Below are 59,956 nucleotides of genomic sequence, written 5' to 3'. Positions count from 1 at the left end.
CACTGGACGTAACCAAAGCAGATCAGCAAGGAATTCTACCCCCCCCATGCTCATCAGACACCGCATGTTTGATGCTTCCGCCCCGTCAGCGAGTCGGAGACGTCCCCGAGCCCGTCCTTTGGGAGAATAATGAAGCCATTCATGAGCTTGACGGCAGTTCCACAACGCCTTCCCATGGCTCATTGGGGTCTGGCAAAAAATAAGCAAGGTGTTCAAACGAAAAACAAAACAAAAAAGCTAAACAAAAACAACTTTATTCAGAAATTCAAGAGGAAAAACCTCAGTAAACTTTAACAATAAATTTGCATTTAAAAAATGACTCTCAAAGCGGATCAACATCTTGACGAACAGAGCGAAACGGGACAGCAGGAATCGAAACAAAAACAGAAGAATTAGTGTGTTGGTGGCATGTCTTCAAAGACGATTGCCATGTCTATCAGAACATCTCCGATCCTTTTACAGTGGATGAGACTACATGTGTGCCCTCGGCCTGCGGGTACAAACGTTTTGGAGGCAGTCCAACATCTCCTGGCCCACAAGAGGCTCCTCCGCTCTGCTGGCCACTCTGTCCCTGCTCGCCACCCACGGATTGGCAGATCCATCCCTGGGACACAGGGAGTCTCCAGCCAGAAGACACCAGTGCCACAGTGCACAAGCCCAGCACCTTTGGCCCCATTTTACTGGTGATCCCACAAGTTCAGGTCTTGGCACAAACTTCCTGTCCCCGACCGGTCGCTGCCTGTCTACCAGCCAATGGGAGGCCAAGTGGCTGGGGGCCTGACAGTCTCAGGGAAGCAGACGGGCACGGCCGTCCGCTTCCTGCAGTGTCATCAAGCAGGAGATTTTGGAATGCAATAGCAAGCAGAGAGGGGAAAAATGCACAATTCAGCCAGAACACAAACGTCCTTTGAGTCACTGCTAGAAATCTCCGTTTCTAAACACTTGCCTGGTGAAACTCTGCCACATTCCAGACTCGGCTACAGCCTGGATCTCTCTGAAATGGCAAATATCCTTTTAAAAATTCCTGCTTTTAAAAGGTCAGGGGGAAAAAAAATAAAATAAAAAATGGACTTCATGGAAACTATAAACTAACCAAGTCCAGCTTTCAGTGAACAGACCCTTAACACACCTCTGAACTTCGCCCAGAAAGGCAGCTAACACACCATCGAGAGGAGCGACTCCCACGGGGACGGCCTGCCAACATTCCACGTCCCGTCACTAATGAAAACAAGCTCAGCCACGCCATGACGCCGTTCCGGATCCCTGCACTGGATAAACAGGCCTCCCATCTCCTCAGCTGAAGTGGCAGGATGCAGAGGGCCTCATTCAGGTCTCAGGAGGCTGTTTTTGCAACGTCCGTCGCTCCTGAAGATTCTACACTGTTGTCCTGCCTTCTACTTACTAACCGTGTTAATGGTTAACTTAAGTGCTCACAGGCTGACCAAAACACCAGCGAAACCCGACATCCTAAAGTAATACTACTATACTCAATATCTCTCTGTAAATAGTGCCGCAAAAAAGGTATTTAAACCTTACCACAAACACAGAGGACGTCGGCCCTCCTACAGGCTACAGGTGATCAGGTCCATGCAGCACAAAACATTAATGTGACACCAGTACTCACCACATGCTTATATACACCACGAATTACAATATCGTATCATAGTTACAGAGGGCAAGTAGAGGTCCACCGAACAGAAGCTAGCAAACAGCAGAGGGCGTCGAAGAGACATAATGCTGGACCGGGTGGCTGTGAACGAGGTGTGCGTGAGCATGAGTGGGTGGGCGGGGCAATGGAAAGGGGGCGTGGCAATGAAAAGTGGGCGTGGCCAGGCACCCAGGGCACTACTCGTCACAGCCGAGGAGCTCCAGGCGCAGGGTGATGCGCTCGTGCCACGTCCAGGGGAGGACGCGTACGAAGCGGGCCCAGATTGTCGGCTCGAAGAAGTTCTTCTTATGAGTGTTGTTGTCGCTGTTGCCCGGGAAGATCTAGTGGAGAGAAACGGCAGTCACTATACGCAGAGGGACGTGGGCTAAAGCAGTAATGCAAGGCCACCTTGAGAAGGCGAGCAGGGTAGAGGTATAGACATAGCAGTAGGACTGGGATTACAAAAAAAAAAAAAAAAAAAAAAAAAAAATCGATTCTGATTTAAATTCATCATCATTTGCATAACCCGATATGGATTCAAAAAATCCCACGATCGATTTTTTAATATACGCATTTTACAGTCTACAAGACGGGCAAAATGGAGGTGAAATGCTATGGAAATAAACACAAAGCTCCAAAATCATTTAACAAGACGACATCCAGATGCAATGTTTTTGCCGATCGACCATCGTGTTTAATAAGTTAATAAAATTAATGCAGCAGCTTTGGGGTCAATTCCAAATGCGCATTATTAATAATGCCCAGAAGGAGTTATCATTGTACAGTGTACAGCATTAGTTACCTGAGAATCTTATATACAAGCAAAATTGTTATTGTAACTGAAATATCCCTAAATCCAATCTATTTTGAAATCAAACTGAATTGGAAATCAAAATGACTGATATAGTGACTTATCACCAGTCAGGTAGATTCAGTCGGTCACACTGACCTTGTCAGTTTTGGTCTCTGGGTCCTCGATCACAGACCACGTCTGGCCGTCAGTACTGTAAGCCACTTTAAAGGCAGATACAAACCGCACCACTCCGAAATCTTTAGCCCCTTGGGTAATAATGCCCGAGATCCGTTTAGGCTTCTCCAGGTCCACCTGTTCCAGTGAGGAGGAAAGGACAAATCAAGAAGCTGTATTCCAGAGACAAAGCTGGGGGTATGTAAATATAGCGCCCCCCAGTGGCAGAGCATTACTCTCTACCTGGAACCACTCGGAGCGGCTGTTGGTGGCAGCGGTCCAGGCGTTTGTCTTGCCCTGCCTGTCCAGCCTGGCGTAGTAGGGGTACCAAGTGAAGGCCTCGATGCCCCAGGTACGGTAGACGCTGGAGGCCGTCAGCTGACTGTCCGGGATCAGCAGCGACTTCACGCCCAGCGGCTCGGAGCAGCCTGCCACGGTCGCAGAGGAACCGTAAGGGAAGGAGAGCGAGAGGCGTGCAGGAGGCCGCGGGGTGAGCAGATGCAGGACCAGCGAAGAAGCGGAGCGTGCAGATTAGCGCGCGGCGCGATGGGCAGAGCTGCGGGCAGCTAATGGGCTTCTGGTCATGGTGCTACAAGGTCACCGTTACCCACCCGGGACGCGGTTCCATGGCCCCGATTGCTATTCCACTGACAATAGCAAATAAAACTGAAACTACAGTTCAACAGGACATGTGTATATGGTTATTAAAGCTCCCTCACCCCCCATTCAGAACCAAGCTGGTGGCAAGTAGCACCAGCAATGGTGGATATGAACAACTTCTCACATAGGGCGACACAGGTTATCCCTATACCCCCCCCCCCCCCCAAAGGTAGACGGAGGACAGGGTTCCTATAGGCGTGGCCCTCCTGCCAATCAGCTCTGCTCAGCCCGAAAGCAACATTAGCCAGGCTCTCTATTGGACAGCTTCACTTAATAGCTCCTCTTTTCCATTCTAAATGCCACCATTATATGCGGAAATACAGGAGCAAGATTACAAGCCAGCCGACTGGATAAACTGCAATTCTCAGCACCGCATCGCACAAGACCAGTAGCCATGCTGAAAAGCCTCACCGACGGTCACATGATCGGTCACATGACTCTGATGTTACCATTCAGCTCACAGCCGACGAGCTCCATGCGGAGGGTGCAGGCCCGGCGGCACACCACGGGCAGGATGCGCAGGTACTGGGCCAGGATGGGTGGGTCAAACAGGTTCGTCTTGATCCCATCGTTATCCACATTCCCTGTAAACACCTAATGTAGAGGGAGTGTCATCGCTAATGAATCTGCCTGGCAAACAGGCTCCAGGGATATCTCTGCAGTAGTTTTTTTAATCATAAAAGCTGCCATCCTCACGTTATCTTTCAGCTGTCCCTCGAGTTGGTATACGCTGTAGGTTCTGCCATCCAGACTGGAGGCCACCTTGAAAGCTTTGATGAACTCTGCTGTGCCCATTCGACTGGCACCCTGGGTGACGATGCCCGTCAGCCGCATCTTCCTCCGCAGGTTGACCTGCGGCCGCAACACGAGCAGAGGTGGACAGTCAGGTCCCGTGCCGGACTGGCAGACGGCCGGCCTACGATTCCAAAGTGTACGCCCACCAAGTCCCAGCGGCCAATAGCAGCTGTCCGTTTTCATCACGGCAGAAATTAAAAACTTCAAGATGCATGGCAGGTGGGATTAATCGGTCAGGCGCTGCCTGGGTTAAACCCACGGGAAGTGGATTAAAAGCAGATGACAGAAAATGACAGCGGGATAATCCCACCCAGGGGTTCTTCTGCAGCTCCCCCAACTCCCACCCCTCCAAGATGGGGGTATCCAGGAGGCAGCAACCTCACCTCTATCCAGGGGCTCTTATCATAAGAGGCCGCGGTCCACGCGTTGACAAGGCCCTTGTTGTTGAGGCGAGCGAGCTCGGGGCCCCAGCGCTGCAGTCCCAGAATGCCGTAGTGCACCGAGGAGGCGGAGATCTGGGACTCGGCGATTCCCCCTTTTTCCATCCCCAGCAAGGAGATGCACCCTGTGTGGAGGATATCCAGCCGACAGGGGCCCCTGGTGATCCGGGAACGGGAGTCACATGACCGACAAAGATGGAGGCGAGGCAGGACAATACTTACGGAACTGACAGTATTTGCCGACATGGGGGGAGGGGCAGTGGCAGCCGGGGACCCCGTTGACGGTCCGACACACTCCTCCGTTCTTACAGGGCCGGCCCGCACAGTCGCTCAAACCTGAGCAGAGGTAGGGCCAGCATAGGCATCAACGTCCCCAAAAACCCAGCCACAGAAGTCGAAGAATGTAAATACAGAAACTGGGCCACCTGCGCCTGACAGAAAACCAGCCTAAAGCCCAGAGGCTTTTTAACGGTTCCAGCATTTCTGGCCACACTGGTTTGTTTCACCTTGTTTTGTTTTGATTTAAAAATGAAGTCACAGCATTAAGCCGAAGGTGTTATTTACACCCTTTAAAAAAATAAAATAAAAATAAATTATATATATATATATATATATATATGGAGAGATTCTATATTCTTAAATCATGTTTGATACAAAAGGTGGGTGAATGGTGAAATGTTTCTAGGAAACATTACTTTGTTCCATAAATTAATCACAGCATGTTCATCACTACATTAATCACTGCCTAGTCATTCTTACCCACATCATAGACGACAAATAATTGATGAATATGAATTATGCAGATCAAATAAAGGAGAATATTTTTAGTTGGCTAATAAAGAACCAATCTGGTTTAATGCAGCTGAAAAATTGCACTCCTCCATCAATGCCTTGGTCCGCCCTCGTCGGGCCCGAGTGACTCATGGGGTGACGGACCAGATGGAACAAAGATTTGGTCAAGTTCAATCAGCTGGAACGTTAACCAGTCCAGGCTGGTCCATTTGGACCGCATCCTGAGCCCGGGGCTACGAGCGCTACAGGGATCTACGCAAAAAGTTTAACCATGTTATTTCAAAGTCTTAAATGGATCATCGTTTCAAACAAAATACACCTTTGCACTCTCCTGCTAATTACCCAGTGCCTAATGCATCACTGGGGGGGCCTGCTTTCCTCCGTCAAGACGGGGCTCATGATCCGCGTTCCAGCTGAGCATGCCATCACGTCTAAGCTGGAGCAGAAGCACACGGAACAAGCGAAGGAATGTCCCGGGAGATTTATTTTTGTTTTTTTGGGGATGTCCAAATCAGCAGGAATCCGAAACGCGGACGACGATTCAGCTAAATGAACGCGGTGTCCCACACAGCGGCTGCACGTAAAAGCACTCTTACCTTATCTGAACACACCCCCCCCCTTTCATGACCCCCACCCACCCTCCTGTGGGGGTTTTACCACCCCCCACTAAGTGGATTGGGGTCTCCTGGCGGTGCCAGCCTGCACCTTGCCAATACACCATATATGGTGATATTTAATCAGCTTAAAGGAGAACAAATCATTTGCTGGGACGGACCACTTAGAGCTATATTAAGGTGCCATCTTGAAACGCACAGGGTCTGCAGAGAGCTGTGACAAGAGTCAACCCCCCCCCCCCCAAAGCACACGCGCGCGCGCGCACACACACACACACACACACTCTACTAGCTCTGCCGTTCACAGCGCTGTCGGGGCCCGAGAGTCAGCGCTACCAGGAGAATTCCTGAGTCAGTGTAAACGTCCATCTCAGAGCAGAGGATCGATCAGAAAGCGGGAGGTAAGCAGATGACCTCATCAGCGAGAGGCAGAGGCCCGCAAACACCAACCAGGGCAGGCAGAGGGACGACCGCTCAGCTTCTCTCTTAGCACAAAGCCACACACTGGCTCCCAGTTAAAGACCAGTGCCAGTCTTATCAAAATGGGAAAAGGTCACCTCTGCTAACCAGAAACAGGTCTGCTACCCCCCCCCCATCCCCACCAAGAGTCGGATTAATGACTGAATGTTGTCTCTGCGGGAGACGTCCCCTGGACACATCCATTCTGACAGGTCGAATCTGCCCACATGTCACGGAGGCAGAAACACCTGATATTAAACATCATTCAACGACCCAAGAGGATTCCGAGAATGACAGATGCCCTGGATTTATGGTTGACATCACAGCCCCCTATGAATAAAATGAAATAAATAAATACATACATAAAAGTCGGGTTTGAGTGTTGAATACTCTAAAAAATAAACTTACTTTTCTGGCAATGAATTCCCAGGAAACCTTCTTGACACTTGCAGACATATTCGCTGAAGACATCCCCTCGTCGGACGCCGTTGGTGACCTCGCAGATGCCACCATGCTTGCAGGGGTTGGGATTGCAGGGCCCTGGGGGGGGGGGGGGGGGGGGAACAGATGTCAGGACGGCAGAAGTTTCCATGGGGACACAGCCAACGTCGCACATATAGGTAATGAGAGCAAGATGCCATTCGACACATGCACACTCACGACCCTCGGGGGGGGGGGCATTACCGATCTCCGTGGTGTTGCAAGTCTCCCCGCCAAAGCCGTCAGGACAGACGCAGAAGAAGGGGGGGCTGCCCCGTCGAGTGACGCAGGTCCCGCCATTGTGGCACTTGTTCACCTCACAGTATTCACCTGCAGGGGGCGCACCAAGAGGAGCATATGTGGCGTGAGGGATGCATCACCACGCATGCCACACATACTGAAGACGGGCCACCGCCAAGGAGACTCAGGGCGCCACACCGGGCAGCACAAGCCGGCATTGTGGTTGGGGGGGGGGGGGGTCGGTCACGTGCCGCCCGGGAGCCTGCCACACGCCGATGCCGCTTGATGCCGCCTGGCGGGCCTCACGCAGAAAGGTCCGGGCCACCGCTAAAAGGGCAGCATTATGCCACCAGCCGCTGCCAGGCGACAAACACTCTGGTGCGATTCCCTAATGCGACGCGGGAAGCAGCAGCAAAGGAGGCGGCATGAACTGCACATTGTAACGAGTCATATCCGTGTGACTGCAATAACGTTAACGTCATTTCAGACAGCAAGGATAAACAAACTAACTAACGCATTATGCTCTAAGACAGGGGTGGGCAATCTTATCCAGAAAGGGCCGCTGTGTATGTGGGTTTTCGTTGCAACTCCATAATTAGATCAGTAATCAGAGGACTGATTGGCTGAAGAGTCCTCACACCTGGGTTTGAACAGCTGACCTAAAGGTTATCACAAAACCCTGCAAGCACACTGGCCCTTCTCGGATAAGATTGCCCGCCGCTGCTCTAACTGTTCAGCTTCTCATGGCAAAAGTAAGGTTTCACTGTACTAATTTGATATTTCGCAGATGTCACCATTTTACTCAAGCCTGAGCCTCAATAAATTAACTCCCCCGCCTTGTCGGGGCTCACTTAACGCACGGAAGCTGGGGAAGGCACTTGGGGAAAAACCAGCGCCTTTTTGGAGATAGCGATAGGCAGCTTAAGTATCATTTGTCCAAATCACAATGCATCATTTCATTCATTTGCCATCACTCCTGTAGCTGGTGGTGGGGGGGCGGTGTAACCAAATTAACAGATTTTGTTGGAGCTTCCAGAACCATCTGTTCCTTTTTTTCCCCCCACAAGCTGAACAGCTGGGAAAAGCTTTCGCAGCTGCTCCACGTGCAAGACCCACACTGGAAAAACACGATTTAAATCCTGCCAGCCTAAACGCCGTCGGCCTATAGGGTTCTGCACAGCTCGGAGGCATGACCCAATCCAGTGCTGATGTAATGCTAGCAGTTGGGAGAGGCCGGCCTGTGATTGGCTGTGCCGTGGGACGGGCCATGAACGGAGAGTTAGTCATAACAAACTCCCCCCCTCTATTTACTAATGGACTATGCACATTCTTGACCCTGAAAATCTGTTAGTGTGAAGTCCTTCAGGCTGAGATACACAACTATCAGCACACATCAAATCGTACATCCAACCAGAGCAAATATCCCCTGTTTTGCAAAAAGAACAGCAAGCCAGGACTGAGCATGCTAATCTCCTCCCCAGGTGTGCGGGGAAGTGGGCAGCAGCCTGTGAGCGAAACAGCCCATAAACCGAAGCTCGATTCCCTCATGTGACGTTTAAGCTGGAGTATGTGTGACGGTCTCACAACACCACCTGTCTCACTGCAATCAGGCTCCCCTGAGCCCCCCCCCACGAACAGGAGCCAACACAGCATGCATGTCCTGAGCTGCTGCTCAAGCCTTCCCCATAGTGTGTAAAACGATACTTTAAAAACACGACTGTTCCAGGCAAAACTGTTTACATGACCATCTTCAGCACACAGACGGGGGAAAAAAAACCCATAAAACCCAAGAACCTAAAACATCCACCCGTTTTCCGTTCCGGTTACGCGACACAGGTCGTGATGCAGACAAAACAGAAAACAGGAAGAGGGACCTTATGAGGTAAGCTGATGTTCCGGGGGGGGTAATGATTAGCATGATTCACGGTTAGCTCGGTCATGCTAATCGATGCTGGCAGACTGGGCAGAACTCGGCACTTGAGTCGAAGACCGCTATCCCAGGAAATTAAGAGCTTTGTTAATGAGAAACGGATTTCCTATCTGGGGAAGGAAAAGGGCAGGGGAAATTTTTTTTTTTTTAAAAAGGCTTGCATTCCATGGTGACCGGAGTTTAGAACACGTCACAGCGGAGGAGCAGCAAGCTTCTGGACGGTTCTCCCCAGGCAGGCGTTGAAGGCACATCCTCCTGCCACCCCACCCAGGAGCCCACAGTAGCAGGACACAATGTTCAAGGCGGGTGGATAGAGCAGCCTGGGGCAAGAGCTCAGCATTTGACAGGACAAATAAAAGCCCTTTGTGCTGCCATTTTGTCTAGACGTGGACTATAAACAATTAGCAAACAAATGTAGGAACCTCACAACATTTCAGTTATAATGACATGGGTGACAAAATTACTTAAGACTCAAATGGTACAGTGCTCTAATAGATTTGATTACACTTAATTACCGAGTAATGACATCAACTAAATCCAGCTTTTAGGCAGTGCTTAATTATAGATAAAATCAAGTTTAAAATGGCATTGAAGGTCAGTTATCTGTTGTAGACAGTCAGCTGGGAGGAACTACTCCTGTGAGGCCCAGAGGACATAGGAGGAGGAGGGGAAAAAAGGAGAGAGCTATGTTTATTATTCTCTATATCGAGATGCAAAAGAGCTCCAAAAGCCAAAACTGACTTGCGGGAGAGGACAAAAATAAGCTTAACCCTAACCTCCTTCATTCTGACACAAAAACAGTAACAAACAAAAACCAGAAAACAAACACGGAACGAGGCCAACACATAGATGTAGGTTACAGCAAACTTCCTCAGGCACAGGGAACCATGGATACTGGGTTCATATGGCAGGAGACACACCCACGGAGACCACTGCATGACTCTCACCCGGAAACTCGGGTCGGGAGCCATCGACGTCTGCCCACGCATCCCACAGCTTCACGGAGAGGCACAACCGCCAGTGAAACCTCCTGCACGCTTAGGGCGACGTGGCCCCAGTGAGGAGCAGACCGGCATTCCAGAAAAGGCGGCGTAAACCTCAGTAATCTCTGCAAACTCAAGTGTGGAGAAACAGCTATAAATAAATCTTAGCTGAAGCGTTCAGTTCCATTTCCTCCCAAGAAATTGCATTTTTGACACCAGATAAGATCTTGCAAGAAGCGCACAAAACAATCCGAGATCCGCAGATTCTGGAGCCTCCCGAGAGGTAGAGTCCCACGTTTTTTGTGCCCACGCACTGGTGACAGAAATGCCACCATGTTCGTCGGGGTGTCCTTTACACGGTCGGGCAGCACATGGCGCACGTTTTCAGATCCAAACCACACAGCCGTGTGGAATACCCAGAAACAGGGACGGCTCTCGCTCGCCGTTTTCGCGCCCAGAGTTCGGCAGTCTCCCAGAAAGCACGCCTCCAGCGAGGCCAATCGGCAAAGCTCTGTCCCTCTGACTCTTGGTCTAGCTGTGCCTCTGACTGCAGTTTGAAAGTTCACACATATATAACAAAAAAAAAAAAAAAAAGTTTAAAAATAACCTGACCAAACTCGAGAGGCAACCTGGCAAAACACTCAGAGAGGCAGCCAAGGGCAGAGGAAGCGGCAGGTCCGGAGTACAGCCCCGGAGAGAGAAAACACACACCACCCTCAGGAGAGCAACAAGCAAAGCGGATCTCGTGTGATTCAAGAGCAACACCCAAAATAAGTGGGTGTAGTTTGTTCATCAGATCTAAAACCTGTCTTTATGTTAACAGATTAAGCAAGAGAGGACACCGTTTAAATCCATCTAGTCTGACTGGAGTGTCCATTCATTATATACAGCTGCCAGGGCATGTTAATGAGTAACGCTCAGTGCAGTTAGTGTACTGCATTTCGCAATATTTTCATATTTTATACTAAAATCCTAAAGGCGGGCCCATCGTACGGTGAAGCGCGTTTCCGGGACTGGAGTGCAGCATAATCTCCGTAATCTGTAAATTCAAGAGCGGAGCGGCACTAAAAATAACGCATGGCCACTGCATATGACAGACATATGCCGTCTCATTCATTGAAGTCGCTGGCTGTCGGTAGCAAAACAGATGGCAGCGCTGGCTATGCGCATCAAGCCTGTCTGTCGGTTTTATCGGGCCCCTTGGTGGCCGTTTGTCCGCCTCGTCCCTGGAGGCCGGGCCCATGGCCATGGAGCCATTCACTGTACTCCACTAAACAAATCCGCACAGTTCCCGGAGTGAGGATATGATTCATGGGGAATGAAAGCAAAACCCAGTATCTGATCGAGTCGCAGGGGAAGCAGGAGGGGAGCGAAATCCCTCAATCACTCCATAGATCTGAAGCAGGAACCACTGTTCCTCTTGCTCTTGTGGGAAATTACAGCGGTTTAGTTAGTAATCGGATGCCTGCTACTCTCCTCTCCCCGCTTTACCGTTCCGAGGGGCTGCGGATGACGAAACGCTGCAAACGAAAAAGACGGACAAGTGCGGAGATCCTCCGTTTGGGTGCCCAGGGGGAGTGGAGCAAAACGCCATGCAATCTGATTACCTGCAATACAGAGATCGGCGGCCGGCACAAGCTACGGCACATAGACCACTGGAGAAGGGGGTGTTATAACCCTCAGCACCGGCACGTGTTTCGGGCCCCCCGGGACAGTACATTTTACACTAGAAAACGCCAATCGTGGGGGGGGCGGGGGTAGGGAGAGGGATTAAAGTGACCCCCCGCAACGCTGGAGTTCACAAGTGCGATCGCTTTAAAACTCCGCTGTCAGCAGGAATTAGGTTCAGGTTGTTCACTTGGTGCCGGTCTACTGCACCGAACTTCAGTGGACACGACGTAAACAACTGTACTGTGATTATAATCAGCGGCAATGCATAAGTAAAACAGATTCAATCGACTTTAAACCGCGACACTGAGTCCTGCGAGCAACCTGAACCGATAAAACAAGTTAAAATATTCCCTGCGAGTGTAATGTACTACAATGATCCACAAAGCATGAGGACAAAGTAAAAACTGGACTTACCGAACACCGCGCAAACAGCTACCATCAGTATACAGAGAGGTACACCGGAGAAGGAGTGTGTCAGGCGGCGCTTCCACATGCCGGATTGTTTGCGGTTCAGCTGCTCTCACTACGTACGGCGATCGACTCTGAGAGACTTGCCGAATGTTTGGTCTCCGACTGAGACAGAAAGCAGAGAGGCGGGTATCATATTAGCATGATCCGCAACACGTGTGCCTGCGGCCCCAGCCAATTACAGCGCCTTTTCCGCCTTATAAATGCCGGCCGCCTGCACACGCTTCGGAAAGTGTCGCTCGTTGGATGGCTTTGCCGTGGAGTTCATTTGTAATGCCGTTTAGCATGGCTTTGGTATATATTAAGAGGAGATAACTCATGTATTGCATATACTTATACGCGATAAAACTATTACAGTTGAATTTGGTTATGAATGGTTGTATAAAGTAATAAAATATTTTTTTTGTAATTTGTAAATCCGCTTTTCGCAACATTCCACAGCCAAAGCAATTACAAAAAAATATCTGCAAGTTATTTTCCTGTAGATGGAAGCATTGTCGTTTTACCAAGACACCAAGTACATTAATTTATTGGAAAACTCGTTCTCATGTGGTTAATGTAATTTCCACTATTAGAACAAATAGAAAAAAGAGGATAATTATACATTTAAAGTGTCAGATTTCAGAAAAACTATAGATAAAAAGAAACTTATGTTTCCCTGAATCCGGGCAGATGTCACTTGTGTATCCATTAGTCTCTGAATTGTCAATCATACTGAATCATACAGCACCAAAACTTTCTTTTGTAGGCCTACATGCGGTAAATACATAACAGTTCATGTTAGTATAATATCTAATTTCTTCTATAGATTTTTCTATAGAAAAATCTGATACTTTGTTTAGTGTGCGGTCGTATGCGATGTGGGGAGCGAACGAGTCGTATTTGTATTCACAAATACAAAAACTATGTAAATACATATTGTTATTTTAATAATCCATGCTCACTCGTGTAACAGTAGACTATTATTAGACCGGTAAACTGATGCCATACTCCAGTATAGCTTATGGCTATCTTGTCGTGGGGTGGTGAGAAATGTTTTGGTGACAAATTTTACATAATCTGCGAAGTGCTAGTGCATGATATATCCGGTCGGGCCGTCAAAGTATCTTAATTGTGTAAATACGGCGAATTCTGTGGCAGGATGGTGCCTTGTGATAAAAAAAAGTAGACTGTGAGTATCCGGACATTATATGGAAACCACAATCGCTTCGATCGCAAGATAAAGTGACGTCATACACTAAGAATTTCCCCCCATAAACATCGTAATCAACGATAGTTGATTGACCTCAACGTGATACCAGTGATGAGGATATTTCTTCTGTCCAAAACTGGTCTCTTGAATTTTGACCTAGATGTATATTCCTTTCCATTTTCGCTAGCAAGATGAGTGTGAATATCAAATGACCTAATATTTCCTTGTTGAATGATTTTGCCTTTTTGTAGATTCGTTCCTCTTGTTTAGCAAATTTCATGAATTGATAGAATGATTACATTCCTGCATTGGAAAAATAGTATTGAAGATGGATGGACTGAATAAATAAAATCTCTTTCACATCTGTTATCCTATAAACAAACAATATGTACATGCACAAAAACAAGTAGTCTGTCGCCCCCATGTGGACAAAATATGTGATGCAGTTTTACAAATGTGAAAAATCTAGGTTTCTTTGAACTGTAAACCGAACAAAAACTATGGAAAAAATAATTGTGAGCTCATTGTTTAATTTAAAGATCTTCAAAAGTTCTTCAATAGAGTGACAGAATTCTCATTCAAAAACACTGAAGATGCAAAATTTGAAACCAGGAATATTAGCAAAGCCTAAAAAAACTTTTTAATGCTTTACATGCATCTTCTGCATTTGAAACGGGCTGTAGCTGCAAAGTTCACCAAGTCAAATTAACGATGATGAAAGGACTGCAATTCAAAGCCACATCCTACACACAGTGAGAATAGTGGCACCTAGAGCCATAGCTAGAAATTCAAGCCCCCCCAGACAAAATGTCACTTTGTCCACCCCCCAACCACCAAACTTACATTATCCACCCATCCATCCATTTTTTTTTTACTCACTTGTCACTTGTCGGGGTCATGGGGGCCCGGAGCCTGTCGCAAAAACGACATGCACAAGGTAGGGAATAACACAGGGTGGAGAATTCATTTTATAACCTTGTGTATTTAAGGGCCCATGTAGAGTGCAGGGGGCCCTGAATCTACCAAGTATCCGTGCCCCTACTGCACCCCTGGACCTGTGACTGCAGAAAATTTTGATTCGGTTGCCCATCAGGGGCCACTTATATTTATGGGGGTGTCCAGGAGCAGAGTTGTTCTTCCTGAGGCCCCATAGCCAAAAGAGAAACGAGGGAGAATTAAAAATGGGGGAGGGAGGTGGATCGGTCCCAGCAAGTCAATTTGCCAGGTTTATTGATGTGGGCTGGCACCAGCTATGCCCCCCCCCCTTAGATCAACTCCTGAGTGAGAAGCATGTCAATCAAAATTATTTTTCAAACACAATCACATACACACACAGGTTTGTAATTATATCTTTATATCTGTAACTCCTACCCAGCCCTAACCTTAAGCATTTTAGCATTTTTACTTTTTTGATTGCATCCATAGATCTTTGTGGGAACCTGAAAAATGCTCCTGCGATGGGCCAGCCAATGGTCAATGTCAAAAAACAGATTTTTATTATATTCTACACACACACACACACACACACATTTTGTTGGGATAAAGCATAAATTAGTAATTTAATAAATACAGTGGACCCTTGGTTTAAAAACTCAATTCGTTCACGAGAGCTGGTCGTAACTCAAGTTGGTCGTAAGTCGACTATTTTCCCCAAAGAAATAATGGAAATATGAATAATGCGTTCCGAACCTCTCAAAGCACCCCTTACATAACATTTTCATAATAAAAAGGGTTGTAATTTTTATTGTATTTATCCTTTATTTTACCAGGAAGGTTCCATTGAGATACAATATCTCTTCTTCCAGAAAGTCTTGGCCAAGATGGCAGCAAATAAGATAAAAAGTTTCATATATACACACACACACAGATTATTAATATAAACACAAACCAAAACACCTACAAATACTCAAATTTACCAGAAACACCAATAATTTTCCTAGTGTACTTACTTGCCTTTTGTTTATCCACACTTAATAATACCCTTTCTAGCTCGTCTAACTCTGTTGATCGTGACTTACTAATTTGAGTAACACCTTTAGGAACAGTAGCTTCCTTATACAAATCATTTAAGTGTAAGATTGTCGAGATGGTGGATTTCGACATGCTGTATGTATTACTGAGATCGGTCACAGGAACGCCACTCATATTTCTGCACAAACAGGCATATCTGGGCTCAGACTGACGCTTACAGACGCCTCTCGGGCATCTCAGCTCTTTGTTTACAGCCTCACAAGCGGATGCATGTTTTGGCCTCAACCGGCATTCGGGTCATAACTCAAAACTTTGGTTGTAAGTCAAAACTAAAATTAAGTTGTTCGTATGTCAGGCCGGTCATAACTAGAGGGTCCACTGTAAGTGCAAAGTCACATTTCAAGAATGAATAATGACAGTGAACTGCAAATTGATCTCGTTAATGTTTATTTAATCATCAGTGTGGTTCCCCTTTCTGTACTGTGTGTTACACTTTCTGTTTGACAGAGATATTGTCACTTTATAAGTATAATAATAATTATTAATACTTTTATTGATCCCTGTGGGGAATTTGTCTTTTTATGCCTCCCTCAACTTGCTCTTTGTGGAGTAAGCTGTCTCTGAAGAGCTGGGGGTTAAGGGCCTTGCTAAAGGACCTGCAGATGTGCTGGGTTTGAACCAGTGACCTTCTGATTACAGGCACACAGGCTAAGCCCACTGAGCCACACGCTGCCCCTATAATATTTCTGTCATTATAAAAATGGCTGACTGGGAAATTCACTACCTCCTGCCCATACTATTCATTAAAATTACCAAGCTTTTAGAAAGACTGATACAAATGGAAAACAAAGTTGCATATATCTAATGTAAAGAATTAATGTTGACCTTGGCAAACAACAAAAATCTACTCAAACCGCTAGAAAGTCCTTCAATACCAAGATATGAATCCAGAGAATTAAACCTCAACCAGCAATTTCTGGGGAACACACGGGAAATTCGTAACCCACATCAGCACCAAGAAAAAAAGGTCAATTAAAATAAAATAAAACCAGGAAGAAAAGGCATCATGCAAACTGGAGACCTCAAATACGAAAAGTTAAACGAGCTGCAGAATCATCCAACTGACAGACATCAGTAAGCATGATATCCATAAAGGAAGAGCTGGGCTCAACTCCAGCAGTCATGAGAAAACAGTAGTGCTCGCTTATGGACCGGAGGTGGGGGGGAGGGCACGCGGGCATCATTACTATTAGAAATACTATGATAAACATAGTAAACATATTTACAAATAATTTAATGCAAACCGATACATTTTTACTAATAAATGTCTGAATTATATCCGCGTTTTGGAAATAAAAAGTTATATCCAGGGACACCGCTAGAGATTTTGGGCCTGAAGCCCCGAATCCATACCAATCCGATGTTCAAAATACCTGTCACTCAGGGGCCGTTGGGATCGTCCTAACACCCCCATCCCCTTTTTAGGGCACCCTTGTTATGTTTGACTTGGCCACGTGAATGTTCCGCGATCCACGTGGAATGAAATGAAAACCTGCATGTAAAGTCATCTGCCCTGCAAGTTCTGGACTAAAATAATCCCCTATACACATAAACAAACAATCTACTGTCCCGGTCATCCATCTAGCGACAGCGCAATACCGGAAGTAGGCGTGCCGACCACCGCCGAGGGACCGCCTCTAATTATGCAATGTGGAGAGCGAGCCAATGAAGAGAGAGATATGTAAATGAGTTCATCCTGGACTGGGGAGAGGCCGCGTTGCTAAGCGCTTCACTATCTCTGCGCGCGGGGAGGAAAGTGCTACAAGGACTGGAGTGATAAATAAATGGAAGAAACCTACATGGAAAGACTTGTTAGCGAGAGAACTACGAGTGAGCCCCGGGGAAAGTGACAGGTATGTACCGCTGGTTGTAATGTTGTGAAGGCTGCAGATTGCTTACTCACTGCGTGTCGCGATATGAGGTCAATCGTACAGATAGCGCCGTTCACCATATAAACGGTATACTTCTTTATAGTGATGTGCAATTTGGGATTAATATAATATAAAATAAGAATAACATGGCAGCGTGACGCAGGTCGATCGGATTTCCGGCTTTCAATGGTGAAATGTTTTGTCCAGGTTTTAAAGCATCCTGTCTGGCGGCTTAGCTGGTCGCCATTTATTGTCTGGGCGTTTTTCACCTGCTTTTTAAATCGGAAATGTTATAGGTATCTGTTTAGCCGGTTTATCACTTACGAGCGTATCTTCTCAAAATGCTCTAGACGGCACTATTTTGCTGACTGACTGCGCCTTTCTGCCATAGCGGCTGTTTTTCCACCGGCCGCAGTCTGTACCCCCAGCAGGCAGGTGCATCCCGCGGGTTTCTCTCCGGTATATTACACCCTCTGTGCTGTGTGACTGTGACACTGGCTCGCTGTGTTTAGATCGGTCGATGTGACTTCAGTCTCACCGAAAGTCCACACTAAGTGGGAGGCGTTTACATTTTTATTATCCATCCATTTTCTGTAACCGCGCGTCCTATTCGGGGTTGCGGGGGTCCGGAGCTTTTCCCGGAAGCAACGGGCACAAGGCGGGGAATAACCCTGGACGGGGGGCCAGCCCATAATAATAATAATAATAATAATAATAATAATAATAATAATAATAATAATGAAATTAGTAGTTTTTATGTTATTGTGTTATTTCATGTGTAATACAGATGCTGCCTTTGTTTGTGGTTTATCGGCTTGTTTTGTATGGCGTTAAATTAGTGCCAAAACTCACGCGCATAAAAACCCGCCTCCAAAGTGTCACAATTCCTCCTATCCAGCGAGTGCTGTGCAGACGCGAGCGCGTAGATAGGGTCCAGCGAACGCGAGCGCGTAGAGAGCATGGATTTTCTGCTCGCGAGCGCATACACGCGCGTAGTTTTTATGCGCGTGAGTTTTGGCACTAATTTAACGCTATAGTTTTGGATCCTGCGGCACACAAGAAATCATTTAGTTGAAATCGATACTTTATAGGCTGACAGACCGTAAACTTTATCACTAAATGCTATACACAGTGACCTTTTGATGCTACAGAATAACAGCACGTTTGTATTTTGCCAGACATTTTTTAGGATCATTTTGTGCCGTTTTCCTTTGGAACGGCAAGTTATAGGAGACCCTTTCCCTTAGTAAAGGTGTACAGGTGGAAGCTATTTACGGAAGATATTTGTATTTATTTCAGTATTATTCTTGGAAATGGCGAAAAATATATTTATGATTTTTACACTAAAGTCTGCATGGTCAGTTCATATCCTGCATTTGAGTGTTATGCTGGCTAGTCATTGGGAAATTTAGTGTAGTTCCACAGCGTTTTTAGGAAAGGTACATAAAAGAGCATTTTCCTTGTCAATTTTCATATCTTTTCAGCATTTTGCAGTGGCTTCAATCCTTCATGTGTTTGTATTTTCTTTTTAATTAGTCCTTTATTCATGTCATTGATACACCATAGAGACAGTGATTAGTGCATTTTGAATTTAAATGGTATGTTACTGGCTCCTAAAAAGTTCAAATAAAGCATTAAATTAAGATATGAAGTCAGCTTTGGTTATGAGTGTCATGCGACTACATTTTAGCACATTACATATTGCCACGTGACTGCCAGGCACGTCAGACAACACCTAGTGGTATTATATATCCTGCTAGTATTATATATAAAATTCAGTGTATCATGTTGAAACTGTGGTAATTGATACCACAAATGTGTTAAGTACATGTTTAACTGCACGTAGTTGAACTCTTTGTAGAAAGTGGCCATTCTGCTACAGTGAGGGAGCCTTTGCAGGCTGGGTCCACCTGTGTTCTGTATTATAAAAATAGAGCTTGGTATAGTGACTACAGGCAAACCCAAACACCAGGTGTATGTAGCCGCTCTGCTCAACATGCGCATGTAAGCAGCCTGGGAGGTGTTTCTAACCCTGCTGCTGTCTGTCAGCTGGTATTATGGGATGTTGAGTGCACTAGAACCAGAGGTGTCAGAGATTCTTCATTTTATTTTTTTTCTCCCTAGAATTTGCTACATCACTGTGACACCGCAGATTGCTGGAAGGGTTAGTTTCATTTTTCACAAGCTAAAAGATACCAGCAAGGTAAGCCGAGCTGTTTCATTACAGAAATTGGACAACATTTCTGTCATCCTCTGGATGAAACTCAGTGTCTTGCCCCCTTCACACAGCTGCGTTCTGCGTTTCATCTCTTTCCTGCTCTCACTCAGATCCACCATGAGTGCCCACGAGGCAGAGGTCCAGACTCTGGCCCCAGAGATGCCGGCCATGTTCGATGGGATGAAGTTGGCCGCTGTGGCCACAGTGCTCTATATCATCGTGCGCTGCCTGAACCTGAAGAGCCCCACCGCTCCGCCCGCCATCAACTACCAGGACACGCCGCTGAGTCGCTTCCTGCTCAAGTCCTGTCCCTTGCTCACCAAGGAGTAAGTACTGCCTGCGTGCTTCATTTCCAAATTAGCAGCACGGCGTTAGCTTGGAACTGTGGCGCTGTAGGGTTTTCTGGACACTTCCACTCCCCGGATTAGCGCCGTAATGCTTCTGGCCCTGAATGCTCGCGTTTTAATACTCGCTCCTTCACAGGATTAGCAGTGTAGCTCTCTTTAATAATCACGCTGGGTTTCTGGGCCCTTCCACCACACGCTTTAGCTCTGTGGGCAATGCTGTCCCCAGGCTTGGCAGCACAGTCCCTGCAATCCCCAGTGCAGATGGCTTGTCTCTCTTGAAGCTGTCTGTCGCCTTCCATGTGACTGCTAATGATTCTGTCTGGCTTTGCTCACCTGTGTTATATAACTGGAAGCTTTCTAGCAGGACCCCAGGTGGGGACTGCGGGTTTATTCCTTGGGGGGTTTTCTGCGTTGCTGAGCTAGCTGTGTGTTGCTAAGTGCTCTGCTCTAAAACGGCTGCTTCACGGTCACCTTCTCAGACCAGAATATCCCAGGTTGACAGGCTAGAAGTGAAAACCTAGAACAGTATCTATCATTTATAAACATCTGGCAGTAGATATGTCTAGTATGAGATTTTAGCCTTGTTCTGTATCTAACTGTGTTTCCCTACTCCACTGGTTCGGAGGTGCTACAAAATATACTGGTCTGTTGTAACCACTGGCAGACTACAGCTAGGGAAGGTTAGGGATCTGTGCCCATTAAGGTTGTGGATTTTGAACCCCGTGGTTGGCAGTAATCACATGACCATTGGACCCTCGAGAATGGCCCTGTTTCAAGAGCACTGGATGCTGGCAGACTCTAAAAATAATCAGCTCTTACCTGTATATATGTATGCTAGTGTCTCTCATTGAGATTAAGATGGGATACTTAAAAATTACCCATCATCCCCATGGGGATGATTAAACTACCTCTATTTTACCAGTGCTTTAGATGCCGAAGTCCCCTGCGGAACAGCACCGCTCCCATACACACCCTGTCTTGTGCGTAAAACATCTATCTTTAGTGTGCTGTTGGAATACTATTTCTCAGAAGCCTCTGGAATCCGGGTTCACCTGGGAACCTCTTAAGAACTTATTTAAAGAGCTGATTACATTGTTGTAATCTCTGTCACTAAACAGAATTAGAATCTCTGGTTGGTTCTTTCTGTGTTTTAAGGCTGATCCTTAATTTGTGCAATGAGTCATGTTCTGGATATAGTTGTCATTCTTATCTTAGTGCCCAGACTGGTGGCTTAATTCTGGGAGGGTAAAGTGTGTAACTACAGGGTTTAACAGTGCTCTAATCTCCAGATATCTAGAGTCCAAACCAAGATGAGTGACAATGTTTATTGTTATATATTTGAAATGGTTGACATTGAGCCTTAGAATAGGGTTGTTTGAGTGTGTTATCTGCTGGATTGCAGTTGTTCTAAGACGAGTTAGGAATCTTAGGAATCTTATTGGCTGCCTTGCTAGTACAGCTCAGGAACTGGTGGCTGAAGCTCGCTTCAGAATGAGAGGTAGTGCAGCCTCAGCTGATGTGCCTTAACACAAGGCACCGTGATGGTTGGGGACACACAGATACACAGATGGTTGACCCTTTGGTTTAGATGTATGGGTGTGAACGAGAAGAGCAGGGTTATTGTTACTGGAGCAAGACTCAAGGGCTGGATGGGAAAACAGGCAGGGCGTAGTGGCTGCAGTGGTTCAACATGTCTCCTCTGCTGGGCCCCTGACCTGCGGCATCCACCCCTCAGCAGTCTTCTCCTCCCTTCCCCTCCAAGTGAGAGCTTGTGGGAGCAGCAGGGGGGGGGGCGCAAGGCCTTGGTTCCACCTCACCACTCCACCACTCCATGCTGTCCTTCTCCCGTACTTGCACATTTTGTGCCATTTACGCTAAAGCGAGACTGTACTCCTACTCGATTAGCGTGATGAAGCTGTGATGGAACCACACGAAGCGGTTTTCCGTGGGCAGGCATGAGCCGCATAGCAAAAACGTTTATGCTGCCAGCCCACTAGCAAGGTCACCATCAAGGATTTCGAGCACCAGAACCAGGCTCAGGGTCATGCTTAGCCGCACTGTCCACATTAGAATGCCCCACCACGATCTCCCCTGAAAGGAAACGTATCCTCCAGTGTAGACAGGATCTTTTAGCCCGTTCCTGTACACAGCGTAAACTGTTTGGCCATTATGATCGCACCTGCTGTTTTAGTAGAACAACTGACCCGGAAATTTATGGTTACATCAAAGAAGCAAAACTGACACATAACAACTTTGAAGGGCTTTTTCATTTGATACGCCTGTCCGTGTGTCCTTCTAGAGCAGGGCTGGGCAGTCATATTACCAAGGGCCGTGTGTTTGCAGGGTTTTGGGATAACCTGTAGGTCAGCTGTTCAAACCCAGGTGTGAGGACTCTTCAGCCAATCAGTCCTCTAATTGGTAATGTAATTGGGGAAGTTGCGGCGAAAACCCACATACCCGACGGCCCTTTCTAGATAAGATTACACACCCCTGTTTCTAGAATATACTGTTTTTCCTGCTTCCCTCATCACTCAGATGATGTTACAGCACCTTTCTCAGGTCACTTTTTAAAAGGGCTTAATTGTCTGTATTGTTTGTTTATTATTGCCAATAATTTGCCTAAATGCCTCTGTTTTTATCATAGGTATGTCCCCCCCCTTCTCTGGGGTAAAAGTGGCCACTTACAGACAGCCCTGTATGGGAAGCTTGGTCGGGTCAGTTCTCCACATCCTCACGGTCACCGCAAGTTTCTGCCCATGCTGGATGGGGCCACTGCCACCTTCGACCTTTTCGAACCACTGGGGGATCACCAAACTGGATGTATGAAAAATGTTTTTCATTTAACTAGTACGATTTTATATACTCTATTATATTTAAGGTTGTTTAGCCCAGATTTTCTGGTAAAGTATGTGTCGGTCTAGCTGACTCACGTCTATTTTAAATCGATGCCTCTCTGGCATGAAAATGTTCCACCTTGTCATGTTTTCCACCTTGTCGCATCTGGCGTAAGTAACTCGGGAAATTCCGTTCTGTAATCCTAGACAACCTAATGTGTCTTTCCAGATGATGTCACCATGGTTATATGTCCTGGAATTGGAAACCACAGTGAGAAGCATTACATCCGCACCTTTGTGGATTACTCACAGAAGCAGGGCTATAGGTGTGCTGTCCTGAACCACCTGGGAGCCCTGCCTGACATCGAGCTCACCTCCCCTCGCATGTTCACGTACGGTGAGCATATCAGCCTGCCATATTTCATGTACTTCATTTAAATGTATCACCGTCAGCAGAACTGTTCCCGGTAGTTTGCTTGCCCGTAAGTGGCCCTTAGATACTGTTGACTGATTCCTTGTACTGACTCAGATGTGCTTGGCAGCTTTACTTTTTCATTCCTGTACCCCAATTTGGTACCAATTAAACAGTGTGCGTGCCTTCAATTTGTAAATACCTAATGCACATTAAATGGGGAGTAAGAATCTCACTCTCCTGGGCAATGTGTCAGGGCAATGTTTGTGTAGATGGATGTTAAAGTTGTTGGAAATTAAGTTACTCTTTTGGCATGGAGTAAAACATTTATATGTAGATAAGTGACTCACTGTAGAATTGGTTTGTACTAGTAGGAGTTTGACAGCTGACTGTCGTTTCAGGCTGTACGTGGGAGTTCTCAGCCATGGTGGGCTACATTAAAAAGGCCTACCCCCACACCCGACTTATAGTGGTGGGCTTCAGCCTGGGGGGCAACATTGTGTGCAAGTTCCTGGGGGAAAACCCAAGCAACCAGGAGAGGGTGCTGTGCTGCGTCAGCGTGTGCCAGGGCTATAGCGCCCTCAGGTGAGCCGCCCGGCGCTGGCAGGGGAGCCTGGAATCGGACTTATGTGTGTTGGGTGCCTCCTGGACCGAAGGGTCAGGTGGCCATTTTTCTTCACCTGTAGCATTCGATTACAACGTCATCGTAGATTTTTGTACGAGATTCGTTTTGTCCGCTTTTCCATCCGAAGCGAAATTCTCTAAAGAGCCTCTTGTGGCCACGGAAGAGAATGCAGGCTGTCACCTCAGCTGCTGAGTGTTCCGTCTCTTTGTGTGGCTCAGGGCCCAGGAGACCTTCCTCCAGTGGGACCACTTCAGGAGGTTCTACAACTTCCTTATGGCAGATAACATGAAGAAGATCATCCTGTCGCACAGGTAGCGTCCCAGCCGCCACGGGCCTGTATCTGTGTGGTGCTGTTCATTTAAAATGCAGAAGAGATGTACTGTGATCCTCAGTTAAACGTGAATAAATGTCCATCTCCCATGCGTCTTCCAGGAAGAGCTTATTTGGCGGGAACTCCAAGATGGTGGACCTCAGTCGGCTGTTTACGGCCACCTCCCTGATGCAGATCGACGACAACATCATGAGGTAACGCCTCCTAGCGTCCCTCTGCATGTGGCATCTTATGATTTCTTCTAGCTTGACAAAAACTGCTTTTTATGGCACTTCTAACGTTTCCTTTTCATTTCGTTTTCCTAGAAAGTTCCACGGGCATAGCTCACTGAAGGAGTATTACGAGAAGGAGAGCTGCGTGCATTACGTCCATAATGTAAGTCGGCCTTTTTCTCGTTCTCTGACCGTATGCTGCACTTGAAGCCTCATTCTCTGGCAGTCATTTACACAGGATTGTAAATAGAACGAATATTCGATACGAGTAACGAGTACCTACTTCAGTATCTGCTTGAAATGATCGGTTTGATCTGTCAGATGTCAGTTGTTGAACACTTATTTTAGAAACCAGAAATGCAGTGGTATGATGGTAACCAGGCATTTGGCCTGCCCTGTTTCAGGTCAATGTTCCCCTCCTGCTAGTAAATTCTGAAGATGACCCCCTGGTTCACCAATCACTGTTGACCATCCCGCACACACTCTCAGGTAATGTGGTGTCATTGGCGGATCTTGAAGACCCAGGCCCACCCAGATTGACAGCTGGGCCCACCCTTTCAGATTAATGGAAATAAATATTTTTTCTAATACATTTTATTAAAATTTTCACTATTGAATGTGAATTGTTTTATCTTGGGAATTATTAGAATTATGTATTAATTAATACATTATAATTATTGTTATATGTGTAATGTATTACAAACTGAACCTTATTAAGGTTAAGTTTTTTTAATATTGCACCATGGTCAGTATAACTGAATGTCTGAGCTCCCTCTAGTGGTGCTCTTTAGGTAGGACACCGCAGTCATGGCTGTATTGTTGTTGCGGTCACCATATCGTAAATATCTAAGCCTATTTAAGAAAACGTGCGGCGATGAGCTTCTCACAAGCCCACCCAGATTTAATCCCGGCCCAACCATCAGCCACTTTCTGTATCTGCCGCCGTGTGGCATCATGTTGAGGACCTTTCGCTGTTGATGCCAGGTGGTTCTGGTTGCTGAGACAGCAGCTGTCATGGCTGTGTACTGAAGCATCACTGAATCGCGCCATACTGCCTCGCTCACATCCCCACTGGCCACAGAGCCCTGTTTACGGTCTTGTCTCAGTCACTGAATCTCAGATTTCAGGGCTGAAGGAAATATTTTTTTTACTTTTTTAATTATGCTTCAAACTCTCTTTCCCAGTCGAGACTGAGACCCACCATGTTCTGGAGGAACTGGTGCTGTACAGTGTGATACTGGAAATGTGGCTTTCTGAAGCTGGCCTCCACCATATATGCAACCGCAACAAACTCGGACGTGACTCATTCTAAAAACAGAGGATAGAATCATTAGTAGCAAGACTTCTGCCTGTTTTCCCCATGTTGACTCTTGTGACACTTTCCACCCTCACAGATAAGAAGTCCAACGTGATGTTTGTCCTGACACTGCACGGGGGCCACCTGGGCTTCTTTGAGGGGGCCGTACTCTTTCCGCAGCCCCTCACCTGGATGGATAAGGTCATCGTGAGCTACGCCAACGCAATCTGCCAATGGGAGCGAAACAAAACGCCATGCCAGAGCAGGGACAGCTGCCCGGAGGAGACTGAGGAGAAGGTTTAACACGCAGTCCTCCTCACTCCTCCACACTGCTCCTGTGTCCCACTCACACCATGGACTTCTCTCAAGATAAAGCCAATCCACTTCACTGATCACCAGGAGCGGCTCCTCTCTTCTGGGACCCTTGCACTTACTCTCAACTGCTAGTGTTCCCTGAGTAATCTGGAGAAGGATACCTATGGTGTGTCCATCTGAAATCGTGGTAAACAGAATGAAGGAAGTGTCTGGCTTTGTCTTTTTCACTGTTATACCTCCAGGTTTTTGCCCCCGCCCCCTTTTCCCAAAGAAAGTCGAGCAATGTTGGGATTTCAGGGTTAGGACTCTGGTCCCCTGAGACTTGCACCTACTGAGCCCCCCGTCCTCTTACCTTCTCTACAAGGCCGAAGATATGCGGTACACCATGGACGTACACTCTGGGTAAAATGCTCCTCCGTTGTAAACGTTGACGTAAACATTGACGTAAATGTTAAATGAATGAAGCAGTGTTGACTAGCACGTGAGAACATATTCAGGTGATGTTTCGACTTCCTGCTTGTTCCAGCGTGTTGAGATGCATATACTTCTTCCACAGTTCGGTCCAGGCCTCAGCTGCCTTCTCTGAACGGTTATCTCTTCTCTTGATGGGCCTTATCTCAGGAGTGCTCACTGAAATGGTGGTGAGAAGTAACTGTGGAAGATCACGTCCGGACCACCAGTAAGAAACGCGGCTCTCTTAGAGGCCCAATACTCCTCCATTTCCTCAAAGCAACCATGTCTTCACTTGAGGCCAAATGACAGCTTACCTGTATAATTCCTCGGCACTTTACACCGTCAGTCCTCGTCTCCTCGTGAAGTGGGCATTTCTGCTTTGGAAGCCATTCTCTAGCTGAGCAAGGCTCGATCCATGACCAAAAGAAGAGCCTCAGAACTTTAGCCCTGAGTTTCTGCAAGCCCCTGGTCTGCCCTGCATGGTGACGAGCTCCTGGTATACTCAGATGTATGATCTGTACTGTACTTTTGGAAGCCCTGAGTGCCTGTATATCCCTGTTTGAGCTCTAAGTGAGTGCAGACCTCTGGTCCATGCTGCATTGTGAAGATCTCAGTGTCTTTAGATGAAAAAGTAATGCTGATATGCCGTGTGACCCCTGCCTGGTAGTGTTTATATATTAGTGTTCAGTAAGTGATGTTTCGAAGCCCAGCCTGGCTGTGTGACCATGTGTCTCAAATGGAGTACAATGAGAATGAGGAGCACTGGATGACCTAAAGGGGCTTCCCAGAATTCCCCTCTGTTTGGTTACCATTTCTAGCTTTAGCTTGTCATTCCCATCATCCATTGTGTACATGTTCACTTTCTCAATGCGGTGTGTTCCAAACCTCGGCATTCCACGCTCCAGTCTGTGCCAGTGCGGTACTCAAGCCAAAGTCCATGGCGTGTTCTCGGCTCTCGGCTGAATCACGGGAGGGCGTCTTTCTGTGCTGCGGGTTGTTTTTTTTTTAGGCAGTGGGTTCCATCTTCTCTTGGAGAAGATCCACAGCCAGACAGCTACATCATTAGAAGGAATTCCTGGGAAACCAGAGCATGGTGCTCTTTCTTTTTTATCCCCACCATTTCTTAGTTTCCAGTTGTGGGGTAAACGTAAATCCCCCTGCTATATACTCCCAGTGTAGACCAGATAAACTTTCTGTGATGTTACTACATCAGTTCTCTTTCAGTCCTGCCCACCTGTATGTGATTGAGCTTTTACAGGGTTCAATGAATCGTTGTGGCCTGTGTCAACTTTAACTTGGTTTACCATCATGAGTTTGCCCTGTAACTGGAGATGGTAAGATTTCCTGCTCAGCCAATGATGTTAGTAAAACTTAGTGTGAATCTTATTACATATGACAGTTTAGAATTATTTTGAATCCTTGGTGAGTTGTGAGGGAAATCAGGCTTTTCTAGCTGTTACACCCTTTTTCTGGGCATCTTCCTAAGCAGCAACTGAACGACAGCCCTATGTACCTTTAGTAATGGCTCCCTCTGCTGGTTAGGAGACTCGTGTTCCATAATGTCACAGATATGGAGAATTCCCTCTGCTGCTTATACAGGTGTAGAAAGCTCCCCCTGCTGGCCAGCCTCACTCACAGAAGTACAGAGAGGGAGCAAAAGCATCACCTACATGAGAGTGGAACAGCCCTTCATCAACAAAGACTACCTGCATAAGCTGACGGAAGACCAGGACTCAGCATTGCACAATCTCCACTAGCCTATTATAGGCTTTAACACCAAAGTGTCATCTTATAGCATTGAAATGCCAATAGAGTCATTGTACTGCAAGTAGAAAAGTCCAATCTGCTAACCAAAAGGCTGACAGATGGAATTGGACCACTGCTGCAGAAAGAGCTGGAAAAAAAAACTTTTTGAGATGCAGTGAGATCGGCCTGCTTCACCAGGCCCTGCTCAGATACTTATTGCTTTTCTAGACTTTCCACATTGTTGCAGGTTCTGAATGGTTCTCTGCATTAGACAAGGCCAAATGTAATTAAACAAAGTAATTGGTATAATTATTATTTTGTATCTTTTTTGTTAAGGTTTTTAAATTGATTTATTGAATGTATGTAGAGTCAGTGTGAGTATGACTGTACATGCACTTGTCTGGTGTTTGTTTTGGACCTTCGGTTAATCCTCAGTGAATGGTAACGAGGGGCCAAACACAAGACAAAGAACAAAGGGCAGTGGTCCATATATGGGGGGGGGGGGTCGCAGGGGGGTGGGAAGGTGTCACTGTGAAGCCTCCAGAACATATCAGATGTGTAATAGATGACTAAGAATGAGTGACAGTTAGTTATGACTTAAAGCTGTTTAAATCCTTGTTGTTGTTGTTACTATTATTATTGTTATTATAATTATTCATTTTCAGTGGGGGTGGAAGGCCCTTTACATCGTGTGTAATTTCATCACACTGTTGTCCATTAGGGTTAGCCGATTGACTCGATGTGATTGTGACACATTACAAATCATCAGTGTCACTGGTAACAAAGAAAAAAAAATGGCCAGGTTTTTAAAGGGAAAGAACTGGGCTGTCAGCCTCTGGGAATTTCCGCCCTCTGTCTTTTTGCTTTCAGTATCCTGTCCGACTTGACTTGCTTTGATGAAGAACCCACCGGTGTGTAAGTACAGAAGGCTTCACTCGCTCACTTGTAAAAATGTAACTTGACGTTCTGTTGTAGGTGCATTGCAGCTCACTTGTGTATTTTTGTTGAACAGAATGTTTTGGTGTGTGTTGTGAGTATTAAAAGTACAGTTCTGTTGAATAAATTATTTTTTTGTAAACAGTTCTGTCCTACTTGTCCTGTGATTTATGGCCATAATCTTTGTCTTGTTTCTTGTTCCTGTTACTTTTGCCAGTGCACAGTAACTGTGTGTCACTTGGATCAAATTACCGGTATGACCTTTCTCTCCTCACTTGCCCCATCTTGTCCAATAGCTTTTATTGTTAATATAATTAAACAAATACACCACAATGTACTTACATTAAAACTAACAAATAATGCTCCCCACAGTATCAGTGACATTACCTGCATTGCACACTACATTGGTACCACATATAAAATCAGTACGCAAATAGAATTAGGTGTGATACTTTATGTAATGCCCATACTTAACGGAAAGGAGTGACCCTCCCTGTCCTGCTAACCCATGTACATCCAGCCTGGCCAAGCACATTAAAAAGGCTGAAGTCTCAGTCCAATCAGTGGTATTCCGTCTTATATATAGGTTTATAGAACCAAGGTGTCATCAAACGCAGCACAGACATACCACCTAGTATGGTCATATTAACATATTAGCATGGCCTCATGATCAGAGTCACTGTTTACGGCTTAACCAGGCTTTAGGAGCTGGATTTGTTTTCAGGATTACATTGTTCTGAGCTGAAGGTCCTCACCTTCAGGGTATATATATGTATAACTGTTGTGCACAATTAAGATGTTGGCTCTGTGGGCTAAACTTCTGTGCCTGTGATTAGAAGGTTGCTGGTCCAAGCCTGAATCTTGACCAAGGTCCTTAACCCCCAACTCTGTAGATGCTGCAATGGGTTAAGGCTGAGCCTGGTGTGATTATGGAGATTATGAGTCACCATATTTCATGAGAATATCCAAGCTCACCCTTCCTTGTGGTTTCTGCCAGCTGTACACAGGGAAGTGGTGATGGGTGGGGTTGGCAAGATGAAGGAACTGGCCTGGACTCACTCTCTCTCTCTCTGCTTTTTGTTTTTTAACACGGGTTCTTCTATTCTTTAAAATATCCTCTATGAAAATAAGCTTATAGGTATATTCTTTGACTATCCAGTATATGCAATGTGGGACCAAGGTCAGGAGTCAAGAGTTAAAGGGCAGTGTCCTCAGAATCGAAGAGCAGCCTTGCTGTGGCCTTGCCATCGTAGCTGGGCGCCTGCCCGTCAAACTCAGCAGGAAGGATCTCAACATCAAACTCCTTGAAGTAGTCTTCCAGATCATCCCCATGAACATGGACCTTGAAACATGAGGGGTGGAGTCAGGAAAACTGTACTGGTCAAAGCCGCCCAAAGCCTCACCCCAACCACATGGTCTTCTCTCTGCTTACCCTATCCAGCAGCTTGCTCTTCATGAAAGGCTTTGCTCCGTTGTAGGTGGTGGTGAAGTACCAGGGCTGGTGGATGAAATGAACAGTCTTGAAACGGGCAGGGAACGAGTCCTGTTCACACCACAGAAAGAGAGGTAGTCGGTCATCTTGGAAAACGCCAACAAACTCCCTCTGTGAACAGCTACGAGGGGCTTTACAGTCACCTGCAACATGTCCACCATCTTCCTGAGGTCTGTGGGCTTGATGCCTGCGGCCTGTTGCATGGTGAAGCCCTTGAAGTTCTCAATCATGCAGAAGCCGTTGATCTGGGTTTCCTCATTCTCCAGCAGCTTCTCCAGGATGACACAATAGGCACGCAAGATCTGGGCATGTGCAGTCGACCAGGTGAGTCAACTTGATGAATCACCTTTTATTAATATTATTAACACTCAGCAGAGATAGTTTCTTTATTAATTATGATTCTGCTCATTTAAAAGCTGAATATAGAAATAAGGTCACGCTGGTTTTTTGCCATAATAATAGTTATTTCTAATTTAAATTAAATATCATTTTAAATAAGTTCGATCTCCACACAGATTGAATTAATCAAATTAAAATAATTAATTAGAGACTAGTCAGAGTAGGGGAAAACTCTTTTTTAAATCTCATCATCAGCTTGTTTCCGTAAGGACTACATAAGCAATTTTGGACCATGGATGGATGGATTATGGATAGATGGATCATAGACACCAGCAATGGCTGTTACAACCTTTTCACTGAATCTATTCAGTGTACTTAGATTAAAACATATCAAAGTAGTCCAATATAAACAGCAATAAATGACACACTGTCAGTGACATAATCAGAAGTACTAAGACCAAATACAGACACACTCACAGTGCCCTTAAAGGCACAGTTACCTCATCAAAGGTGATCTCCTCATAGTCCCAGTTCTCGATGTTGAACAGCAGCACCACTCGGCCGTGCTTGTCCCTGCTGGGCAGGATGCTGGGATAACCGGCCTCGATGGTAGTACGCACAGCCTCGGGGGTCAGGTTCTCAAAGAGCTCAGGGTACTGCTGTCTGAAACGCACATAGCCTGCAAGGACAGGGACAGGGGGCACATCCACGACTGACAACGGCTGCTCTTACACCGCACCCTGTACGGAGCCAGATATGCATGGCTGCCTCTTTTGGGGCCAAGGGAACTGGTGTAAATGAACTTTCTAATACTGCCTGCACACTCTGAGGTTAATTCAAATGTGTTAATTTCTCCCTCCGTTCCATGACACTTTTTCCATGTACAACTGAACAGCAAACTCACTCAGTCCACAGGATACATTTTCTAAAAAATAATGAAGGTAAAATACTAAAAATGCCCTTCCTCATCCTCCTCTGTGTTGCTCCCAGACCGAATGTAAAGCTCATCAGCTGTTTTCTTCAGTTGTAACTGCACTAAGGCCCAGTCCATTAGCTTCCCAGAGCATTTCTCACGGTAGGGAAACACAGCGATGCCATTGTCTTAGCTTTCGGCCCCAATTAGCCCCAGAGAGAGCGCCCTCAGATACACCCCACCTTATGTTTGGCCTGGATCCACCATGCATGCTCCAAGTCTCGGCACTTCCAGGCCGTGACCCAAACACTCCGGTGCTCACTGCCCATCCTGTGTGAGAATCCCACGCCTCCCCACTCTCTCCCCCACTCTGCTGAAGCAGCTCGATCTTTTGCATACAAAGGATCCTTTTGTCATAACTCCTATAAAGCCTTAGACTCTGTTGGACAACCCAATTAACAGACTAGAGGAGACAGATGAGAGGCAGATGAGAGGCAGACGGGACGCGACATAACGCGGCCTGTCAAATGAGTTGTTAGGGGTGGGACAGGAGCCCATTTTCAGAGCACAATCAGTACCATTCACTTAGAGTCACCACACTCCCCCTAGCCCCCCTCCCTTACCTTTCATGAGCTCGTAGGCACGGCCCACATCGTACTTCCGTGCCCGAACGAATCTCAGCAACACTGTGTCAGACTGCTCGCCGAATCGGCTCTGCACGCCCCACGCCACCTCATCCTCGTCGGCCCTCTCCCCGATGGTAGCACGCAGCTCCTTTACAGCCAGTGCTCGCTTCTCATCCGTCTCGTTTAACTCATCCTTTGCCTTGCAAGGGCACAGAAGGAAGTTAGTGAGTGAAGGCTAATGGGTTAGCCGCTAACGGGTGGTGGCTAATAATTGGTGGCTAACAAGAGATAGCTAATGATCAGTGGCTAACAGGTGGCTGCTGTGGGGAGACAGCTAATAGGTGGTGGCTAACAGGTGGTGGCTAACAGGTAGTGGTAAATGGGTGGTGGCTAATAATTGGTGGCTAACAAGAGATAGCTAATGGTCAGTGGCTAACAGGTGACTGCTATGGGGAGACAGCTAATAGGTGGTGGCTGACGAAAGACAGATAGCAAGTGGCAGCTTATGGATGGTGGCTAATGAGAAACAGCTAGTAGGTGGCAGCTACAGTTAACAGATGGCATTAACGAGAGATAGACACTGGTTGGCAGCTAATAGGTGGGGCTAATGCAAAGCCTGGCCAGGCAAGGATTCCTACCTTCTGCACTGTGTGATCTGGTAACTTCTTGCAGGGCCCAAACACCGGTCCGTGGTCCTTGACTGTGAGGTGCTCTAGCTTGGCTCTCAGAGTCTGCTCCTCCTCCGATACCAGCCGGAAAGTCCCACTCTGGGTGCAGACAGACAGATGGACAGATAGAACAGTTTAACAATGCAAATATGTCAGCATTAAGACAAACAAATTGTGAATCCACACATAATAGGTAGCATTGAGAGCCCAGTAATTCTGCTTGACATTAACGTATTATAAAATTAAGGGGAGCCACAGTTAAACTGAGAATTGTGCTTGCTTACCACAGCAGTCATCTTCTGAGACCCCGAGGAACTTCACACACACTGGAGACCGACAGGGGATCTGGGTCCTTCCCTCTGAAGAATCGACTTGTCTGTCAATAGCATGTCCTGTTACTATTACACATTAAAGCAAGAGAGAGAGAGAGAAAGAGAAACAGAGGAAACAGAAACAGGCCTGGAAACATGAGGGCCATTTCCATCATCAGTGAGAACGTCCTGCAGCTCAACATCAGCAAGACAAAGGAGATGGTGGTGGACTTCTAACATGACAAAGAGCCCCTCAAACCAGTAACCATCCAGGGGGAGGAAGAGAAGGTGGTGCAGACCTACAAAGCCCTGGGGCTCCACCTGGGCTGGGCAGACAGCACAGCGGCGCTTTATAAGAAAGGCCAGAGCAGACTCTGCTTTCTGAGGAGGCTCTGTGGTTTTTGATGTGTGTAGTGGGATGCTGAGGATGTTTCACTGGGTCATACAGGGAACTCGAGGCGGTTACGGAGAAGAGGATGGTGTCAAAGTTGAAAAACATCATGAACAATTCTGCCCATCCACTCCAGGGGGCGCTGTCTTGGAGCATCTTTAGCCACTGGTTCAGTCCACTAGTCACGTTACTGAGGATCCTTCCTACCTGCTGACATCAGGCACCACAGCCCCTCTGACACCTGGCGCTGCACGGTGAGCCCTGATTGCTGGCTCTATAAAATGAGCCCTGAGCCCCTGATTGCTGGTGCTACACGGTGAGCCCTGATTTCCGGGCACTACACGGTGAGCCCTGATTGCTGGCGCTATACGGTGAGCCCTGATTGCTGGCGCTACACGGTGAGCCCTGATTCCTGGCGCTACACGGTGAGCCCTGATTCCTGGCGCTATAAGGTGAGCCCTGATTGCTGGCGCTACACGGTGAGCCCTGATTGCTGGCGCTACACGGTGAGCCCTGATTCCTGGCGCTATAAGGTGAGCCCTGATTCCTGGCGCTACACGGTGAGCCCTGATTCCTGGTGCTATATGGTGAGCCCTGATTCCTGGTGATATACGGTGAGCCCTGATTGCTGGCGCTACACAGTGAGCCCTGATTGCTGGCGCTACACGGTGAGCCCTGATTCCTGGCGCTATACGGTGAGCCCTGATTCCTGGTGATATACGGTGAGCCCTGATTCCTGGTGATATACGGTGAGCCCTGATTCCTGGTGATATACGGTGAGCCCTGATTCCTGGTGATATACGGTGAGCCCTGATTCCTGGCGCTACACGGTGAGCCCTGATTGCTGGCGCTACACGGTGAGCCCTGATTCCTGGCGCTATACGGTGAGCCTTGATTGCTGCTTATTTTCCAAGCAGCTCACCTGAGCCATTACCACCTGTGGCCCAGCACAGGAAGCAGCACCAGTAAACTACATCTCACCTCCCCATACATTCAGTAAGCTGTGCATGCTTTCTTTTTTGTACTGGGATGTTCTCCCAATAAGGTGTTGAGCATATGTAACATGACTGATTGCGTACTACACCTTCAGGAAACAAAAAGTCACTACGGCTGTACCCTCAAGGGTCTGCCAGTTCTACCCTAGCTGTAGGTAAATGTACCTTTTAAGTTACAGAAATGGATTCTGAGGATAATTTTGTACAATTGGGAGTACATTCATGTTGCTTGTACTTTGGGGAACAAAACTGTACCATGGCTGTATTCTATTTTCTGGAAGTGTATTAATTCATTACATTTCATACATTATGCAGTTTTACAATTAAGACATTGGCATGGCTGATTAAATAGTTCTGAGCAAGATGTTTGCAAGTGGGATTTGCCCAGAAAGTCTGCCACTGTATTCCTAAAAATCATAGCCAATTAAGAGTTATCTGAGGAGAACAGCTAACAGAAAGGACTGAGGAATTGGCATTAGATGTTACAAAGCATATTGTACTTTCCATTTTTAAAAGATGATGAAAGAGCTCATTTTTTAAAGTTTGAGTTTATTTCTAGACCTGCTGATGTAATCAAGTTCACATTTTTTGTGCCAGAAAACTACAGCTGAAGCCTGATTGCTGATATTTCCTGCCTGGGCTGACCTACCTTGGTGCCGGGATGCAGGTGCTGTCTCGTCTGCGGAAATGATGAGCAGAATGAGAGTGATCACCACGGAGTCGGCGGATGGAGGACCAGAGAGCAAGCTGTGAGTGCAGGAGCACTTTGCAGTGATATATGCCTCTCACGGTGGATTACTATAAATAATCAGCATGAAGAAGGGGGAGGGAGGAGCAAGATGGGAGGGGGCAGGAGCAGTCCTGTCTGGGAGCCAATGAGAAAGGGTCAAGGGGCAAAAGGGGGTGGGAGGGGCTTTAGGAAGGGAAAAGGGGGAGGGGGTAGAATGTCCAAAGGGGAGAAATATAATGATTCCCTCTATCTGCTCTTTCCACATCAATTAAGATGAGGTTTTTCTCTCTGTAGAATGGACCTGTGGATTAATTGAGTTGATGCTTGGACTTCGGGGCCTGGGACTGACCTAGAAAGGGAGGATATGTACAGTGTAGGGGTGAGGGGTCCCTGATGTACAGTGTAGGGGTGAGGGGTCCCTGATGTACAGTGTAAGGATGAAGGGTCCCTGGTGTACCGTGTAGGGGTGAGGGGTCCCTCATGTACAGTGTAGGGGTGAGGGGTCCCTGATGTACAGTGTAAGGATGAGGGGTCCCTGATGTACAGTGTAGGGGTGAGGGGTCCCTGGTGTACAGTGTAAGGATGAGGGGTCCCTAATGTACCATGTAAGGATGAGGGGTCCCTAATGTACCGTGTAGGGGTGAGGGGTCCCTGATGTACAGTGTAGGGGTGAGGGGTCCCTAATGTACAGTGTAGGGGTGAGGGGTTCCTAATGTACAGTGTAGCGGTGAGGGGTCGCTGACGTACAATGTAAGGATGAAGGGTCCCTAATGTACAGTGTAAGGATGAGGGGTTCCTGATGTACAGTGTAGCGGTGAGGGGTTTCTGTTATGGTCCCGAGTTTAATTCATTATAAATCACTGCAGAGTATGATGAAAAAAACAGAAGAGTCCCAAATACCAACACATAATTAAAACTGGCTAGAATCAGAAACAACTATTGCTTGATTGGCAACAATCAAATTATTTGTAGCCTAATCTACCATCGGACACGTTTATAAGCCACTGTACCCTTCATGATAGGTGACCTATGGCAAAGTCCTCTATAATGCTATGGCTTTTAGGCCTATTAATGCTTATTGCTGGGATTGCACAGGGTTGGTAATAAGGTCTGACTGCAGCCTCTGGTGACCCCGTTGCATGCTAGTGCAATTATTGCGATTATCTGCTGGTCATTTACTTGTTCAAATGAACATTAAGAATGGAGGCAGTCTGGAGTAAAACAAAATCCTCCTACATTCTCATCTGCCTGGAGAAAAGGTTTAAAGGTCAATTTTGTTTTTAAATCTATTTCAATCTCACACCACAGCTTACTTGCAAAACACCGTGTGTAGATATTACGAACATTGAGTATCTCACCATTTATCCTGGTCGAGGTCACAGGGGGCCCTGAAGCAGGTTGCAATAGCACCCCCTAAAGGCCATAAAACAGTATAGCACCTACCCTTCTGCCATAGCTGCCTGCCTCATTTACCAGACACAGTTAGACATAAGCCACTGTAGCTTTGCTTAACTCTGTGGCTTGTCTGTGGCATTTAGTCTAAGTGGTTATACACCAATAACTACTAAATTATGCTAAAAGAGCATAACAAATGTTACAAACACCTTACGGGTGAAATAAGCTTGGTTTGACAATTTGTGAAATATACCCTCTACAGGTGCTGTGTAACACAGGCACACCAACATCAACAAATCACCTTTTGGTTTGGGCCTTTATTCGATTTGTCCAAATGTACAATAAAAAAAAAAACAGTGGTACCAAAGGGCAGAAAACAAAATTAAAGGAAATTAAAGAATAAAAATAAACAAATAACCCCCCACAAAACAAAACAAAAAAAATCTGGAAAGGGCCTCAAAGTGCGACTGTCTAAGAGACAGAAGAAAAGGGAACTGATCTCTGACAGACTGCGGTCCCGTCGGAGCCGCTGACGGCTACATTCTGGCCCTCACAGTGGTCCCGGAGCAGCTCGCATGGAACGGGGGACACCAGTGTGACTTGGATCGGGCTGTTCTGCAGGACACTAATAATTGCAAATCTCTCCTCCTCCTCCACGCTCCCCTTCCACAGCTGTTTCAAACGGCCATCTACAACTCTGTCTTCTTCTTCTTCTTCTTGGACTTCTTCTCATCTTCCTCGACTACAGGAGGATTGCGGGCCTCCTTCTTCAGATAGGAGATGAAGTCGGCGACTTCACGGCCACCCTGTGGACAGAGCAGCGGTCAGACCGTAAGGAGGGCATGCCATTAGAGGGCCGAATGCACCTTATGCGGCACCAAAACTGCCGGCACACAGACCTCATATCTCTTTGGATTCTGCTTCTGTCCAGCGGGAGAAAAGTATATTGTGGGGAACCTGAAACACGAGCAAAAGGCAAATCAGGTAGCGTGTAGACATGAGTCACACGTGAGCTTAGACAGCAGCACATCTTTAAGCACTCGTTTAACCCAAAAGAACAAGCGAGCGAACAGATGCAATGCAGTAAGAATCACAGCTCAATGACACAGACGACCAGCTCAAGTTCCTTACCCTCTGACTTCATAAGGTGATGGCACGTCATTGGCAGTAGCATCCATCTTGGCTATGACAATATTGGGGTCCTGGGAAAGCTGTGACAAGTGGGGGACAGGGGGTAATTTAACAATTGAAAGGTTTACCCTACAAATCCATACATCATCTATACCTGCCTGTCCTATGCAGGGCTTTGGGGGTCTGGAGGGAATATCCCAGGATGGGGCACCAACTTACAGCAGAGCATACACAAACCACTCATGCAAACATTCACGCCTACAGGCACCTGGCAATTACAATTTACCTTAATGTATTTCTGGACTGTGGGCATGAACCAGAGAAAACCCCACAATGATACAGGGAGAACATGCAAACTCCACAATCGTAGACCTGGGGTATAGACTCGACTCCTGGTTTCAGAGGTGAGAGACAACCTTGCGAACCTCTCCCTTGATTTCTCTCAGTCACACATTCCTGAAGTCCTTCCCTTTCTCCCATATTGCCTGGCTAATAGTTAAATTTGGAAGGCTAGATGTTTCTTCACTATCGCTACACCTGCTCATGTTTTCTTCATTTCAGTAGGCTTACCTTCTCACCCAGCTCCTTATACTTGGGCTCCAGACTCTTGCAGTGACCACACCAGGGTGCGTAGAACTCAATTAGGACATCTTTGTCATCAGCATTCACGATTTGGTCAAAATTCTCGGCCACCAGAACCTACAGCGAGCAGTGCGGAAGAGTTAGAGAGGAGGCCAAGGAACCGCTTTTGCATTAGACCTTCTCCTAGGCAGACTCTATAATACTGTCCCAGTTTACCTTTACTGGTCCATCATTGCTTTCAGGGATTGGCTCAGATTTGAGGTACCTCTTCAGATTTCCATCAAAGTAATCCTGCAGAAACCGCTCCAGCGCTTTCCCATCACGTCTGCCAAAGGAGTATCAGCACACATCATTTAACTCTCTGGGACCAAGTATCTATTCTCTATTCTCCATTCGAGAAGCGAGCATTTTGTACAAACCAGTCTGGCTTTCATTTTAGTCAAACAACTGAATATACACTCAAACAAATCAATAATGGAGAGAAAAAAAAATCGTAAGAAACCCACGAGAACTCCTCCTGCATGACGTATTTATCTCCTTTGGTGGTCCGGATGCCCACCACAGGAACCTCCCCAGTGCTGGAATCCAGCCCCAACTCCGATAAGTCATGGCTGAAGCTGTTCTTGTTGGCCACAGCGAAGTTCAGCTTCTTCCCCTGGTCCAGGAAGCTCTTGGCCACCTTCATCACTCTACAGAAAGAGGAAGTGATGACCCTCATTGATCCTCAAAGCATGTGTCTCATTTCTGAAACCAAACACCAATCAGTACCTGTTTCTCCAGTAGTTGGAGCCTTTGGGGTTCTTCTCATAATCAACATCATAGTAGGCCACCATCAGGTCTTTCCCCTTCAGCTGGTCCTTGTTGTCATCAGTCAGGTGGGGGCAAATTCCGAAACTGGAATTGGGAAAACGCAAAGAGTCCCGTCAACGGCGATGCACCAACTGTGTCAGCACAAGCTGCACTGTTACAGTAGTTAGGTTTCGTGCCCTCACAGCTTAGGGAGAAAATGCTCACATGTTATCCTGGATGAACTTCTTGATTTTGGAGCTGGCAAACTTTTCCTCGTTATAGGGTACGTCGCTCTCCTCAAATTTACTGCTGAGGTGCTTTGGGCGGAAGAGAATGACACCCCTGAAAACAAAACACACTTTTCATTAAGAGTTCAGTCTACAGAGATTCGCAGAGAATCTGGGCACTAAACAGGGTATACCACTGCCTGAAACTCAATTATACATGATGTCAGAATTGCATACATTATGTTATATAGCATATAGTTCCAGCAAATTAGATTTATCAGTCCTAAGTGCTCTGCATAAAAGACAACGTCAGCTAGTTAAATATGATCTATCTAGCTTCAAGTCAGTAATTTATGTAAAGGATCGTACAATATAGCAAGATCTTATACTACAGCAAACAGGCTATGTTAACATCAAACTAGCATCTGTCCCTACAGGTTATTATGCTATGCTGCATTTTAAGCAGTTAGATATCGAACATAATTCGCTGCGCAGGAAGTTTGTTTAATGTGCTTGAGCAGGTGAACAGAAGAAGGTTGAAACAACTCCAACATTCACAGACTTCTCATAGTATCCATTTGCCATCTTAATTTTTTTGTTTACTGCAGAGAGCAATAAGTTTGATCACAGAATAAATGCATTTAAGAGCTGCGTGCTCATGTGTTTTTTGTTACTATTAGTCAAAGCAGCACCCTCTCAAAATCCGTAACGAATCGCATCCATACTGATCCCCCCCCCCCCCCCCAGCCAATACACTCCTCACACGCAGTGCTCCACCCCTCTAGTGCGCATTTTTTATAATGATAAAGCCAAAGTGCACAGCAATCGGGGGCCGATATGTCCTTTATGAATGTAGAATGTATTACCCTTCTCCCTGTAACTGAATGAATCAGAGCGATCATAATGCAAAGCTTGGCAATATTAGGGAATGTGCTGGAGTGAAGTAAAGCTTAATTTATTAAAATTAGAGTAACAATTAAAACGAATTTGAGATAAAGGTCTCCTGAAAATAAGTGGCTTCATAATTTATATAACACTAAATTTTTGGCACTGGTATCGTTGGAATATTTCTATCTTGATACTTAAAGTGGTATCAGTATCGAGGTTATAATTTTGGTTTTGTGACAACACTACTCCCCCAAGCGTTTCCCTCCTCAGAAGTTGGGGTGTCCAGTCACACAGTACGTGGAGGAACCTACTCGGCATCGACGTTGTTTTTCTTCAGCAGCTCCTCATTGTTGGTGTGTGCAAAGCGATAGGACTCCCTCAGGGCCCCAGCAGCCTTCAGGAACTCCGCCTGGGCAGGACTAGCGGAGTCCAAGAAGAAGCCTGGGGGGGGGGGAGGGGCAAAGTCATGAACTTGAGCTGGTCGTCTGTGTCTAGGAACCCCCGGACACTAGAATGAACATTGGTCCGCCAGGCAATACTTGCATTTACCAGACATGGTTGCTTCAAATAAACACAGATTCTTCAGACAGTTTTGCACAACACCCCTTACTTAGTTTCCAGAAATGCAAGGAAGGAAAAAGCCTTTTCAGGATTCCTCAACACGCACCCACAACACTGGCATCGCGATCATTGACATAATTCTCGAACTCCGCCACCGTCTTGATCTCCACAGAGGCCGGGCCGGCTTGCTTCTTCAGATGGCTCACAATTCCATCTGGAGGAAAGAAGGGAGCAGTTCTCAGAACAGGCCAACCACGAGCCAAAGACCAGGGCAGACTACAGTGTTACACGTGTTGAAGTCCTTCGTTTTAAGTACCTGCAGTTCTGGGACCGTCATAAGCCCCGGAATCATCTCCATCCCTGAAGATCTTCAGCGTGGGATATCCGCTGACACCATACTTACCGCACACGTTGGCACTGGCTGTGCAGTCCACCTGAGGGAAGCGCACAGGCTCATGGTTATTCCCAGGGCATTTTTTGAACAGCCAGTTGATGACAGCAGGACCAACTCCGACACACTGTTCTGTACCTTAGCCAGCGGGACAATCCCTTTAAGACGTGTCGCTGCAGCCTCATACTCCGGGGCAAGCCGTTTACAGTGACCACACCTATAGGAAAGGCAAACATTCACCACACATCAGTTTACACAGTAAAGTGTGACAAAGCACACACCAGTTACTGAATTAATATCCGTCATATGTGGACTGGTATGTGCACCAGGTCTGGTGAATGGACTCCGGACTTAAGGTGCCAAATCACAAGTAGCACACTACTACTAAAACCAGTGACTTTGTATGCAACAGGAATTCTAGAAAATAAACTTATTTCGGTACCTTCTCAATTCAAAGTCCCCTTTTCAAACATGGTTCTCGTTTATGCTGTCTTTTACAGTTAAGTAATCTATTAGGTACATCTGCTTTTAAATTGAGCAGCACTGTATTAAAAGCAGTGAAGTCCGCACAACATAATGGTACTAAATGTTAAGTAGTTTTATTTCAAAATGAATCTCTAAATTAAAAATGATATTTAAGTACACATTGCGCCACTGGTTTGTTGCCGCTATTGCAGACGAAGTGTTTCCAACCAATCAAATAGGGACACCAAAATCCAGCCATCCAATCAGAGCATGACAACAGATGAGACGCCAAACCCCTCTACTTCCTTAGCAACATTCATCCGCTTTAAATAATTTGAAAACCATCTGAGAACATTTGCAGCATCTGAGCCTGCAAAAAGTTACATTAAAGAGAACTACACACCAGTTCGTCTAGAAAAACGAAATCGAAATACCTGCTAGGTAGCTCGCTATGGAGCTAATTTACTCCAAACATGAGTTTCTACGGATAGCAGTTCTGCGATTACTGCAGAATCATTCCTCATTTCAAAGTTAAAACTGGAACTAGATGCCTAGCCAGCAAATTTGCACCCTTTAAATGAAAATACACAACCAGTGCACTCGTTAATGTTGAATATTTTAAGTGTAGAAATTCAATGCCAGTAACGAAGTAACACTTAGTTCAGCATTACAACGAAAAGGACAGCAGACAATCTACTCATTCCAACAATGACAATACGACTGCCGCTTCTAGAGAAGGAAACGAAAGTCCTTCCATGCCTCGGGATAGCGAGCAAACGGGAAATGGGAATGGACACTGACACAGCTATACCTCTTCGACTGCCGAATAAAGCAAGATTACTCACCACGGTGCAAAGAACTCCACAAGGATAAGTTCGTGGTCTGAGATTTTGCTTTCAAAATCGTCATCGGTAAATTCTAGCACATCACTGGCCTGGACAGCCCCAAGAAGAACTACTGAGAGAAGCAATTTAAACATCGCTCTACGGAATGGTGTCACGCCACACGGATCTAACTACGGCGAACAAGCTAAAGATATCAAACGCTGCTGCACTCGCTGACTTACTCCTCCGCCCTATCTGAGTAACGTAAACCGGGCTCAGGCCCCGAACAGCACACAACGCCGCTGTAAGGAAGAGGGAAGCCTGCGCACCCAGGAGGATGTTCTTGACTGGGGCCTCCCAAAGTAACCACAGTGTGGCAGCTCGCCATTGGTCCGTACGAGCGTCATGCTCGGCGAGGCAGCCAATCACAGCAGCGCTCACACGAATTCCCCGTGAAAATCCTTGTTAGAGCGAAAACGACAAAGGAGTCGTGGAGCTGTGATGGTGTTGCGTAGCCGTTGCGCTCTGCAGTCGTGCATGGGAATGCTGTCTCCCGGTACTCCCCAGGGGATGGCTTAGTGTCAATACTGATACTTATGGTATGTCACATTATAATATCTACACTGATAATTATGGTAAACCAGTATGTACTCTGGTACTGTTACATCCTCAACACTGAACACATGGGAAAGATGAGCCAAATTCTCCTGAATAAATGGAACCTACATGCATCCTACAAAACAATCATATTCATAATGGTTATCGGGCACGTTTTTTTCCCCCAATCCATCTCTTCGCTAGCATTTAGGCTACATCATTAATGTTGTTAATATGTGTATTAAAATTTTGTTTTGATAGGTCGCCTATACATAATATACAAACACTTATTATACATAAATCATGGCACTTTAATGCAGGGCGTTTAAAGTTATGTTACCGTTAACCGAATACAGAAAAGAGAATCGTCACAGCAATCCGTTTTCCAAGGGGTGTTAACAACGTGGGGAACTCCTTTAAAAACTTTCCAGACAAGAAGAAAGTACATATGGCCTCGTACTTGGGATATCATTTATGGGCCCCTTTCAATATCCCTGATACTGTGAGATACATCTCATAGATATATAAATTAAAATTATGATTAGATTTAAAAAGTCTTAGTACATGAGTGTGAAATTGTTACGTGGTACAAAGTAGACAGGCTGACAGGGAATAAACGACGTTCCATATTAAAGTACACGTGTAAAAGGAATTAGGACCATACTTACTGAACCTGACTGACTGCACACAACCTGAAGTACTAGAAAAAAGTCTGTCACCACAGCGTCAAGCGTCAATAAATCTGACTATACCAGGATTTCAGTATATGTGTGTTTTTTTATTTTTCTCATAATTAAACGGTTATTAGTCTCAGTCACTGCTCAAACTTACAGACTCAAGCAAGCTCTTTGCTGATTGAACTGTAAAATACCACCATCAACTGAATATTTAATGTGAGAATTCTTGCAACCCCATCAGAAATGATATAAGAAATAAAATTATTTGGTAACAAATACTTAGTAATAACTCAGTTACTACTGAAGTACAAATCATGAACAAATAGTGGCTACTTGAGATAAATGTGTCACAATTCATTAATGAACAAACATGAGATCAGTATTATTCAGTATTATTCATGACTTGTTTCTTCAGTGCTTCCTACAGTAGTTCACAAAAGTTTACAGAATTAACAGATATAGTAGCAAATGCAGTAACTGCTTGACATAAAATGTCAAGATTCATTAATGATGAATTAACATGAAATTAGTGTGGATAATTAGCATATCAGTGATAGCATAATACTGTAGTGATAGCATAATACTGTAGTGATAGCATAATACTGTCCATCAAGTAAAGTGTTACCAGTAATTTAAAATCTGGTGGGTTAAAGGGTGAGGGTTTAACGAGCATAAAAGAGAAGGTGCCAGGTGAGTGGGCCTTACCTTAGCAGGCTGCTCTTTTTATAGAAACTGCGCCAAAGTTCATCCAGACAATAGCCAATCAGAAACCAACGACTGGGAACGATCTCTGACTCAGCTGCAGGAGCGAGCTGAGTCTGTTCTTCGTCACCTCCCTGTGATGACGCCCTGAGGTTTGTACTAACTAGAGGTTGCGATATTTGCTGTTTATAAACTACCAGTTCTGCTGCTGGATGCAGATTTATTACCATGTTTTGCATAAACACCACAGGGGGATTACAATGTTCTGTGAACTTGTTTGTTTGTTTTAATTTTTGTAAAGTATTTTTACCTGCTTCTGCTTCCTAATACTGCGTACCATATACTTTTATACTGCGGAGCGACATGATGGTGTATTGGGTAAGATTGCCTGCATGCTGCTTGCATATTCTCCCTGTTTCCTCCTGCATTGAGGTTAATTGCCTGAAGTGTATTTTGCCATGAACCAGCAGCCTGGATGTTGCCCTGCCTCATGCCCTGTGTTTCCTGGGATAGGCTCCGCCCCCCATGAGCTTGTGCTGGGTAACTGGTTGGGAGATGGATCACATTGTAAAGAACCCATTAGCTCGAACTGCATTGACATGACATGAATATGACATCGGTAAAAAAGAGTGGCATTAGCTGCCATCCTTTTGTCAGTTATGCCATAAAATAGCGGCATAAATTATTGCACAGATAAACATACATACTTTGCACGGTTTAAAATTAGAACATAACTGGCCAGTTTCCCAGTCAAGGATTAAGCCTAAGCCTAGACTAGCTTTGAGTTTCAATGGTGAATCTCCATTGATGCTGCAATTTAGTCCAAGACTAGGCTTAATCCTTGTTTGGGAAACTGGCCCAACATGTTTAAATGTGAAAAATAAGACATAAAATAATAGAAATGGGTACTGAACTGGTGAAAAAAGGAAGTTTTGAGCTGTATAATCGGGTGCAGACTACAACTAATTTTCAGTTTAAGATAAAAAAATATTACATACCTACTGTAAGCATCTGACACTGAGCTGTCTGGTGAAGATGTCACTTAAAACAGCTCAGAGTTTAATCTGTGGATAAAGTACCACTAGAGGTCGCTGTCAGTCCAGGAACACCAGCCCAGTCATGATGCTGAAGCCCAGGAGAATAAAAATCACTTTGGGCAGCTGCCTCTCAGGAGAGTTGAGGTTATGCGGCATGATCTCCATGAAGGTTATGAAGCTGAAGGACACAACTGCCAAACCCTCAGGAACTGCCTGGATCAAAGCCCCCCCAGACTCTATTACTGCAATGCCCACAGGAATAGCCAGGGGTGACATTAAGACAAACGTAGGCTGACACCCACATCGGCTCCACGGCACTCTGGACCAGCTTCAGCAAGAAGTTGAAGACGATGATGCTTTTGTGATGAATGATGACTATGCAGATCCCCATTACCTTAAGAGACAAACCCTCTCTCAGACTATGCAGATCCCCATTACCTTAAGAGACAAACCCTCTCTCAGACTATGCAGATCCCCATAACCTTAAGAGACAAACCCTCTCTCAGACTATGCAGATCCCCATCACCTTAAGAGACAAATCCTCTCTCAGACTTTGCAAGGGAACAATTTTCATCCAAGAACAATGACAAATGGGCTGCAAACATAGATGTGTTACATTTAAATAGTATACAAAAATCTGATTGTGTTGCTGATGGTCAACATCTGTTAAATGGACGACCACTTAGTAAATTTCCTAGGATATCAGGACAAGATGACAACAAAGACAGGTATATTTATTAGTTAATCAGCTACCCTGTGATTTCACACGTCTCTAAGTGGGAGTGGGCCTATTAATAGCAAACACCCGATTTACAAAGCCCATATAAGTACTATATTATTAAGTTATTAATTTTCCCTAAATCTCATTACTCCATCACATTGCAATGAAATGTCAGAGTATCAAAAAATATATATCCGAGATGGACAAAGGAAAATTTGTATAGCTACAATTTCAAGAAATATGATGACTTAGATACTATCAAGTATTGAAAATTGCTCTGTCATTTGGTACAAACCTTTGATATGTAAGGAGTAAATGTCATCAGTGTCAGTGAGTAAATAAGCATGACAACAAGTTACCAGCCAATCAGAATTTCCATTAGACAAATTTTTATGTGGTGAAAATAAGAGATTATGAATGCCACTGAATGATAATTTGATCATTTTATTAACAGTGAATGAAAAACGCACAGAAAGTGCAATACACACAACAAACTATACAGTAATAAACTGTTATAAACTTAACTATACATCCGCACCACCAAACTGTTAGTTTTATTTTTTTCTTTCGTGTACTCACGGCAAATCTGACAAAACATGACCGCATTTTTACTATCAAACACTAGCCAATGACAACCTGTCTGCTATTTACAATTAAACTTCCTTCTCTTTGTTTCGCACGCTCTGTCAACATTTTCATCTTCTGCCTCCTTCCTCTTCTCACCTCTTCCTGATCCTGACGTCTGTCCTAACCACCGCAGCATTTTGATTTTAGCTTATTTCGCTGTCCAGCTCAGTCCTCTTTGCTCATCCGATATTTCCTATTTCTTGTTTGTATTTTCGCGCTCTCGTCGTTGATTGGACCCGCAAACCGAAGCGTACAGTATCTGCGCGCTGCTGCCAAAGGTATCTAAAACGTCACCCGTAGTGTAGTGTTCATGTGAAATGTAGGACGGAGGGGACCAACGACCCAGAACGTCTCTGATATGATTTGCATGATTGGTTCATGCATCACCGGCCAAACTGGCTGGTAAGTTTTTATCAATACCCGCCAAAATGATTTTTAACCCGCATTTGGCGGGTTGGCGGGTGTTAATTTCGAACCCTGCACACACATATATCACAATAGCACTCTTCTAACAAAAAAAGTTTACTCATTTGCCAGCATCTTTTCGCACGATCTGTGCACATGGGATGCTGTTTCCACAGAATCCTGCAGAGGGCACTGTATGCTAAGTCGAATGCTACAAGGTTTTCAGAATTTCATTTTAATAACATAATATTAAAGATGTCTTGGTATGCTGAAGCATTAACAATGGCTCGGTGGAACAATTACATTTGGCTGCACACCTTAAGGAGATGGAGCTGGTGGTCACACAGCAGGAGCATGGAAATGGTGCAGACATGCAGACACATCCTAAACCATCCAGTACCAATATGTTGGATTCTGCCCCTTCTGTCACATCAGGGTTTGATGTAAGCACATCAGTCTTGTTCCATCTTTTAGTGGATCTGAGGTTGATGCTTATTTTGCTGCTTTTAAGTGCATTCCTGCTGCTCTGAAATGACTATCCGAAGTTTGGCCTTTGTTATTACATGGCAAGGCTTGGGAAGTTGGCTCTGCACTGTCAATTGAGCAGAGTTTGGAATATGTCACACTTAAAGCTACAGTGCTTCACGCATATGAATTAGTCCATGAGAGAAACCAAGGGACTTCACAAGAGAAAATTTCTTGTTCTTTTTGAGAAGAGATGTGTTGCAAGTAAGGTGACCACTGTTGATGAACTGAAAGAGCTAATTCTGTTGGAGGAATTTAAGAACTATTTACCAGAATGTATTGTGGCATACTTGAATTTACAGGAAGTAAGCTCTGTGTCTGAAGCAGCTAGTTTAGCCGATGAGTTAGTCTTGACCCACATGAGTATTTTTCTCTCTCCTTCTCGTGGGAAATACACTGTTTGAGGCAAACCTGCTCTCCAAACGTTCATCTAAGAGTCCTCAATGAAATCTGAACCCTCTTTGATGCACCTCAAGCATGTTTTTATTGCGATAACTCCCGCCATTAATTGCAGATCGACCCCAGTTATTAGCTAAAGCTGCCTGGAGGGCATCTAAACAAGTGTTCTGTCATTTCCTACCCGATGAAAACTGCTACAGTGCATGTGCAAATCGATCACACATCTACAATGTCTGAAAATTTTTGCTGCCTTTGCAAAAAGTATGTCATTGTCATGGGAATATGGAGTTTTAAAAAACTTGTTATAATGAGAAAACACGTTAAGTAAAAAGTTTAAATTCATGACATCCTAGGGCTTCCTTACTTGTATGCTAATGTGGTTTATCCTAAATGTTATTCATATTTTATTGTTATTTGTGTTTATTACAAACAATTGAGGTGATTGATAATATATTGTTTGTATTTACACAGACTCCAAATTTTGTAAATTTGGAACAAGATTTTATTATTAAACTTGATGGTACATGTGTGTTTGTTTTGCCTGTTGAGACTAACTTTAAATTGTGGTCTTTATTTTAAATGAAGCAAAAATGTTTAAGTTTCTTTTTTACCTGGAACTACACTTGTTTGACATTACATTCTTACCCTGGCATTACATTTCTTTATTAAAAGAAAAAAACAATGCTAGCACACTGAAAACTATAGATCAGGGCTATTCAACTCTGGACCTCGATTCCAAATCCAGGCCATGTTTTCAGTTCTCCTAGGTAGTTATCTTAATGATTACTGAAGGTGACAGTTTCTTACTGTAATGTTAATGGAAGTTTATTTTCACATTTGACAGTATTAACGAAGGTTTTGGCAATGTTAACATGATAACATTATTATCTGAACATTCTTTTACCATAATGTGGATGTACGAGGCCGAAGTTGGCTACTTATGTATCAGCTGCTTCTTTGCAGGATCCGTACCGCCATAAATAGAGATGCTGTTTCAACAGAATCCTGTAGAGGGCACTGGGTGCGCTAAATCAGCGATTATCAACCTGGGATTCTCCCGACGCTGAAAGTGCCGCGAGGCAGAGCTGGAAATGTAAGCATTTTAAAACCAGCGAACTCCAATGCTGATCCACGATCAGATTTCCCAGCCCCAATACCAGAATCAAGCCCTACTTCTTTATCGGACTGTGTTTGTTATGAATGTCTGATAACTAGCTAATCGCTTGTTAGAAAGCCAACTTATATTACTGCAAAATATTTACTGTTTGGCACTTTAGGTTCTCCTGTTTTCTTTAAGAAACTTGTCAGCAGTTGCCTGCCTTCTTTTAACTTTCTCGATCTCTGCGCTCCTTGCGCTTCTGAAGTCCTGATCTTAGTTTCAGTTTCATTTTGTATTCAGAATTGGTGAAAGGCGCTGACTGCATACGTCATTTACAAGATAGGTTTGTGCACCGGGGGATTTTTGTACCTGAAAAACGGCCGGCAACATGGCATTTTGAGCAATCAATTAAAATAAGAAGCCAGAATTCCTATAGGAGTTTGGAGGGCTTACTCATCTTGGGGCAGGCAAATGTACCAATATACAGTGAAATATCTTCAAATAATAATAATATCTGAGAAATCAAACGCAGTATACAACTTAGATTTCAAATTTGATTAATTTTATTTAAAAGAACACTAAACAATGAGAGTCAATGGCCATGTGTCTCTATCATCGGTACCAAAAACATTGGAATTATTAAGTCATTTATTAAGTTCATAGTTTATTGTGTGTCTGTGTGTCATCTGTTGCGTCTAATGTTACTACTGTTATTTGTGTGCGTTGCCCCTCTATGCCTTTTAAATTGCCCCTCGGGGACAAATAAAGTTTTTTGAAATTGAAATTGAAAATTGAAATTTTGGACAATTCTGTGCTTCCAGCTTTGTTGGAACAGTTTGGGGAAGGCCCTTTTCTGCCCTATCATGACTGTGCCCCAGTGCACAAAGCAAGGTCCATAAAGACATGGATGTTTAAATTTGGTGTGGAAGAATTTGACTGACCCACACAGAGCCCTGACCCAAACCCCATCTAACACATTTTTGATGAACTAGAAAGGAGATTGTGAGCCAGACCTTCACATCCAACATCAGTGTCTGACCTCATAAATGCTCTTCTGGATGAATGGGCAAAAATTCCCACAGACACACTCCACAATCTCATGGAAAGCCTCCCCAGAAGAGTGGCAGCTATTACAGCTGCAAGGGGGGGACCAACTTTATATTGATGGACCTTCACGACAAAGTTTTCACCTCACTCTTCTGATCACATGTGATAGGTGGGAGTGGTTATTCTTGCTGGCTCCCAGTTAGTGGGTTATCTGGTAGCTCATGTGTCATCTGACAGGTAGTAGTGTAGATAGCACAAACAAGTTTAAAGTAAGATTCACGCAGAAAACATACCCCAAAGAAACTATCGTTTAGTTGTTTGTGTGCTGGCTGTTAGTGAAAAACAATGCTGCATTCCATTTACTTCATAGGTTGTAAATCGGAGCTAGTTCTAGTCAGGTTCATTGCTAGCTATTGTTAGCAATACCAGTTGATAACAACACATTACGTGGGATTTTACACATACAAAACAAATCCTTTTTATGCTCGCAAAGAGAAACTACCAGCTGCAGTCAGTCATGATCACCAATGACAAGTTAATAGCCCTTGGCCTGATGAAGTTAAAAGACATTTTAGAACCTTCAGCACCCCTTATTAAAAGGTTTACATGAATATATGTGTATATTTGAGCCTGTTGAAATAAAGAAAGAAAAAATTTGAGCCTGTTGAAACTACTTATACTGTAATTCAATTTTACCTGATATGAGGAATTCAATTTTGACCCTGTGTGGATTGCAGAAAATCCAAAATATATTCAAACTTTTTGTTCACCCAATTTTTGTTTTTAAAAATCATTGAAGATGTATGTTGTACAATCATTCCATCCTGGAAAAGAATGGTTCAAATAAATAATTAAAATTTATTGACATTCATGCCCCTGATGTGTGTATGTAAACTTCTGACCAGAGCTGTAACTGCAGTTTTCACTTCTGTTGATGAATAGGGCAGCCATCTTGAATTCCGACTTCGGGGGCATTGCAGTTGAAATTTCAGACTAGGAACTCTTCCCAGTTCAAACGGAGCACAGCATTAGTCCAGCGCCCTAGGATGAAGTTGTTTAATTATGGAGGATATAATTCCCTGCCGTGAAAACACAGTCAAATGTACACCGTACAGGAGAATAAGGCAACAGAATAGGGGGGCTGTTAAGTGATCGAGAGCCTAACTGGAGTTTTGAAGTGAGGAACTCCCTGTGACCGCTGTTTTGTTCCTTTTATCTTATATCGGCTGGTGGTTTGCTGAGACTGCACTTGCTATTATACTATGCCTTCTGATGTCTGACACCACTTCCAACAGTAGAGTTATGTTTTATGTTGGTGGGGTTTCTTTTTGTTATTAGTCAGCTGGGGTTGGGACCCGAGAGGGAACTGTGGTGGTCATCCTGGTTTCATGCTTTGGTTATGCAGTGAATATTCACTTTGACTCATGTGGATGTGTAGTGATTTAACTATTGTGATTTGTGATTTTGTGTAATGACCTTTTGAGTGTTTTTTGGTCTGTGTACAGTATGTTCAGTGGAACCCTCTTGGACGTTCCCCACCTTGGCTGCCCCTTTTCTCTGGCCCTTATTTTAGTGTCCTCCTAGAGGGGTGGTGTTTGCTCCATCTGTGACCTGCATCAGGTATAGAGAGTGATTGAGGCCGGGCTTGTAACATATTAACCCTGAAACTGTGGCTTATATACTTTTTGTATTGAGATAACAATAAGCAGAAATTTAAAGTGATTTTCTTTTATATTCAGTCAACTCCCATTACTCATTTACTTGAATACCCGGAAGCAGGGAAACCATTGACTATTCATGGGCTGTTAGGAAGGGTCTTTTCACTCCAAATGGCAGGATGGTGCAGTGGGAAGAATGTAAGGGGTAATTAATACCCTATCACAGTGGGTTATTTCTGTCCAATCAGAGTGATCCGTTCTTGCTTGTTCTTTACCTCAGTGTATGTTAGACGTACAAATGAATGAAGAACTCTGATTATATATGACATGTAGGTGGGCAGTGTGTGGCTCAGTGGGCTAAGCCTGTGTGTCTGTAATCAGATGGTTGCTGGTTCAAACCCCACTTCCACATGTCTGTGGGTGCTTTGAGCAAGGCCCTTAAGCCCCAGCTCCCTGGGCCCTGCTACATGTGTCTGCCCTTCACAGACAACTTACTCTACAAAGAGCAAACTGAGGGAGGCATAAAAGGAGAATTTCCCCACAGGGACCCATAACATATCTATTATTATTATTTAATGATCAATGGTCACAGGGATCAATCCAGGCAGTCAAAGTCATGCAGCATTTGCAGCAGCCTGCGTTTGAGTCCACAAAATTTCATTTTTTGACAGGTGCTGCAGATACTTTAGAAAATGCAGCCCTTCACCTCCTCAGCCCAACTTTTCAACACTCTGATTTTAACTACATTTTCTTCAGGCTGGAGCAAATGCAGAACTGCCTGATCAGATGCTTTCAAAATATTGAGTCAGAAGAGGGGTCATTCCATGTCAAATCATCCACACTTTCGGACCTCATTGTCACGAATTGTAACGAAACTTTGCATGCTGATTTGGTCACATAAGTAACTAATGAAACTGAAATTGGGCGTGTCTTGGAGGGCATCTATATACTGAGGGAAATTTAAGCCAACAAAGTTTTAAGTTTTTTTTGGTGGTGGGGGTGTGGACTATGACTATTTTTTTTATCTAGGGAAAATATAGCGTGAGAATATATGTTGATGAAATTCTGTGGTAAAACAGGCACAGTCCCACTAGAATTTTCACTCGAGTCATGCAAAGAAGAATGAAACCTAGCAGGTCATACTAGCTGGCTAATACCTTGTATATGCACCTCATCATTGGCGCTCCATTTTCAATGAATCTGTGCTTATATGCTAGTGTGTCTAATGGACAATTCCAAGAAAGACCAAGTGTGGACGCTGGGGAATCCGTCTTATTATGCGCCAAGCATAGTTCAACACTGTCTGACTTGGCCTGACATGGAAGATGAAAGAAACCATCAAACACCACATGATTTTTGCCATTGTGATGGAATAAGTGATGAGGAAGAAACTAGGACTTGCTTCCTGCTTTGTGCTCCTTTGATCTTAGTACCACTGCACTGGACTGGACCAACTTCTGTATTTCTCCTTTACTGAATTCAGCCAGCTTCAGATCTTTGGAAGGTTTCCTCTCAACAGTTCTCAAATGGGGCATAGCTGCTTTCATCAGGGGTGTGAAGTTGGGGTATGTTGCATTAGCGCAGCATGGTCCGGCTGTCACTTCCCTGACACCATGACTCAAACTTCTGCTACTTCTAGAAATCAGGCATGGAGTAAGTGGTACCTGGTTGATGTAACGTGATGTAGATTTCAGCCTATGTCACTGTTCCCATGATGCTGAAGGATAAAACACAACTGGACACAACTGGAGTTGACGTGATCTTCCTTTGTCTAGTCTTTTAGATATCTTAGGCACAGATATCTTAGCAGTTTAAAGTTTCTAAAAGTTCAGATGCATGCAAGTACATTCAGACTAGTGTGGTGCTGAGGTGATATACTGTAGTAAAGTACTTTATATTTTTTTTTAAATATCAAATTATATGAAATTATCAATAATTACACAGGTCTACAAATTTTTTTTATTATCAGCTGCCAAGGTTTTTTGAATGGATTTAGGGTATTTTGAGGGTTCTGAATTAAAAAATCCCATTGCTGAATTGGTTCTAGTTTTTGAGATAATGGACATCCATGAAAATAATGCATTCTCCCAATGCGACTTGTGTGTGATAACAAATGCAATAGCGTTTGGTCTGTCTTTTGACTCTTTAACAGTGTCTTAGGTAATGAAATATCCCATATAATTATTCTGTATTTCAATTTGTAGGCCTACAATGCTGTAAAAGCGACCTTTTGAAGCCAGAAAGCAACTGTGAATTTGCAGAGGAAAGAAGTCGGCTACAGTATAAGTTTTTCAACCCAGTCTTGGTTTAGACCCAAAAAGTTCTGTCTTAATAAATATATAAATACATGTAAAAATGATGACTTCATCAAGAAGAGCCTGCATTTACCAAATGCATGAATGACACTGAGGCTTCGGCCTGGAAGAGTTTTGTCTCTGTTGTGAAGAACTACTTGGGTAATCAGAGCAGACAATTATGAAGAACTGGTGTAAGATATGCTTGCTAACTTCAGAAACTTGGGAGTTAATATGAGCATAAAGGTGCACCATCTCCATAGCATTTAAACAGATTTCCAGATAACCTTCAGCAAGGAACAAGACAAGAGGTTCCACCAAGATATGAAGGTGATGGAGGAGAGATATCAAGTGTCATGATCCGCTCCGTTCGCTCCTGATGTGTGCCATGCCCCCTCATTATCCACGTGTGTTTCCCCGATCGTGCCCAGCTGTTCCTTGTTATTTTGGCTTGTCTTCTGTATTTAGTCCGCGTCTGAGTACGTTACCCCAGATCCGTCATTGTAGTGTCCGTCGATGTCCGTACCTGTCAGTCCTTTCGTGGAATAAAACCCGTTTACCTGACTTCCTGGCTGCTCTCGCCTGCTTCCCTGCTCGCCTCCAAGCCGAACGTGACATCAAGGCAGATGGGACATATGCATGATGGCAGACTACTGTTGGAGTCTCCAACGTGATTGTCCTGATGACACACATAAAAGGAAATCGCATAAAGAGCGTTTTTTGAAGCATTGACTTTAATAACAATTAATAACTAATTAATATTGTTTTAATGAGTCAAATCATACATAACTTTTTCCTGTCACTGTTAGATATTTTTAATTTCTTTTTTGTATGATGTTAGACTGTTTACTTAGTAGTTGTAACTAAAATAAAAATATTTTTGCAATTTTGAATGCTTTTCAAACGTGTTGCATTAATTAATTAATTAACTATTAAATATCTGAGAAACTAGAGCCAATCTGGCAAAACCAAAGTCATATTCTTAATCAGCACCATAAACTTAATATAAAACCATTCAGACATCAAAATCACTGTATACCAGTGTTATCAATAAAATTCAAGTTATTTCTTTACTTTATTGCTCTATTTTTATTTAAAATTCCCTTAGAATTGCCCTTAAACAGATTCACAGCATGAAAAAGGCAACAAATTAAATGGACTGCGAACTGAAACCTAATTTTAACAACTCATATAAAAAAATCATGCATGAATCATAAATCACTCATTCTTGAGAATAGGGACAAAACCTTATTTTGGGGGATTTTTATTGGCTATTGAACTTTGCAATGGATCAAACTCCCAGTAATTTCATTTTATCGTAAACAGCATTTTTTTTTGCAGATGAGGGCTTGAATTTTGTCAAGTCTGTCAGTCACACAAAAATTCACAATGTTATAATATAAAACACATCAAACAAATAACACAGTAGGTATACAACAGAAATTTTTATTGGCAAACTCATTTTTAAATTCATTCTGAACATAATTTGATTAATCTAACTGAAAAAATCCATCTGACAGAGGTGACATCTCAGTGATAAATTTGATAGCCAAGTGCCGGCGTTCAGGCAGTGCTTGAGCAGTATTCCCTCCTTTGTTGAAACCAGGAAGTGAATCATGGTTCCTTAGGATGTAGCTGATCCTTTTTATCCATGATTAAATAATGATTTTGTAGAAATCTGATGCAGTTTGCAAAATACTGGGGCACAACTTTAAAGGGGCAACATTTTCATTAAAATATATATCTTTAAAATGATTATTATAATTATTATTATAAGATTATTATTAGTAGTAAAATTTTACACCTATCAGTAGGTGGTGTTAGTTTTAGATTTTGAAGGCATGTAACACATTATTAATTGTTTGAATTTGTGAATTCTTGTCTGGGACAAGAGTGTTTGACTTCCATAAGCCAAAGTCAGGTGATCTTTGATGTCAGCCCAGAAAACCACAATAGCGAGTGTTTACAGTGCAAGGCCATGTGTAGGTATACCTGTTCTCTGATTGGCCTTCCCTATCCTAGGACTGGATGGGTCAGACCAATCCTCATTCCCCTCTGGGTCATGTAGGTCTTCAGGAGACTTCGGTACGTTACTGTATTGCTGGCCATATGTTGATGTTTGGCCCTGAAGTCTGCAGATTTTCTCCATACGCTCAGTCATCTTGACTTTGGCTCTCTTCAGGTCAGATTTGATGACTTCCTGTGTCTGCCACAGTTGTATAATCTCTATACAGACATTTTCTAACTCTGTGCTGGAGAGTAATAACGGTTCACTTTGCCCATGGGATGCATCGGAGAAAGGCGTGGAGTTGGTCCTTCAAATAAATGATTTGAAAAAATTCAGACATTCCTGGAAAAAGTAGGCTACACACTGGACATTGAAAAGTGAATGTGAAAATAATATCAGAGAAAATGAATGTGTTTGCAAGTAGATAAGTCTTTTGAAGCACGGAAAGTCACTGCAGTCAAAGAGAGAGCGTATGAAAGACCCCTGTAATTAGTTTTAATTTTCAACTGGTCTGCAGAATTTCAGATAGATTAAATATAAAGGGAAAGCATAGTGGTGGCATGGGGGTTACTGTGGTCACCTCACAACTCTGGTGAGTAGAGTCTGAATCCCTGCTTCAGCTATATGTGCGTGGAGTTTGCCTGTTTTCACTGCATCTTGTTTCCTCTCTGGTGACTACGCTCTCTCTACCACCACCTCCCCCACCATCATTCGAAATCACAGTAAGGATCATTTCAGGTGCCAACCTGTCTGTGGCTGTGCTTGTGAAGGCCTGGGTTGGTGTTTCCTGCCTGGTATTCGGTCCTTCAGTGCTGGTCTCCGGATCCCCACAACACTGTATAGGACAAATTGGTGAAGAAAATGAATTTACATAAATGCAGCAATTAAAAGGCAGTGGTGGCTTGATGGTTAAGGAAGTGCACTTGTAATTAAAAGATTGCAGGTTCGAATCCCCCACCAGCAAGGTACCATCCCCAAGCACTTATATAAGTCACATATGGGTTAAATGCAGAGAACACATTTCGTTGTTGCGTGCTGTGGTGTGTGTTAACAATGACCGCTGATCACTAAATTTTAATTCTAAAAGGCAAGTTTAATGCTTTGTACAGCAGAACATTCTGAAATACAACTTTGTGATTATAAATGCCAGAAAGTCAAAGTGATGTATGGATAATCGCAAAAGCAGTGCTTTCAAGAGCATAATTTTTATATATCCAGTGGTACTGGTTCCCAGAATAAATCAGGAACAAAATAAGAAATCTGTAATATACAGCGCTCACAGAATGTCTGGGGCTCCTTGCTCAATTCTGCAAACATTCTTTGGGTTCATAACAAAAGTCCATTGCAAAGCAATGTTTCACTTTAGTCTTTGCCATTTTGCTGTTATTTACACTTGTAGTCATTGGCTCCCAAAGGGGCACTAAATACAAATGTTTTATGCTATTGCAAAGGTGTCACTAATTATAAAGCACCCAAAGAGACTGCTTGCCAATGAACTTTTTAGCTCAGAACAGCTGTTTTAGAACTATAATTTGGGTTTCAATTGATCGCTACTTCATTACTTAAAACTACTGCTTGTATATATATATATATATATATATATATATATATATATATATACACACATATATACAGTATATATACACACATATATGTGTGTGTGTGTGTGTGTGTGTGTGTGTGTATGTGTATGTGTATGTGTATGTGTGTGTGTGTGTGTGTGTGTGTGTGTATATGTATATGTATGTGTATGTATGTAAATATGTATGTATGAATAAAGTAATGATTTTTGTTATAAAACCAATAAACCAATAAATTTGCTATATTTTTACTGAATTAAGCAAGCATCCCAAGACTTTCTGTGAGCACATTAATCAATATGAAATTCAGAAAGTCCCACTAATATAAATCATATTGTACTAAAATATCTAAGCTAAATCAGCATTATCAGATAAGATTAACAGATAAGATTAACATTACATTTATTTATTTAGCGTAGGACCACATTCATATACAGTTCAGGGAAAGCAAACAAGACAGGCAATGCTGTGCTGGATAAGAATTAACCCAAAATGCTGTTTCTTTTTGATAATGCAAAATTTTGATTTCCAACTGCAAAGTGCCACCTTTTCTCATACTTCAGTTCCAATAACTTTGAGTTGTTAGCAATCATTCTGTTTATTATTTTAACTGAAATGGGTAAAGGCTGTAGTAAGCAATTAATGTAATCAATGCAGCACTATTCAGGTCAGGACGGTTCCCGGGGACATACCTTTCTACACAGACGTTTTCTCATCTTGATGATAAGTAACACAGGGATAGTGAAAGCACAGGCATAGCCGATGCCCTGAATCACAAAAGAAAGAAAAAACATCAACAGAAGCAGAGGAATGACACCAAAGAATAATGTGTATGTGCAAATCACATTGAAATCAATGAACTACAGGCATTACAACCTTAACCCTACAAACTATGATGTAGTTCTTACCTGAGATGTAAAGTAGGAATCTTGATTTTCAGTCATGAATTGTTTAACATTTTCCTCTGTTGAATTCCATGGTTTACACCATTTCTGAGAAGTACCTTGGCTTATGGGCACATAAACTCCTTCCCAATATGTTTTTGCACATGCAAAATATTTTCCATCGATGAAAACAACAGTCACCCACGCAAGTGGCAGATAAAGACGCTGTAATATCGCACCACAACTGCATTCCCACTTGTCTGGCATAAGTATAAATAATGTTAATGCTGGAATGACAGAGACTGCAACTAAAAATACAACATTCCAGGTAGAATGGCAGGGACACACAAAATCTGTTTCCAGTAAACTCTCCAGTATCATGATGCTAATAATATAAATCAGGTTCACACTATGAGAAGGAACTACTTCTCTCAGCCAATTTAACCAGCTTTTTGGCATTGTAAATACCACTCAAACAGTATGTGCAAAATACACATAAATATTTACTGTGTCAAATTTATTTGTTTCTGAAAATGAAGGGTGTTAGTTGCAGCTTCATTCTTTCAGACGATTGGTTGTCAGATTTCTGAAATGTGCCCCCCTCCCTCAGGACATTTCTGAAATGTGCCCTCCCACAGCTATCCTGTAAACCAGGGGTAGCCAGTCTTACCCGCAAAGGGCCGCTGTGTATGCGGGTCTTTGCTGCAGCCCCCTGATTAGATTACTAATTAGTGGCTGAAGAGTCCTCACACCTGGGTTTGAACAGCTGACCTACAGGTTACAGACCGACCCTTTGTGGAGAAGACTGGCCTCTCCTGCTATATACATAGTTCCACACGTGAAATATGTAATTTTCTTGCTTAATATTCCTGTCCTTTGACAGTATAAATTACGTCATTGCAAAACTTCCAAAGTACAGTTTTGTCCAGTGGAGTATATCGATTCATAATACTTATATCCCTTTTTTGTGTTAATCTATGCACGTGTTCGTGCATTCTGTCAATGCAGCTT

The 59,956-nt window shown here is 44.4% G+C and overlaps 4 protein-coding genes across 8 annotated transcripts; 1 reads left to right on the top strand and 3 right to left on the bottom strand.

The window, feature by feature from the left end:
* Window positions 1–238: 238 nt before the first annotated feature.
* LOC111836481 (lactadherin-like) lies at window positions 239–12,303 on the bottom strand. Its single transcript, XM_023797792.2, has 10 exons — window positions 12,094–12,303; window positions 7,060–7,185; window positions 6,784–6,915; window positions 4,733–4,846; window positions 4,454–4,635; window positions 3,972–4,127; window positions 3,725–3,869; window positions 2,859–3,043; window positions 2,598–2,753; window positions 239–1,989 (listed from the first exon to the last, which is right to left on the bottom strand). The coding sequence occupies exons 1-10, from the start codon at window positions 12,170–12,172 to the stop codon at window positions 1,846–1,848; spliced, it is 1,419 nt and encodes a 472-aa protein (XP_023653560.1). The 5' UTR covers window positions 12,173–12,303; the 3' UTR covers window positions 239–1,845.
* Window positions 12,304–17,071: 4,768 nt separating this feature from the next.
* On the top strand, window positions 17,072–29,111 carry LOC111836483 (monoacylglycerol lipase ABHD2-like). Of its 5 annotated transcripts, none has more exons than XR_002836444.2 (12): window positions 17,072–17,223; window positions 19,366–19,444; window positions 19,570–19,785; window positions 22,451–22,626; window positions 22,870–23,037; window positions 23,454–23,637; window positions 23,896–23,988; window positions 24,110–24,202; window positions 24,314–24,383; window positions 24,625–24,709; window positions 25,615–26,234; window positions 27,885–29,111. XR_002836444.2 is itself a non-coding variant. In XM_023797796.2 (11 exons), exons 3-11 carry the CDS (start codon window positions 19,577–19,579, stop codon window positions 25,818–25,820), a joined length of 1,284 nt encoding a protein of 427 aa, XP_023653564.1. In that variant the 5' UTR covers window positions 17,072–17,223; window positions 19,366–19,444; window positions 19,570–19,576; the 3' UTR covers window positions 25,821–29,111. The 5 variants fall into 5 exon arrangements, 2 of the variants coding, with proteins under 2 accessions (XP_023653564.1, XP_072554364.1); XR_002836442.2 differs by having other exon boundaries at window positions 26,389–29,111; XR_002836443.2 differs by having other exon boundaries at window positions 25,615–26,511.
* Window positions 29,112–29,370: 259 nt separating this feature from the next.
* Window positions 29,371–33,383, bottom strand: LOC111836484 (retinaldehyde-binding protein 1-like). Its single transcript, XM_023797798.2, has 7 exons — window positions 33,290–33,383; window positions 32,976–33,104; window positions 32,335–32,536; window positions 31,299–31,477; window positions 30,603–30,761; window positions 30,400–30,510; window positions 29,371–30,309 (listed from the first exon to the last, which is right to left on the bottom strand). Exons 1-7 carry the CDS (start codon window positions 33,299–33,301, stop codon window positions 30,163–30,165), a joined length of 939 nt encoding a protein of 312 aa, XP_023653566.1. The 5' UTR covers window positions 33,302–33,383; the 3' UTR covers window positions 29,371–30,162.
* A 3,741-nt stretch (window positions 33,384–37,124) lies between these two features.
* Window positions 37,125–43,036, bottom strand: LOC111836475 (protein disulfide-isomerase A3-like). Its single transcript, XM_023797773.2, has 13 exons — window positions 42,707–43,036; window positions 41,535–41,613; window positions 41,322–41,439; window positions 41,112–41,219; window positions 40,756–40,885; window positions 39,555–39,671; window positions 39,309–39,434; window positions 39,047–39,229; window positions 38,757–38,865; window positions 38,529–38,657; window positions 37,959–38,038; window positions 37,727–37,784; window positions 37,125–37,633 (listed from the first exon to the last, which is right to left on the bottom strand). Exons 1-13 carry the CDS (start codon window positions 42,838–42,840, stop codon window positions 37,517–37,519), a joined length of 1,488 nt encoding a protein of 495 aa, XP_023653541.1. The 5' UTR covers window positions 42,841–43,036; the 3' UTR covers window positions 37,125–37,516.
* Between the last annotated feature and the right edge of the window lie 16,920 nt (window positions 43,037–59,956).

This window comes from Paramormyrops kingsleyae, chromosome 13 (genome assembly GCF_048594095.1).
Source record: "Paramormyrops kingsleyae isolate MSU_618 chromosome 13, PKINGS_0.4, whole genome shotgun sequence".
NCBI lineage: Eukaryota > Metazoa > Chordata > Actinopteri > Osteoglossiformes > Mormyridae > Paramormyrops > Paramormyrops kingsleyae.
The sequence above is the reverse complement of the archived record's forward strand: the minus strand, read 5'-3'. Positions and strand labels throughout refer to the sequence as shown.

Coding starts and splice junctions, on each gene's coding strand:
- LOC111836481 (XM_023797792.2), bottom strand. CDS start 12,172: ATGTGGAAGCGCCGCCTGACACACTCCTTCTCCGGTGTACCTCTCTGT. Junction 7,186..12,093: donor AGCTGTTTGCGCGGTGTTCG/GTAAGTCCAGTT, acceptor CGCCCCCTGCAG/GTGAATACTGTGAGGTGAAC. Junction 4,636..4,732: donor CGGCAAATACTGTCAGTTCC/GTAAGTATTGTC, acceptor TCCTCCACACAG/GGTGCATCTCCTTGCTGGGG.
- LOC111836483 (XM_023797796.2), top strand. CDS start 19,577: ATGAGTGCCCACGAGGCAGAGGTCCAGACTCTGGCCCCAGAGATGCCG. Junction 23,989..24,109: donor AAGATCATCCTGTCGCACAG/GTAGCGTCCCAG, acceptor TGCGTCTTCCAG/GAAGAGCTTATTTGGCGGGA. Junction 24,384..24,624: donor GCGTGCATTACGTCCATAAT/GTAAGTCGGCCT, acceptor GCCCTGTTTCAG/GTCAATGTTCCCCTCCTGCT.
- LOC111836484 (XM_023797798.2), bottom strand. Junction 31,478..32,334: donor TGCCTACGAGCTCATGAAAG/GTAAGGGAGGGG, acceptor CTGTCCTTGCAG/GCTATGTGCGTTTCAGACAG. Junction 30,310..30,399: donor AGAGCAAGCTGCTGGATAGG/GTAAGCAGAGAG, acceptor TCATGTTTCAAG/GTCCATGTTCATGGGGATGA.
- LOC111836475 (XM_023797773.2), bottom strand. CDS start 42,840: ATGTTTAAATTGCTTCTCTCAGTAGTTCTTCTTGGGGCTGTCCAGGCC. Junction 39,435..39,554: donor AAGTTCATCCAGGATAACAT/GTGAGCATTTTC, acceptor TCCCAATTCCAG/TTTCGGAATTTGCCCCCACC. Junction 37,785..37,958: donor TCACCTTATGAAGTCAGAGG/GTAAGGAACTTG, acceptor CTCGTGTTTCAG/GTTCCCCACAATATACTTTT.